This window comes from Zea mays, chromosome 2 (genome assembly GCF_902167145.1).
Source record: "Zea mays cultivar B73 chromosome 2, Zm-B73-REFERENCE-NAM-5.0, whole genome shotgun sequence".
Classification (NCBI taxonomy): Eukaryota; Viridiplantae; Streptophyta; class Magnoliopsida; order Poales; family Poaceae; genus Zea; species Zea mays.
Window position 1 is genome coordinate 148528618 of NC_050097.1, and position 72089 is coordinate 148600706.

The 72089-nt window shown below is 44.8% G+C and overlaps 3 protein-coding genes across 3 annotated transcripts; 1 reads left to right on the top strand and 2 right to left on the bottom strand.

Moving 5' to 3' along the window:
- Positions 1 to 18054: 18054 nt before the first annotated feature.
- LOC109944561 (uncharacterized) lies at positions 18055 to 19116 on the top strand. The gene has a single exon (XM_020549334.1). The coding sequence runs from the start codon at positions 18149 to 18151 to the stop codon at positions 18617 to 18619; it is 471 nt and encodes a 156-aa protein (XP_020404923.1). The 5' UTR covers positions 18055 to 18148; the 3' UTR covers positions 18620 to 19116.
- Positions 19117 to 21841: 2725 nt separating this feature from the next.
- LOC103647082 (uncharacterized) lies at positions 21842 to 23054 on the bottom strand. The gene is made up of 3 exons (XM_020549335.1): positions 22681 to 23054; positions 22473 to 22545; positions 21842 to 22395 (listed from the first exon to the last, which is right to left on the bottom strand). Exons 1-3 carry the CDS (start codon positions 22960 to 22962, stop codon positions 21842 to 21844), a joined length of 909 nt encoding a protein of 302 aa, XP_020404924.1. The 5' UTR covers positions 22963 to 23054.
- A 171-nt stretch (positions 23055 to 23225) lies between these two features.
- LOC103648973 (uncharacterized) lies at positions 23226 to 24842 on the bottom strand. The gene is made up of 3 exons (XM_035965359.1): positions 24738 to 24842; positions 24135 to 24653; positions 23226 to 24053 (listed from the first exon to the last, which is right to left on the bottom strand). The coding sequence occupies exons 2-3, from the start codon at positions 24645 to 24647 to the stop codon at positions 23373 to 23375; spliced, it is 1194 nt and encodes a 397-aa protein (XP_035821252.1). The 5' UTR covers positions 24648 to 24653; positions 24738 to 24842; the 3' UTR covers positions 23226 to 23372.
- Between the last annotated feature and the right edge of the window lie 47247 nt (positions 24843 to 72089).

Sequence of the window (72089 nt, forward strand, 5' to 3'; positions counted from 1 at the left end):
AACAACGGTTCCCCCAGACGTCTTCTCCCGAGACCTGCATCAACCCTCCGTCAAGACCAACGACACGCCCGAGCCCGTGAAGCCCTTGGCTCAGTCCGAGGCACCCTCGGCTCAGTCCGAGGCACCCTCGGCTTGGCCCGAGGCACCCTCGACTCGGCCCGAGGTACCCTCGGCCCCCGAGGGTGAGGCACTGCGCATCGAGGAGGAGCGGAGCGGGGTCACGCCTAATCGAAACTGGCAGACACCGTACCTGCAATATCTCCACCGAGGAGAGCTACCCCTTGACCGAGCCGAAGCTCGACGGTTGGCGCGGCGCGCCAAGTCGTTCGTCTTGCTGGGAGACGGGAAGGAGCTCTACCACCGCAGCTTCTCGGGCATCCTCCAGCGATGCATTTCCATCGCCGAAGGCCAGGAGCTCCTAAAAGAGATACACTCGGGGGTTTGCGGCCATCACGCAGCACCTCGAGCCCTTGTTGGAAACGCCTTCCGACAAGGTTTCTACTGGCCGACGGCGGTGGCCGACGCCACTAGAATTGTCCGCACCTGCGAAGGGTGTCAGTTCTACGCAAGGCAGACCCACCTACCCGCTCAGGCCCTGCAGACCATACCCATCACCTGGCCGTTTGCTGTGTGGGGTCTGGACCTAGTCAGCCCCTTGTAGAAGGCACCCGGGGGCTACACGCACCTATTGGTCGCCATCGACAAATTCTCCAAGTAGATCGAGGTCCGACCCCTAAACAGCATCAGGTCCGAACAGGTGGTGGCATTCTTCACCAACATCATCCATCGCTTTGGGGTCCCGAACTCCATCATCACCGACAACGGCACTCAGTTCACCGGCAGAAAGTTCCTGGACTTCTGCGAGGATCACCACATCCGGGTGGACTGGGCCGCCGTGGCTCACCCCATGATGAATGGGCAGGTAGAACGTGCCAACAACATGATTCTATAAGGACTCACGCCTCGGATCTACAACGACCTCAAGTTCGGCAAGCGATGGATGAAGGAACTCCCCTCGGTGGTCTAGAGTCTGAGGACAACGCCGAGCCGAGCCACGGGCTTCACACCGTTCTTTCTAGTCTATGGGGTCGAGGCCATCTTACCCACAGACTTAGAATACGGTTCCCCGAGGATGAGGGCCTACGCCGACCAAAGCAATCAAGCTAACCGAGAAGACTCACTGGACCAGCTGGAAGAGGCTCGGGACATGGCCTTACTACACTTGGCGCGGTACCAGCAGTCCCTGCGACGCTACCACGCCCGAGGGGTTCGGTCCCGAGACCTCCAGGTGGGCGACCTGGTGCTTCGGCTGCGACAAGACGCCCGAGGGCGGCACAAGCTCACGCCTCCCTGGGAAGGGTCGTTCATCATTGCCAAAGTTCTGAAGCCCGGGACGTACAAGCTGGCCAACAGTCAAGGCGAGGTCTACAGCAACGCTTGGAACATCCGACAGCTATGTCGCTTCTACCCTTAAGATGTTTTCAAGTTGTCCGTATACTTCATTCCCACGCAAAGTTTAGTCATCAAGGAAGGGTCAGCCTTGCCTCGGCAAAGCCCGACCCTCCCTCGGGGGCTAAAAGGGGGGAACCCCCTCTGCATCAAAATTTTCCTCGGAAAAAGATCTTTTCTGCCAGAATGTCTTTCGTGCTTTTCGACTATTTCGAAAGTGGATCCTGAAAATGATGGAGTACACGTAAGCAGCCAAGGCTGACCGAGCCGAGGGACTCCTACGCCTCCGGGATACGGATACCTCACTCATCACCTTCTGCGATAAGTAACTCACGCTCGGATAAGTGACTCCGCGGACCGAACAAGTCTTCACGCTCGAGAACATCTCTGCCGAAACGATTTTTCGAGCCTTCTCGACTGTGTCGGTGACAGAACCCTATGGACGAGTAAGAGCGCACGTAAGTGGCAAGGCCGACCGAGCCGAGGGACTCCTACGCCTCCGGGATACGGATACCTCACTCATCGCCTTCCGTGAAAAGTAACTCTCGCTTGGACAAACAATTCTGTTACCGACAAATAAGTCCAGATACTCGAAACAAGAGGAAAAGAAACACAGCTTTACAACACGACGATGGTGTGTTTGGGCCTCGGCGGCCGCAGAAAACATACACACACTACAAGATACCCCAATCCTGCAGGCTCGGACCTTGACAGTTAAAAGGAGCAGCAGCACCCTCGGCATCATCTACACCTTCGGTGGGGTCTGACCTAGCCTCAGACGGCGACGCGGTTGGAGGATCCCCACTCCGAAGGACGACATCAGCACCACGCCCGGGCCATCGCCGCCAGGGTCTTCTCCAGGAATCCGGCTCGAGCAGACGGCTCGACCGGCCACCCCGAGGCCTCAGCCAGCTGTCCCTCGAGGGCATCGGCCTAGCTTGTGGCCTCGGCAACTCAACTCCGGCGACGGTCCCGCTAGTGGACGACCCGGCCAGGCTCTAGCTGACCAAGTCTTCTTTTCGAGCCAACTCAGCCTCTGTCCGTGCTCACACCGCTACCTCCGGCTTTGGCTCATCGAAGAGCGGCCGAGGGTTTCCTTTAACTAAGCAAGAGAAGCCTCGGACAGCAAGGCCGACCGAGCCGAGGGACTCCTACGCCTCCGGGATACGAATACCTCACTCGTCACCTTTGCACGAGGCAACTCACGTTTGGTGAAGCGGTTCAGATAGCCGACAGGCGAGTCTTAGTGCTCGAAATGAGGAAAAAACACGGCTCCGCGCCAAAAATACATACATGTTCAGGCCCCGACAGCCACAATGAACAAGACACCGGCACTCAAGGTGCTATTACAAACGGAACTCCGATTCCGTCCCCGCAGGTACGAACAACCCCACACGATTGGGGGGCCTACGGAGCAACAGAAGGCCGACGGATGGCTCATCGTCGCTCGCTCCAGCAGCAGCGACGACGACGACTTCTGCTCCGGGGGGCCGAACAGCAGCAGCGATGACCTCAGGGCGGATGCTGCTGCCATAAGACCCTCGCTCATGCCCTCACTCGAGAGGCAAGGACGGGCAGAAGGCCGTAGAGTTGGAGGTCAGTCCGTGGGTGGCACCGGCTATCTCGTCGACGGAGAAACCTCTTCCGGCTGCCGTGGCGGAAGGCGGCGCCGGAAGCGGCTCTGAAGCCACTCGGGTCAGAGAGCCAGCGCCACGAACGGCGAACGCCCTTCCCCCCGATCACTGAGGGAAGGAGCGGGCCGCCGCCCGCGCAGGGATTGACCCCAACTCGGCGCACCCCCCTCCCCAGCACTGATGATGAACATCCTTGAAGCTGAGGGAGGGGCAGAGGCCGCAGCCTGGCTTGCTTCTCCCCACCCAGGGGCTGGTGGTCACCGTATTGGGTGACCACCGGCGAGGGGATGCAGTCGGGCTGCATGATGAAAATCCTTGAAGCCGAACGATGGCTGAAAGGTACCAACTTCCGTGAAGTTGCGTTCCTCCAACGACAAGGCGGAAGGATTGCGGGAGTTCCCCATCCGGGGGCTCGGAAGGTGGAAAGACGCGATGCATAAGGGGGCGCAAAGACATGGTCGCCTTTCAAGGGGATCACCCTCCTTTTAAAGGTGACTCTCCCCACTCGCGTCCTCAGCCATTGCGGGCCGAGCCTTCTCCAACACGCTCCAAGGTCCTCCTCCTACGGCACGGGGGCTGGGTCCCGCGCGTCATGCAAGCTGGCCCAGGGCAGAAGAAGCCAAACCGCCACGCGCGGTGCATGCAACTGCCCAGCGGTTAGAAGCATTCCTCCACTATCGCCCAGACCAGCGGGTGAAAGGGCGGACAGCCATGCAGGCGGCATGCAACCGCGCCAAGTAGGCGCACCCCTCTGACTTCCAACGCATCCAGCATGGAGGCCCAGGCCCACACGTCATGCAACCGGCGCGCCGGTTGCTACATGCGAGCAACTGCACCACCACTCGCGCCACTACCGCGCCTCCTCGACTGTGGAACTGGTACCGCGACTCAAGGCAACCCTGCGTATGACCCAACAGTGCCAGCCAGGCGCGACGGTCGATACGGCTAAAAATGGGCCGGCAGTAATGGCGGTGGCAGGCGGGCGGAAGCAGCGGTCACGTCGTCAGCCAAGCTTACGTCCCATCCAGGGACAGCAAGGGAACCCTCTCCCACGGCGTGAAGACGGCACGCCCGTGTTCCGTTCCTCGAACAGCTCGCCCACGCGCAACGGCCGCCCCGTGAACCACTCGTCCCGTCGCATTAACTCTGCAGCGGGACAAGCGGCATCTTTGGCAGGAGAAGCGGGCGACGCTTCGCCTTCGCCATAATGACCGCGTCAAAAAAGGTACGCCACGTCATTCAATTTCGTATCCTTTTCCTTTTCCTCTCTCTCTCTCTCTTACAACAGGGACCAGGAAAGGGGGATACCTCGAAAGGGATCCTTCTCCGCGAAGGAAACAGGCCCCGGGCCCCCCTACTAGTCAGAGGTTCGAAGGCCGGCCCCTCGGAAGGGTTCAACGGCCGCCTCAGAGCGCTTGGGCTCCGCGCCCACTACTGATCAGGGGTTCGTAGGCTGGCCCTCGAAGGGTTCACATCCTCCTCAGACACAGAGCGACGGATGACCCTGGGTACGTTCGATACATAACCAAGGCTCGTGCTACGCTCCCGAGGTACCCTAGGACATTTCCGAGACCAGCGGGAGCGATCTTGTAACGAAATCCCATCAGAGGGAGGCATCGAGCCCTCGGACCCCGTCAAAAGGGGACCGGGTCCGGCAGATCACCCGCAGGTACTTTTGGAGCGCGCCTCCGGGCCTCTAGCCGACCCTTAACAACTGGGGCACGGGCGTCCACTCGGATTACCCGACAGCAGCTCGCTGGAGACACCATGTTCGGCGCCCTCCAAGGGCAACATGGCGCTTCCCCCCTCCTCCTTGCGGAAAGGCGACGCAGGGGCGTATGTAAAAAAGTCGAGTCTATCCTTGACCGTCCTCTCGCCCTGTGTAGAGGCTCGGGGGCTGCTCTCGCAAACCCGGCTCCAGCCAAACCGTTGACAACGTCAACATACCAGCCCGAGAACTTGGGACCCGACCGTGCACCCGGGCTACGGCCAGCTCGCATGAGGGAATGTCCAGACCGGCCGAAACATTGCGAAATGCATTAAGACCTCGAAGGAGTCAAACCACTCCTCCGAGGCCTCGGGGACTACACCCGGCGGGTGCGCTCGCGCGCACCCACCGGAACAAGACGCAACCGAGAAAGGCTGGTCCCCTTGCAAAAAAGTGCGACAAAAGCCTCCAAGCGAGTATTAACACTCCCTTCGAAGCTCGGGGGCTACTGTCGGGGACCATAATTAGGGGTACCCTCAAGACTCCTAAATCTCAGCTGGTAACCCCCATCAGCACAAAGCTGCAAAGGCCTGATGGGTGCGATTAAGTCAAGGATCGGTCCATTCAAGGGACGCGATCACGCCTCGCCCGAGCCCAGCCTCGGGCAAGGGCAACCGACCCCGGAGGGTTTACGTCTCGCCCGAGGACCCCCTATGGCAACGGACACACCTTCGGCTCGCCCGAGGCCCAGTCTTCACCAAGAAGTAACCTTGGCCAAGTCGCCACGCCAACCGACCGAATAGCAGGGGCATTTAATGCAAAGGTGGCCTGACACCTTTATCCTGACGCACGCCCTCTAGTCGACAGAGCCGAAGTGACCGTTGTCACTTCGCCGCTCCACTGACAGGCCTGACAAGAGGACAGCGCCGCCTGCGCCGCTCCGACTGCCGTGCCACTCGACAGAGTGAGGCTGACAGCAGCCAAGCCCGGCCTCAGGCGCCATAGGAAACTCCGCTTCGCCCGACCCCAGGGCTCGGACTCGGGCTCAGCCCCGGAAGACGACGAACTCCGCTTCGCCCGACCCTAGGGCTCGGACTCGGGCTCAGCCCCGGAAGACGATGAACTCCGCTTCGCCCGACCCCAGGGCTCGGACTCGGGCTCAGCCCTGGAAGACGATGAACTCCGCATCGCCCGACCCCAGGGCTCGGACTCGGGCTCAGCCTCGGAAGACGACGAACTCCGCTTCGCCCGACCCCAGGGCTCGGACTCGAGCTCAGCCCCGGAAGACGACGAACTCCTCATCGCCCGACCCCAGGGCTCGGACTCGGGCTCAGCCCCGGAAGACGACGAACTCCGCTTCGCCCGACCCCAGGGCTCGGACTCGGGCTCAGCCCCGGAAGACGACGAACTCCGCTTCGCCCGACCCCAGGGCTCGGACTCGGGCTCAGCCCCGGAAGACAACGAACTCCGCATCGCCTGACCCCAGGGCTCGGACTCGGGCTCAGCCCAGGAAGACGACGAACTCCGCTTCGCCCGACCCTAGGGCTCGGACTCGAGCTCAGCCCCGGAAGACGACGAACTCCTCATCGCTCGACCCCAGGGCTCGGACTCGGGCTCAGCCCCGGAAGACGACGAACTCCGCTTCGCCCGACCCCAGGGCTCGGACTCGGGCTCAGCCCCGGAAGACGACGAACTACGCATCGCCCGACCCTAGGGCTCGGACTCGGGCTCAGCCCCGGAAGACGACGAACTCCGCTTCGCCCGACCCCAGGGCTCGGACTCAGCCCTGGCCTCAGCCGACGGTCTCCGCCTCGCCCGACTCAGGGGCTCGGACTCGACCTCGGCCTTGGAAGACAGACTCGACTTCGACCTTGGAGGAGCCTCCACCTCGCCCAACCTAGAGCTCGGACCGACCACGTCACAGGAGGCGCCATCATTACCCTACCCCAAGCTGACTCAGGCTACGGGGAACAAGACCGGCGTCCCATCTGGCTCGCTCCGCCAAACAAGTAATGATGGCGCCCCGCACGCTCTATGACGACGGCGGCTCTCAGCCCCCTTACGGAAGCAAGAAGACGTCAGCAAGGACTTGACAGCCCCGACAGATGTCCTTTCGCCAGGCTCCAGCGCTCCTCCGACGGCCACGACACCACACGAACCGGGTGCCAAAACCCCTCCGGCTGCCACGATGGCATGTACTTAGGGCACTAGCTCACCTCCGCTAGACACGTTATCACACTGCTACACCCCCATTGTACACCTGGATCCTTTCCTTACGCCTATAAAAGGAGGGTCCAGGGCCCTCTTACGAGGGTTGGCCGCATGGGGAAGGACGGGACGGCGCCCGCGCAGGGCCGCTCGCTCCCTCCCGCGTGGACGCTTGTAACCCCCTATTGCAAGCGCACCCGACCTGGGCGCGGGATAAACACGAAGGCCGCAGGATTTCACCTCTCACGCCTGTCTCCCTCCGGCTTCTTCCCCCCTTCGCGCTCCGTCTCGCGCCGACCCATCTGGGCTGGGGCACGCGGCGACAATTTACTCGTCGGTTCAGGGACTCCCCGGGTTCGAAACGCCGACAAATCTTTAGTTCCTAAACTAAACTTTGGTCCCTAGACTAAATGAACCAAATATTCCCTAAATAAGTAAATAGTATAGCTAAAGCCTTAATTTATTGTTATTTTAACCTCCATCTAATAATTCGTTTATTAACTAGATTACGACAACTAAAATGAGCTAAAACTTGGCAAACGACAACTTTATCCCTTATGGCCTTATCCTTTCAACGGCTCAATACATGGGCACTATGAGAAATTAATAGATTCAACCAACCTATTAGCTGGATGTTTCAAACAACTCCTAGCAAATAGTTAGCTAGTCCATTTCAGCTAACAATTTATTAGCTGGCTAACTACTAGCTCTAGTGGTTTCAAACAGTCCCTTAATCTAATAAGAGCAAGTATAATAAGGTGACATAGACGAGCGTCAAGAGGTGCCACATTATATTTGTGGTGGCATAAAAGAAAGAGAATAAAGAGATAAACAAAGTGGTCTGCTTACTAGTAGCTAGCTAAAAGTGGACTACGTACAGACTCCCAACATTTTGTTAGAGGAAGAGATAAACCAAATATTACATGTACAACTTGTATCATGAGAGAGTTATTATATGACTAGGCTTTTAGTTACTATATGTGATATAAAAATATTATAAAATTATAAAACCAACTATGAGCTATATTATTAACATTGCCCTAATGTTGTCTCCTTCTTAGCGGCCCCTCGTATTTACTACCGGGACACAGTATGCAGGCTCACTTAATACTAACGACCAAGATCGTGGTCCATTCACAAAAGGAATCGTGAATATTTCCATGGGCCATGGAATCTCTCGTCAGCACTTGGCCAAACCGACGAGAGTTAAATAACTTTCATCAACTCAAAATTAGCAGACTAGACGAGAATTAAGCCAAAACACATCGGTCAGGCTAGACGATGGGAGTTTATTAACTTTCGTAGGCTTGGCGCCATGCCGACAGAAGTTAAGTAACTCCCGTCAGTTCCTAGCACACCCCTCTCTCTCCTTCCTCAGGCCTCTCTCCCTCTCACCCACACACACCTCTCTCTAGCCCGTGGAAGAAACCGCCATATTTGTCACACCCAGGTTTCGGGGGCACCAAGACCCAGGTGCGAAATAATCAACATGTGTGCTAGGACCAAGTCTCACACATATGATGAATAGTGGTACAGAAACGAATGTCACATCTTTACTATATAATAGGAGTTCTGTGCAAAATAAATAAATAATTACATCATAAGAAGACAATGATCCAACAACCCAAAGTTGACTGGGAGACGATGACCTAGACCTCTCACGAACTCGTCACAACATCCTCAATGCGCCTCATCCTGTGGTACCTGTTCTTGACCTGTGGGGGTGTGAGACAACAAGAGTGAGCTCACATACGTTCATCGCTCAACAAGTTATGGGGAATAATATGCATGAACTCACCAAAGGTGGGAACTCATATGAAGTGTAAGGCTTACCAAAGAGGATGGTTAAAGCTGAGCATTGCTTTTAAAGTTGGTCAAAATTTTATTAGCAGTTACTAAATATAAGTGAATACCAAACCATATTAATAGTAAATAAAAAAAATAATAATCCCAATGCGATGCATATGACAATTTGAATTTAATTCCATAAGTTAATCATGTGAGTGTCTAAGCTGCTCATGACCGTGAGCACGACTAGTATACCAGTTTTACACTCTGCAGAGGTTGCACATCTTTACCCACAAGTCATGTTACCCATCTGCCAAGGGATCGCGACTTCCCATACACCTCTACCGAGGAGGCGAGGCAGGGTAACACTACGAGGCCTTTACAAAGTTCCACCAGCTTCAGAAAACCCGCAACAGTTTCTAGGAAGCTCCAATGCAGAGATCTCTCGCCTGAGCGCCATCACAGCAAAATCAACCCAAGGACATCCCTACACTGACCACTCCCCTACTGCCCTTGCCCCTTTCGGGTAAGGTAGTCCTCCACTAGCTTTCCTAATTAGTCAGCCAAGGGCGTCCCATACCACCCTTGTGGTAGCACTGTTTTCCCGGGTGGTTCTCCATGTTCCAATTAACATAATGATCTTATCATGAACAGTAAATAACAAACTGATAATAAAAGTATCATCATGAATAACATATATCTCCATAACCAAAACCACATAAAGCAATAGCAGGTACTACCCAAAAATTCAGTGGCAAACAATGTATAAAGAGAGTCAAAGAAGGGTAACCTATTGGGTCCCATCAAAATTAACCTATGCAGATCATTATGATTAATAAGAACATGATTGGGTAAAAAGAAGTGATCAAGGGCACAACTTGCCTCGGACTTGAGATTCTAGGTACCAACTTACTCTTCTAGTGACTCGTAACCTCGCTGCTAGTCGTAGAAAAACATGGTATATGCAAAATTAATATTACACCAAACATAATAACAAACTGCATAATAATAATCTACGCGTCGCTACGAGATCGTGGGTTCGAGAACCGCTAAAATTGGGGTTACAGTTGAAGAGGTATAGTTTATGGAGGACCCACGTGATTAAGTGATTAAAACTAGGTCTTGTTTTGATTTTATAAAAATAATCTAAAGAAATAATTAATTGAACTTTAAATTTATATATAACTTGACTAGAGATCATATTTTAACTAAATTATAATTATGGACATGTTAGCTTTGTTTAGAAGAGTTGATCTAGTAGACATAGGTTAAGTAAATATCTAACTGTAAAATTATGCGATATAGTGTAATTGATGATGTTACTACATAGTAAATATTCATATGAAGCTAACACGACTTGAATAGACCAAATCGGAATTAAAACGAAGAAGTTATTGATTTCCAAAGTTTTAAGTGTTGGATTAAAAAGAACTAAGTGCATAATTTTTTAATCCCAATTTCATAACAAAATAAAGTTACTGGATGATAAACAATATCAATATAGATCTAATGCAACTCGAACAGATCAAATCGGAGTTAAAACAATTAAGTTATGAATTATCTAAGTTTTGGAATTGCTTATATACCTAAAAATACATTTTCTGTATTTATCCTATTATTTCTGGGTACTATTGGTCGCTAGATATATTATCTGGAAAGCACAAGGTCTTTTTCATAAATGTGAGGACCTAACTGCTACGCTTTTTACACTTTAGTGGACGGCAGGTTGATTTAAAAGGAGTCCGAGGGCTCTTTTGCGAAACAGCCATGGCCGAAGGGGTATCAAGATTCTAGGGTCGTTGGATCACCAGCCGATGGCCTAGATTAGATTTTGCTTTATAAATAACTGGTACATCCAACCGTGGCCACCCGATTTCAATCAAATGACCAAGATCTGATGTCGCGAAGGGTGATTCTCTCATTTAATCGTAGCCGTCGATTAGCGCATCTACGGCGCAAGATGTCTACATCCTCCCTGATTTAATCCAGACTGCACCACAATGGTCTGACGGCCAGAGGGTCATCTTCCTCCCGACGAGTGCCATGGCCGTTGCCTAGGGGTCGTGGCGGCGACCGCCGAAGCTGCATTACACTGTGCCATGATGCCCCAAAATCCGATCCGAGAGGTGCTTTACAACGAGGGCACAAAGGAGAAACAAAGGGGAGGGGTCTCACCTAGCATGGGCAGTGCAGAGGGCTCCGCCCACGTCGCAGGGCGGTATTGCGGCGGCGGCTTGATCCCGGTGAGAGATTGGTAGCGCTCTGGTGGACTACATTGCCGAGGCCACAACCACATGTAGCATGCCACCGTGAACCTTCTTGAGTACTTTACTGGCAACAGTCTCGCACCCAGACAAGGAGCAGCCATGGCGGTAATCTCCTCCCCCACCCGACCTCACCAAACCCTGGGTTTGCCTCATTCTTGAAGACAACCTGGCGCCGATAGCCAAGGGATCTCGGTAGGGAGCATATATATACTAGGCACAAGCCTAGGGGTGCGGTGGTGGGGTAACGACCCATGCTGGATTTGAAAACGAGAACCCGAGCAGAACCCGGATAAAATCTCATCCGAGCATTGTTGGTTATGATACTCCGCGCTCGATTGAGGAACAGCTGGCGAGGGCCCCCATAAATCCACAACTGTTTCTGGGGAGAATCATGTGCAGAGGAAACCGGATAGCGATGCTCGAGTCCGACTGGAGGAGGAAGACGACGCAGCTCTGCCGGCCCCACATGCAGTGACACAGGAAAAAAAACAGGCGTGCTCTGTGTGAATGCCGGCTGACAGGGATTCGGCCCATGCGGCCGCAGGGGGGAGAAAATGAGTGGGCCACGAGCTGAGATTCGGCCTAGGTGAGTGCTGGTGTGCCTTTTATTTTTATTTTCTGATTTCTATTTTAAAACATAATCAAACTCAAGTTTGAATTCCAAACTTTTTACCTTTAGATGCATCAATAAAACACCAGCATGAATGCAAAACTATATATATATATTATATATATTTGTTTTATTTTAGTTCTTGTATACATGGTTCCAATCATGAAATAAGGAATAGTTCACATCCCATGAATTTTTAGGGAAATATAATTTATATTGTATATTATATATTAAGAAGTAGTTTTATCATAATTCTTATATAATTTCAATCTGAGGATAATTTAGTTTATCTAGGTATCTTTTTATTTTAGTTAAAAAATATATTAATTTTGGGAGTAGCAACTTCAAATTATGAACATTCTTAAGGAAAGGTGTTTTGATTTAAAATCTTTCGAGAAATTTTCCTTACTTTCACAAGATTGAACTTTAGGGTGTTACAAATTCTAGCCCCTTAAAAATAATCTCATCCTCGAGATTAGTAAGAAAGAGGTTGCAGAAAGTTCTATGTGTAGTTTTAGTTAATTTTTTTAATTTTTTTGTTCCATTAACAAAATGTTTTCCTTTCCAATAAATAGTAGGTTATTAGGAAACATAAGCATCTTTTATGTAAGGCCTCCTAGGAATAATGAGATGTGGTTAGAGCAAGGATAGTAAGAAAGATTAGAGCAAGGTAAGACTCCATCTTGAGTGTTGGTCCCCAACGCATCTAGAGATCTGGGTTGACTTCTATCCTTCGTTTGATGAGGAGGATCTCTTCCTTCTTGAGCTTGGGTGTCACCCACCGGGTTTGGGACAAGAGCCTAAGATACATCTGTAGGTAACAGATGGGTAGAGGGTTTAGTAGGTAGCTATATGCTAGATGGGATTAGTTATGTAACCTGCTTTTGTAGGTCAAGTTATTGGGTAGGGTCAGGTTGATCTAAGATCTCAAACTTGTTTATAGGAGCAGGGTCTAATGTATTTCCTCAACATTAGCTAATCATGTTTGAGTGACTCCCATTAGGTTTGAACATAATAGATTAGATAGGATTGGGTATGACTAGAATGGACTAGTTTAGGTTAGATAGATCTACTAGGGTAGAATAAATATTATTAGGGTATGTTATAATCTTTTGAGATAGTATGGATCATATGGTGTAGGTAGGTTAGAATCTCTGTTAGGTTAAAACAGAGGGGTTATGTAACTATCGGATGGTTAAGGTAGTTGCATATAGCCGAGTTGGTATGTCGTTCTTTAATTTAGTGCAGAGTGAACTAAGTTAAAACATGTGGATATGGTCTAATCTATTTCACAAGTATTAGCTTATCCATTAAGTAACTCACTTTAGATTGGATCATATTAGATTAGAGGGATCTAGATTAGATCGGTATAACCAGGTTAGACTAGGTAATATCTAATTACTTTGGATTAGATCATGGTTGTTACACTAGTGTGGGATAAATATGCTTATTAGGGCAAGATGAATCCATAAGGATAAGGTAGAATCTTTTGAGGTCAGTTAGATCTATTAGGATAAGATAAAATCTTTTCAAGATAAGATGATTCTATTAAGGTAAGAGAGTATCTTTTAAGATAAGATGGATCTACTAAGCTAAATATATTTTAGTGGGGGATAATCTAAGTTGTATAGTTACCTTATAGACATAATTATTATTATTATTTTGCCTATGTGTATATGCAGATGTAACTGCAGATATTACTCCACAACCCATCACACTCAATCAAAGATCCAAATCAGACAAGTATCATAAGAACAAACATTAAAGTACATAGATACTTATAGAATAATTTTGTTTTGGTTCCTAGGATTAGGTTTCCTATTCCTAAAGGTCACTTTAGGTACAGGATTTCAAAGTGTGAAATCCACTTTTGTCTTTAGAAAAGAAAAGCTAAGAATAATCAGAGTAAAGTGAAAATAGATGTGAAAAGATTAAGAAAAGTTTAGAAAGAATCAGAGTAGCAGAGGTAAGTAAGTAAGGGTTGTCCATTTCTATCTAGGTTTCATCCTACAGTCAACATTCCTCTGATACCACTACTGTCACACCCAAGTTTCGGGGGCACCAAGACCCGGGCACGAAATAATTACCAGGTGTACAGGGACCAAGTCTCACACATATGATGAATAGCGGTACAAAAACGAATGTCACATATTTAATATATAATAGGAGTTCTATACAAAATAAATAAATAATTACATCATAAGGAGACAACGATCCAGCAACCCAAAGTTGCCAGGAGACGACGGCCTAGACCTCTCACGAACTCATCACAGCATCCTCCATGCGCCTCATCCTGTGGTACCTGTTCTTGACCTGTGGGGGTGTGAGACAGCAATAGTGAGCTCACATATGTTCATCGCTCAACAAATTGTGGGGAATAATGTGCATGAACTCGCCAAAGATGGGAGCTCATGTGAAGTGTAAGGCTTACCAAAGAGGATGGTTAAAGCTGAGCATTGCTTTTAAAGTTGGTCAAAATTTTATTAGCAGTTACTAAATGTAAGTGAATACCAAACCATAGTAATAGTAAATAAAAATAATAATAATCCCAATGTGATGCATATGACAAATTGAATTTAATTCCATAAGTTAATCATGTGAGTGTCCGAGCTGCTCATGACCGTGAGCACGGCTAGTATACTAGTTTTACACTCTGCAGAGGTTGCACATCTTTACCCACAAGTCATGTTACCCATCTGCCAAGGGATCACGACTTCCCATACACCTCTACGAGGAGGCGAGGTAGGGTAACACTATGAGGCCTTTACAAAGTTCCACTAGCTTCAGAAAACCCGCTACAGTTTCTAGGAAGCTCTAATGCAGGGATCCCTCACCTGACCGCCATCGCAGCAAAATCAACCCAAGGACCTCCCTACACTGACCACTCCCCTACTACCCTTGCCTCTTTCGGGTAAGGTAGTCCTCCACTAGCTTTCCTAATTAGTCAGCCAAGGGCGTCCCATACCACCCTTGTGGTAGCACTGTTTTTCTCGGGTGGTTCTCCATATTCTAATTAACATAATGATCTTATCATGAATAGTAAATAACAAACTGATAGTAAAAGTATCATCATGAATAATGTATATCTCCATACCCAAAACCACATAAAGCAATAACAGGTACTACCCAAAAATTCAATGGTAAACAAGGTATAAAGATAGTCAAACTAGGGTAACCTATTGAGTCCCATCAAAATTAACCTATGCAGACCATTATAATTAATAAGAACATGATTGGGTAAAAAGAAGTGATCAAGGGCACAACTTGCCTGGGACTTGAGATTCCAGTTACCAACTTGCTCTTGCAGTGACTCGTAACCTCGCTGCTAGTCGTAGCAAAACATGGTATAGGAAAAATTAACATTACACCAAACATAATAACAAACTGCATAATAATAATCTACGCGTCGCTACGAGATCAAGGGTTCGAGAACCGCTAAAATCGGGGTTACTGTTGAAGAGGTATAGTTTATGAAAAACCCACGTGATTAAGTGATTAAAACTAGGTCTTGTTTTCATTTTTATAAAGATAATCTAAATAATTAATTAATTCAACTTTAATTTTAATTATAACTTGACTAAAGATAATATTTTAACTAAATTATAATTATGGACATGTTAGCTTTGATTAGAAGAGTTAATCTAGTAGACATAGGTTAAATAAATATCTAACTGTAAACTTATGCGATATGGTGTAATTGATGATGTTACTACATAGTAAATATTCATATGAAGCTAACGCGACTTGAACATACCAAATCGGAATTAAAACGAAGAAGTTATTGATTTCCGAAGTTTTAAGTGTTGGATTAAAAAGAACTAAGTGCATAATTTTTTATCCCAATTTCATAACAAAATAAAGTTACTGGATGATAAACAATATTAATATGGATCTAATGCAACTGGAACAGATCAAATCAAAGTTAAAACAATTAAGTTATGAATTATCTAAGTTTTGGAATTGTTTATATACCTAAAAATACATTTTATGTATTTATTCTATTATTTCTGGGTACTATTGGTCGCCAGATATATTATCTGAAAGCACAAGATCTTTTTCATAAATGTGAGAACATAACTGCTACGCCTTTTACACTTCAGTGGATGACGGGTTGATTTAAAAGGAGTCCGAGGGCACTTTTGCGAAACGGTCGTGGCCGAAGGGGTATCAAGATTCCAGGGCCGTTGGATCACCAGCCGATGCCCTAGATTAGATTCTGCTTTATAAATAACCGGTATATCCAACCGTGGCCACCCGATTTCAATCAAACGGCCAAGATATGATGTCGTGAAGGGTGATTCTCTCATTTAATCGCAGCCGTCGATTAGGGCATCAACGACGCAAGATGTCTACATCCTCCCTGATTTAATCCAGACCGCACCACAATGATCTGACGACCAGAGGGTCATCTTCCTCCCAACGACTGCCATGGCCGTCGCCTATGGGTCGCGGCGGTGACCGCCGGAGCTGCATTACACTGTGCCATGATGACCCAAAATCCGATCCGAGAGGTGCTTTACAACGAGGGCATGAAGGAGAAACGAAGGGGAGGGGTCTCACCTAGCTTGGGCGGTGCAGGGGGCTCCGCCCATGTCGCAGGGCGGTATTGCGGCGGTGGCTTGATCCCGGTGAGCAATTGGTAGCGCTCTGGTGGACTACATCACCGAGAAGGCCACAACCACGTGTAGCGTGCCACCGTGAACCTTCTTGAGTACTTTACCGGCATCAGTCTCACACCCAGACAAGGAGCAGCCATGGCAGCGATCTCCCCCACTCGACCTCACCAAACCCTGGGTTTGCCTTGTTCTTGAAGACATCCTGACGCCGATAGCCAAGGTATCTCGGTAGGGAGCATATATATACTGCGCACAAGCCTAGGGCACGGAGGTGGGCTAACGACCCATGCTAGATTTGAAAACGAACACCCGAGCAGAACCCAGACAAATCTCATCCGAGCATTGTCGATTATGATACTCCGCGCTTGCTACGTGTTCGGTTGAGGAACAGCTAGCGAGGGGCCCCATAAATCTGCAACTGCTGATGGGGAGAATCACGAGCATAGGAAACCGGATAGCGATGCTCGAGTCCGACTGGAGGAGGAAGACGATGCAGCTCTCCCGGCCCCACATGCAGTGACACAGAAAAAACAGGCGCGTTGTGTGTGAATGCCGACTGAGGGCTTGTTCGGTTCTACCGCAATCCATATGAATTGAGGGGGATTGAGGGGGTTTCAATCCCTAGCAAGTCAAAATCCCCTCCAATCCATATGGATTGAAAATAACCGAACAAGCCCTGACTGGGATTTGACCCATGCGGCCGCAGGGGGGAGAAAATGAGTGGGCCGCGGGTTGAGATTCGGCCCAGGTGACTGCTGGCGTGGCTTTTTTTCTGATTTCTATTTTAAAACCAAATCAAACTCAAGTTTGAATTCCAAACTTTTTACCTTTAGATGCACCAATAAAACACCATCATGAATGCAAAACTATATATATATATTATATATATTTGTTTTATTTTAGTTCTTTTATACATGGTTCCAATCATGAAATAGAGAATAGTTCACATCTCATGAATTTTTAGGGAAATATAATTTATATTGTAGATTATATATTAAGAAGTAGTTTAATCATAATTCTTATATAATTTCAATCCAAGGATAATTTAGTTTAACTAGGTATCTTTTTATTTTAGTTAAAAAATATATTAATTTTGGGAGTAGCAACTTCGAATTATGAACATTCTCAAGAAAATGTGTTTTGATTTAAAATCTTTGGAGAAATTTTGCTTACTTTTGTAATACCCCAGGTGTTACTGTACGTAAACCGCGAATATAGACTTCAGCACGGGATGCCAATGAGAATAGTAATATCAATATCGTGATCATTTTCGCCTACCGCGATTTTAATATTGCATTTGTCTCCGTCTATCTACACTATTCCTAAAGTTTTCATGAAGTTGAGAGCGTATTTGTCTCGTAAATTATCAAGTCTTGTGCTTATTCACAGTTAATCGACAAAGTGAATAAAAATCTGGAAGGCTCAACTCAGTCTTGTGATTTTTGTCCCGGGCAAATTAATTTGAACTCGACGACAAAAGTTTTAATGCAAAATCAAATCGAACTACACTCGGAATCAAGAAAAAAAATCAAGCGTAGGATTGTTAATTAAATTGTTCTCTAATCGAATATTTGGATAGCAGACGAAATTCGTCTGATTTCAATTAAATCTAACACAGATTAAAATATTACAACCAAAATCATTTTAATGTGGTCATCTTATACCTTTCCAAATTCTAGCCTCGATCTTTGGCTGATATTAACGTTTGTATTTAAATTTTCGAGTAAAAAAAGAAAAATATCCCAGCCCATCCCTATCCTCACGCCGCTCTCTCTCTCCCTCTGATTTTTCTCGCCGCTCACCTGCCACCGTTATCTCCTGGCTGCCGCGCCCTGCTTCTCTCACGGCACTCCCTCCTGTCCTCTCCCATGGCGCCCAGCCGAGCCCCTCCACGCGCCCTCCCTGCTTCTCTCTCCCTCATCTCCCTCCTATGCAGGCGCTCGTCCTCGGTTCCAGGGAGCTCGCGCCCAGTCCCTGTCCATCGGCGGTGGCTCCGGATGTGCATGGCCCGGACGGAGTCCACCGGCGTCACTATCGGTTTCCACGGGCCGGATTTCATGCTCCCTGGTCCCTGCTCCAGTTCGGCTCCTCACCGGTGGACCCCCTGGTGCCGCGAGCTCGCCGGTCATCCCTGCCGTAGCTCGCTCACGACGCCCGTCGTCCTGCCTGCTCGAGTTCGCCTTCAGTTCCTGGCCATGGAGTCCGCCCTAGCCTCTGTCTTCCACTCTGTTGCTCCTCGGCTGGCCGCGCCCTCCCTGGTACCGAGCTCCCTCGGCGTCTCGTCCATGGTCCTCCTCCGCTCGCCCTGGCCTCCATCTGAGCTCACCCAGGTCGGATGAGGATCCCCTGCGAGCTCCCCTCGACAACCGCCGCGCCATCACCTAGCGCGCGACGCTCATTTCTGTCTAGCAAAGCTGTGCCTCCTCTGGTGTTTGACGCCCAGCTTCCTCCCCGTTAGTCGGCGGTCACGCCCAGGTTGCGTTCTCTCCGTCATGCACTGTGTCGGCATGCTGGCCTGACGCTGTCGTCCTCTGCGTGGCCATGGACATCGGCGCCCCTCCTGCCCAGCCTCGCCTCGGCCTCGATCTAGCGCGCCCCTGCTCCCTCCTTGTATCTAATATCGTTGGGTTTCATCGACGCGTCGACACTCGACAGTCGAGCAGCTCATCCATGCCGTCAACTCTGGAGTTCTGCAGCCCCTCCTTCGACCTTGCTCCTCATTAGGCCATGTTCGGTAGGCATGGATTCAATTCTCTATGTGGAATTATTCCAGACGTGGATTGAATGGATCCCCTACTTGTCACTCTTTCCAGACGTGGTTTAATTCCCTATTTATTGATTCCCTGCCTCTTATTTCTTGTTCGGTTAGCACTACTTGGACTGAAGATCGTGCCTGCTCGTGTCATTGTCAGTGGTCCAAAGAGCCTGACGAAATTACTCATATTTTAGGCAACATTTTTAACTTCATAAAAAAAATCCTGAATAAATCGATAGTTTCCCTAAAAAATAAATACTTTACATACATCTCTAGTTTTCTTTGAAAATAGCAGCTGATAAAGCAGGGCCTATGCAGTAGGCTTAACCTAAAGCAAAAAAATCCTCGTCAAAACAGTATACATTGCTTGACGACAAAATTAAAGCAGGGCTAACTGATAAAGAAATCTGGTTGCAGTTTAACGAGCATGGCCAACTGACGGGAAAACAGTATAAAGAACCACTAGACTTGACCTATGCTGGCGATAAGATAAGTTGGATCACGAAAACATAAGCAACAGTACCAAAGCAAGGAGATCTGGTTACAGTTTAACAAGCAGTATATTCGTAGGTTCTAACATTTCATCATCTATAGATCAACACTGTTGTCCAACTGGTCTAGACATTCTCAGCTCTCTAGCAACTATGGCCACATCTAGCCATCATCTTACCATCTAATCTGTATGTGAGAAACAAATAATTAGCCTCTACATCCCAAATCATAAACAAGGAATTTATAATGAATTGAAGGTCCAACACTTATAACATATGGTCCCAAACAGAAACTTGAAAGCAAATGTTTGGAGTGCAGAAATTTGAGACAAAATCAGAAACTTGAAAGCAAATAGAGCCTAAATGATGCTCTCCAAAATCAGACCTACCTGTAACTTTTCATCATCAAGTTCAATCTTTACTTAACATTAGGTCTGATGTAAATTGGGTAAGACTGAAGTTTTGGTTCATCATCAAGTTCAGTCCTAGCTGATTTTTCATAGCGAATCAGACCTAGCTGTAATTTTTCATCATCAAGTGCAGTCTTTACTTAACCAAAGTGAGACACAAAGATATTTTATATATTATGATCCTTCCCTATATTTATTCAAAAGAGTATATTAGCATTATATTTCTGCAATTAACAATGTAGTGAGATGTCCCAAAGGAGAAGAATTGTGTCTTTCTTTAGTTTATTGCAGCTTACTGAAATTTTGGTTTTACAAATGCTTGATGCTTCAACAACTATCTAGCTTGAACAACCTTTGTCATCCCATATGTTGTTGCCGAAGCAAGTCTCCAACAATAACAGTTTGGACAACACTGGTGAACAGTCGGTTCCTGGCTGATTGTTCAGTTTGGATTTTTGGAATGTGTAATATATCTTATTTGGCAGAATAAGAAAGGTAAATAAAGATTAAGCAATAAGAAAGGTAAATAAAGATTAAGCAGATAATAGATCATCTTATTTGGCAGTTAGCAAAATAAAGATTAAGCAGATAACAAACCAAAAACCATGTTTGGCAGTTGCACATCTTATTCCTCAGTTGTTTCAAACTGAACATAAGCGATTGATAGTATTACAGGAAGTTATGTAAGAGTCTATACATTGCAGGTTAAAGCGAATGATAGTAAATCAAATGCAAGAATCATATGTAAGAGTCTATACATTGCAGGTTAAAGGGAAAAAACTGTCAGCAGCATAGTCTGCAATCATTAGTTAATGTAGCTGAAAAAACTGTCAAATATCCAACATCAAATATCCCTTAGATTCTTAGGATTACTACTGTACTGATCCTAAGAATCTAAGACGTTGATAATAGCATACATGGCCTCTTAATAATGAAAGGTATGCAAAACCAAGTTAAAATATGTACACTAGTAGAAAAAGGCTTAAAGCCTGCGGGGACGATATATTTTTACAGACGGATTCGGTTATCCACCGACTGTGTTATTTCTACTGGCGGTTCCTTAAGAAAACCGCCACTAGAAATCGTATTTCTACTGGCGGTTCCTTAAGAAAACCGAACCGCCAGTAGAAATACGATTTCTAGTGGCGGTTTTCTTAAGGAACCGCCAGTAGAAATACGATTTCTAGTGGCGGTTTTCTTAAGGAACCGCCACTAGAAGTCATTTTTATCCTTAATTTTTCGAGTTTTTCAAACGGCCTCGTATGACAAAACCACCAAAATAAAAGTTGTAGATCTCTAAAAGTTATGAAACTTTGTAGTTGACAACTTTTTTATTTGAACTCATTTCGGTTCTCAAAAATTGAATCTAAGTATGTCAAATTTAAAATTCAAATTTTGCAAACTACCTCGGATGAAAAAAGTGTCAAAATAAAAGTTGTAGAACTTCAAAAGTTATTTATCTTTGTAGTTGACAACTTTTTTATTTGAATTCGTTTCGGGTCTCAAATAAGCAATTTACACTCAAATGGTTGTAATATGTGAAGAAAACAACTACAAATTAGACACAAGACATGTCATAGACGGAGTGGTAGGGGAGGGTACGCGCGAGGGTGAGGTCGACGGTTCGAATACTAACAACCGCGTAGCGCGTGAATTTTGCGCGAAAAATGTATTTTTAACATATGTTTTATGTTTCCTAGAAACGATTTGCACTGGCGGTTTTATTACGTCGACCGCCAGTGAAAATCGATTTTCACTGGCGGTCTTCAGTTACCCGCCTGTAAAAATGATGATTTCTACTGGCCTCTAGCACTGGCGGTTACGAAAAACGCCACTATAAATAGGTTTACAACCGCCACTATAGAACTTCTCTGTACTAGTGGTAGTTAACCTTAGGTATACCTGCTAAGCCATCTCATCCCTCAACCACATCAATGCAGCCTCTCTATCATCATTGCATGCACTCAAGAATATTTGTCGATTGTCAGGGTCCTTGAACACCTTATATGCTTTGACCTTCTCCTCTTTTGTGACTTCCAATGTATTTAGAACTGCTATGCAATTCTTAATTGAGAAATCATCACCTCCTCTTGCCTCCCTTTCTCTTGCCAATTGTGTCGCTTCATCTTCAGCTTGTTTGCTTCTAATGTCTAGGTACCTCTCCATCAATACTTCTATGTTGGAACTCTTCTTTGGCCTCTTTGGTCCTTTTTCTTCTTCGTTCCTTGAAACAGCAGAAGTCCTTTTTGACCTTTCATCATGCCTATCAGCATTTACATCAACTCCTTCAACTTCATACACTCTGTCTTCTACTTCATTTTGTCTGTGATCTGCTAAAGGGTCTCCCACATCTTCACGGTCTTCTACATTGATAGGAACATCTCCAGACCCAATTTGTGTGAGATCTGGACCATTTGGTTGAGTAGAAGTGAAGTTGTAGGTCCCTTCAGCAGTATTACCTATACAATGAAGTTTTAGTGCAAGAAATAGTACAACATAGTGAATAAACTTAGTTACTGGTAAAATGAAAACTAACCATCATGTAGCTCTCCCAAAGCTTCAAACAGAGGAAAAGATTTGTTGCGGAATTTTTTAGCCCTTGGAAATGACTGCACAATAAAGTAAGAAACTAAATGTAAGATGAATAAAACAAACAACACTTAAATATTCATGTAAATGCCAAGCTAAGAACTGAGAACACACAAAAAGATCTCAAGTTTATAGAAACATGGTAATAAACTTACTTTGATTATGTTGTCCCATATCGGTGGATCAGCTTGAATCATACACCTTTTCTCATCCCAAGAAACTCCGCTCTGTTTCCTCGCATCTTTCAACATCCTGTAATCTCTCTTTAACTCCTTTTCCTTTTCTTGGATTTGAACTTTTGAGAAACCTGCATATCTTTCCCTCTCTTGAAATTCCTTGGCAATCTTGTTCCATGCATCAGGTGTCCAACCATTGTTACCCTTATATTCAGGTGTATTGTGTTCATGTAACAAGTCAACAAGGGTCTTCTCTAACATAGAATTCCAATTTGCTCTTGTTTTCCCTGCAAATCAACACATAAGCAACATAAGAAAGAACCAAAACTAATCAGAAAGAACCAACATGTATACCTTTTCGAGAGCCTCCATGTGTCTTTGAAGCAGTAGCTACAGGAGATTTTTTCTTTTGTGCACCTTTAGATAAGAGCATGTTAAATCTAGGAGACCCCCTTGCAAGCATGTTTAATCTTGGAGACCCCCTTCCAAGCATGGCAACTTATAACATGAGCATAATTAGAACATGAAAGCATAATTGTGAACAACAATAATTTTTAAAGCATAACTGAAAGCATATTCGAATAACATTAAAGCATCATAACTAGTACAAACTACATTTCCTAAGAACTTATTGCAATCTCAATAACAATAAAACATATTCTAATGCATCACTAATTGCTTCTATGTTGTTGATAATCGATCCACATTTGTTGTGCAATTGTGTCTCTGAGATTGTTGCCTTGTTCACTGCCTTGATCATTGCTTTGATCTCCATCTGGAATATCAACAACATTGCCTTGAACATTTTCTGCCTGATCTTCTAACCATTGTTCATCTCCTTTGAGAGATCGAATAATGTTGTGCAACACGGCAGCTGCTACCGATATCTTCACTTGGTTTTCTATTTTGTGAAACGTGGCAACCTTAAGGATGGGGAAACGTTTCTTTATAACTCCCAAGGCCCTTTCAATATGATTCCTCAACACTGCATGGCGATGATTAAAGATCTCCTTGTAGTTTTGTGGTCTTCGGCGACCTTCCCCATATTCCTTCAAATGATACCTAACTCCGCGATATGGGGCAAGGAAAGATGGTGTGTTGGCATAACCGCCATCTACTAAATAAAATTTCCCCAGAGGTACTTGAAAGCCATTGTTCATTGCAGCCCTAAGAACTCTAGCATCCGTTGCAGACCCCTCCCACCCAGTGGATATGAAAGTTAAATTGAGATCAAAATCACACGCTACCATTACATTTTGAGTAAGAGTGCCCTTCCTATTCCTAAATGGAGCAGCTTTGTCAGGTGATATCGATATAGGCACATGAGTGCCATCGATTGCACCAATGCAATTCTGCATAGAAAAAACTAGGTCAAAGAAAAAAACTAGGTCAAAGAAATGATTGACATATGATAGGATAATTCATGTGATCACCTTGAAGTAGGGATAAAACCTAGGATTCCTTTCGATTTTTTGATGGACATGATTAGGATTTGGTGGCTTCAGGAATTGCTTGGAGAGTGTAGGAACAACTAGGTCAAAGAAATGCTTGATGTGACGATGATATGTATCACCACTATGCCCAAATTCTTCTATTAGGTCTTCAAATGAGGCATTATGGCTGAGCATGTATAAGAAGAATGCTAACTTTTCCTCGACCTTAATCCTTGTATCACGGACCAACCCCTCCCTTCTAAGATAACTTGCCAAGGATTTGAAAATTTCAGGCTCCATCCTGAACGCTACCCGACAGTTCTTCAAATGACCTTGAAGCAACTTTTGAACATGTTCTTCGCCACTTAACTTTGATGTATGTCTTCGCTTCTTTTCCCTTACTATGTTTGAACTAGAACCCAATATATGTAGCATAGGGAGAAAAAACAACATCATGTCATCATCATCATCATCTCTCCTCTGTCTAAGGTGATCTCTTAGTGCCACATCCATTGCTAACTAAAACGAAATTCATGACAGAAAATAAACACCAACAAAAATAGAACATGGTGTAATAAAGAACATTTAGAATATAACAAGTACCTAAAGGAGAGGATATAGGGTCCCAAGACGGTGGAAGTTCGTCTTCTCCAACTCGAACTGGTGCAGGGATAATCTAGAAATATAATAGGTTTTTGTTAGAAATACATATAGACAAGTACAAGTAAATATATGTACTCTAAACTGAAACATTGCGGGGTTATTAAGGTATTCTCATGCGTTAGTTATATATATGACTGTCTAGGTCTCAGTACTTATTTACATACTAGTGTACACAGTCAGGACTCATGAAATAGCTTGAGATGGAAGGGCCAAAGAAGACAAGAAAACCAGGGAAAATATAATCCTAAGTAAACTAGTGTCTAAAAGAGAAAATCATTTCAGATACAATGATTTCCACTACTAAATAACCCGAAACTTCTGCTTTTAGGAAAAGTAACAACATTCATTCCAGAGACAAATGGAACAGCCACAACCTCCTTATCGACAGAAGAAATATAAATCATAGATAGAAGTAATATATCTAAAAAACATTCATTGGCACTACTGATTAAACGTGATGCTTCTTAAATACAACTAATGGTCTAATGAAACTACATATCATAAACAAATGGTCTACTGTAAGCAGAAGTTAGGAACTGAAACTACACGTCATGATTTATTGAGTAAAGATGAAAGCAATCAATTGAACTAATCGATTCTTAGGGCACAAATTTAATTGTCAGCACAAAGTAATTGAAGGTTGAGATAAACAACCACTAGCGTTCACGTGTTGCCAGCTCTAGATACATAATCCTAGCTAGGCAGCTGTTGCCTTCACCTGCTGTCGCGCGCTGCTCGATCGACTGCACATCTTCACAGTTCACACCACAGAGTAGAGTGGAGAGAGAAAGCCAAGAAGCCGGCAGGGGAGAGTAGGGAGAGAGAGAGAGGGGAGGAGTCGTGTGATAGAAAGAATCTGGAATTGCTTAGAAACAATCTGGATCTTGAGATCTGGTAGCGCTAGGGGATGGAGGCCAGCGCCGGGCTGGTCGCTGGCTCACACAACCGGAACGAGCTAATCTTCGGGCTGGTCGCTGGTCGCGGGGCTGGTTCTCCTCCTCACCTAGCTACTACTAGCTACTATGTTCCACCAGCAGTAGGAGCTATTGCAGGCAGAAGTTGCAGCGGTGAAAAGCAGATCCACTCTCTATCGACATGTGAGGAGTCAGAGGAGGAGGACGTGAGTACCGGTGAAAAGCTGATGTTCTCCACGCTGATCTTCGTGTCGTAGCCAGGTAGCCGCCGCCTCACGCTGGTTCGTGGTTTGTTTCCACGACGGGAGGACGAGGGCTGCTTCCCGGCCGGGTTGAGATGAGAATAGCCGGGGTGGGCCGGTGTTGAGGCCCGGGCGGGGTGAAACGAATGCTGTTTTGTCGTGGGCCGGGATTTTTTCCAGACCGGGCTGATCCACGGGGAATTGGGCCTAACCCCGGCCGGGATTTACTTAAACGAACATGGACTTAGTGGTTAGTGATGTCTGAGGGAATGAAGAAATTAAATGATTAAGAAGGTCCCTGTCCAACGCTCCTCATGTGTTCGATGGAAAGCTCGAGCTAGGATTTGTGTCGAACTCGCGGATTCGAGTCAAGCTAATTATGGTGCTCGTCGTTGATTCATCGGTATTGTCTTGATCATCGCGTGAGCTCTCTGGCTGCGGGTTATTCCTTCACGTCGGACTCAGCCTTGCCTTGCTGCCTCACGTCATCGTCTCCGGCTCTTTTGCTAATATGTGCCATCAACCGTCGTCGTTCTTGTGATTTCAGATAGATCTGATCTCGGTAAGTTGAATTATTATCCCTATTAGTTGGACTAATTAGTTGGACTAATGAACATAGTGAGTAGATATCGTAATTGTCAGTATCGATATGGTCGCAAACACGATTGGCAAATCAACATTAATTATTTGATGTATATGTTAGGTTGAGGTTGTCAATTATGCGGAGAGGGCATGGTTATGTGTAGATGTCAAGTGTGGTTGTATTGATAGACATATATGAGATGTTTAGGCGAGCTGATGACATAAAAGATAGGTTTAGTATTTCTATCGGCTAGTTGACAGATTTTCTAGTGTTATTATGTCGATTTTGTTTAATTGATGTAGTCGATGCCCTGCTTAATTAGTTAGTTTATTCTAGGTTTGGTGTTTAGTTCAATGTCATAAGGGTGTGCAAATTACCTCGAGTAATTAACAGTGAATGGCATCGACATATTCATTTAGGATAAAATTTGAGAATTTCATGATGAAAGGGTATACATCAATATCTTAAATCTTTAGTTGACAAAAAATGCTCTCACATGATTATATATTGTTTGATAATGTTCAACCTGCTAGATCGAGTGGTGTGATGTCCTATTTAATTAAGTGTGGAATTCAAGATAATTGAGAAATGCGATTTAAAAGGGTAATTAGATTGTTCATATGCTTATTTTAAGACTTCGACTTTCAATAATGGTGAGTCTAATTTTATTAGACTTCCGATGATATATTGTAACTAAGGATGATAGTGTGTGTTTATAATTTATTCTTGCTTGATAATAAAATTAGATCTGATTAAACAGGAGAAACGCGAGTGCGGTAGTTAGTGTGTATAGTTTACTATTTCGTGATTATTGTGCTTGGTCGTATGTCGGTAACCAGTGTTCTCTTATGAGTGTTGTACTGTGCCTCACCGTTAAGTGTTTAATTCTCTAACATGTAGCATTGTTTATTATCATTCTAGTCCTTATGTTCATACATGTGCATTGTGTTTTTCATTAGGTGCGCTAGTTGATCACGTGAGGCGAAGGACGAGCCAAGTCGACCCCCAGATGATGTAACGGGTGGGCTACTCCACAAGATAATGCTGGTGGATCAACCTGAAGATGGATAGACTGAGCAAGTATCAGAACAAAAGCTGATCGCCAAGTGGTCGTCGTCTAACCAACACTAACCTAGTGTTATTCGAGGCAAGCCCCGGTGCATTTACCCCTTTCCTTGTTATTTTAAACTCTTTATCACTTGAGATGATGCATTAGGTATTAGGAGTTGAGTGCTAAACAATTGCTGCATTTCCTTCCTTAGAACTGTTTACCATTCCTTGATACCTATTTTATTTAAAAGTTTTCTAATGCTTAGTCTTGCCTTAGAAAACAAAATGTTTTGTTTTAAACAAAGATGATGCTTCATATGGGATGTGAAGTTTTCAAAGAAAAGACTTGATGGTGAATCCATCATGGCCGTGATGGGTTCAACATCGGCAAAGATGTACCTCTGTCAGGTACCAAACTTTGGGTTGTAAATGATAAAGACGAGATCGTGCGGGTGACTTGCACGAGAAGGAAGCCTCAGTGTAGTGTCTCCGTCTGAGTCGATTAAGGACCGTGTCGATGTAGGCTTGATGATTGAGAACCTTTTAACTGGCCATATGCCTCATCATTGGTAAGCTTTGCCTCGGTCGGGCCAATACTAGAAAGGCCACCACGCAATGGGAGTGGAGAGATGGCGAGAGTAGCATGTACCCTCTATGGCAAGAGGCTGGACGGTGGTGTATCTATGCTCTCGGTTGGCGTGAACCCATTCTGGTCTTGAGAAACCCGGTGGCGAGTTGACATATGCAAGGGTTAAGTGCTACATATGTCGTGTGGTTGGAGATCCCCAGCTGGGTATTAATCGATTCAGATCGTTGTTACTTCTCGGACATGAAGACTTGGTCACTGCCCTACACGTAGCAATCTAGTGAACTGAAGGGATGATAAAAGATGGCTAGTATAGCCCAAGTGCTTGATCTAGGATAGAAAGAACTCTAGATTAAGGTAACTTTACTTCATCTGACAAGTAAAATGAACTCTTAAGGATCCACTCATAGTTAGCTTTTCTGCAAAAGAGTCCTTGAATCTTGTTAAACTTCACCTTGATTCCTAAAAGCCAGCATATCCTTGAGAGTCTTTTTCCTTAGACGGGTAAGACTTGTAAAAGTACACTTCGTACGTAGGGTTTTTGAACCCATGTTGTTGCAGGTACTAGATTTGTGCTGTTGTGGATGGTGTTAAGCGTCGGTGGGCACGTCCTTCTTATAGGTTAAAGTAGCTCTTCTATACTTCTTATTGAGGATGGTCATTGAGCTAGCATATATTTCAAACTTATAAATAATTTATAACATTTCAAAGTATATTTCTTTGAATCACCTTTGTAATCACTCCGATAAATATAATGTAAATTTGTTGTAACTTGTAACTGTTTGTAATAAAGAAATTCCGCTACAAATGTTCGTGTGTGATTTGTGTTTACTTAATCTTGCGATCCTGGTTGTAAGTGGTTTATCTGGGGTCCTTGGGACACTCGGACGGATCCTGTTAATTTATCTGGTGCACATGCATAGCCGTCTGAGGTCTTTGAGACAAGGGCAGGTGCATGTGGGCCCAATAACTTGGGAGGTTCTGCCACAGCTAGTATCGGAGCAGGATTAAGTATAATACAGTCACATACGTATTTTCAAAACAAAGTGTTTGTTTTGGGAAAACCTATTTTCAACTAAACACATTGTTTGGCTTTGAAAAACAACTTTGAAAAACTACAATGCTAGCGACATCCTCTGTTAAGCCCTAAAACTAAGGACTATTAGGTGGCTGATATTAAAACACTAACCCACAACCTAGGGGATATTGCATACATGTGTATTGTTATTTTTGAGGCCATTCAATTGTGAATGGATCGACGCTCAAGATAAGGTGAGATGTGAGGGCATGACCGAACAACCGTCGGTCTAGGGGAGTGCTTAATTGTGGCGCTTGACTATATACATCTTCTATATATGTATATACAAAAGCTGCGATGTGGAGTAATCACTTTTCCGGGAATTCAGTACCCCATGGATGTGTACGGGTATACAGACATGGGAATACTGAGAAGTGTAATGTACTTGAAACGACGCACCTACGCTCAAGTAAGAAGGTGAGTTACCATAATGAGCTGCCCTATGGTTAAAGTGTGGTAGCGACGCCTATGCGTGGCTCAACTCTTAATGATGAGCTGGCCTCCATATAAAAATATATGGAGTATAAACTATGATAAACTATCATGTGTGGATCTTGCATCATGGGAATTGGGCTGTGATGGAATTTTTTGCAGGTACACTAACCTCAAAAACGTATGTGTAGCTGATGACTAGCAAAATATCGAGAGAGTCGTAAATATGCCACCGATATAGAACACTATTGCCACATTATGTTGGCAAAATTTGTGAGGACGCATAGGACGAGCATGCATCTTTATTGTTGCATCGTGTTTGTTACCTATACACCAAAAATGCTTCTCTCACCTTTATTCCAATACTTGGTGATTGTAAATAATGTGGTGTCTTAGAGATACATGTTTAGATGGCTTCTAGCTTTTCATAATTTGACCATTAGTGCGAATTGTGTTTGCTCTTGTGCTTGATGTGCCGATGGAATGTTGGTGACTTGTTTGCCTAAACCCAAAGCTAGGCCATGTTCTCGTTTAGTGAACCATAACCCAAATCTTTATCAGTCCTTCGAAATCCTTCCAAGTTTCCAAACATGGATGAGTTCGAGTTTCTCGTTACTACTCCATGACTGCTTAAACAAGCTTTTTGTTGGACGTAAAATGCACGCAGACTAAAAACAATGATCTCGAATATGTGTCCTCGTCGTTTAATACGTGACTCTTCAGTGGTCATGATTTCTTCCTAAGCTTCACCTTGTTTGGTTGGTGCAAGCTGCTATTCCTATCCCATTTTGCCTCTCATTGAGGATCACATTGTTGCTTTCTTAATCCAACACGGGAAAGCCATGTCCAACCATTTTCTTGAACTGGATGTCTTTGGTTTCTCCATATCTCTTGAAATCCTACCAATTTAACCTTATGATCATTTTCCCTTCATATCCAATTGGACGTTACTCATTGAACTTGTAATCTCTGTGATGGGCATAGAAATATGCTTGGGGCTAAATTACCAGTCTCCCATCATACTCCCTTCACCAACCAATTTAGGTTTTGACCATGTCTTGTCCGTTTCATCAGGCCATGATCTATTTGGCTCTCTACTTGTAACCATTCTTACAGGTGAAGTCTCTTTTGTATATTGTCATCTTTGCCCAGTCTATTTGCGTTGCGTGAGATTTCTTATTGGTTACATCTAGTAATGGTGTTATGACTAAAATCGATGGTGCCGCGACAAAACCGAGGGCCTCCTGTGGGTATACACACAAGGTTGTGCTGCTCGACACGCGCTGGTATCACAGTTAGTAGTCATAATCCATTATGAGATTATATCGATATGTTATCTCTACACAAATTATTCTTACCCCGTGAGATTCATTATTAGTGCTAGTTCGGAAATGGTGTCATGGTTAATGACTTATGGTGCCGCAACAAAACTGAGAGCCCCTTGTGAATGTACACGCAAGGTTATGCTGCTTGGCGCATGCTGGTATCGAGGTCTCTAGTCACGATCCATTATGGAATTACACTGATGTGTTATCCCCGCAGATCTTTCCCTTGAAACAATTTCTATGTTGTTTGACAAAATTGATCAAGCCACATATGCCATCACTGTTGGATCAACAGAGTGTACTACCTTGATGTGTTCTTTAATGATTTCACTACCAATTTAGAAGTCTCTAAAAAAATCAAAACCTATATCTATCTAATCATGTGAGAAAAAACCTATCTTCTCATGTGTGGTCTCTTTTCCTTGACTTTGGTGGTGACTTTACACATACAAGTTCCCTTTCTATCCTTTGTTGTAAAGGTGAAGCCTTGAAGCTTTTTAGTGTTGGAAGACAACTGATTGGTTCTCAAAATGGAGATTGATTTCCCCTACTGCTGAAATGCAGGAGTTTGTTCATTCACTCTCTTATTTAATCCATGTATTCCCTAACCAAGTCAGTTCATCTCGCATGAAGAAATGGATGAACAACCTAACCAAATGGATTTCTACCCAAATACATGATCTCTTGTAACAAATATGAACTCTCAACCCTGGTTTGCTGATGAGTAATAAGAGAAATTACTCAATGTCAAAGGTAGTTCAACAAGTTGGTTTTACTAACTTGCAACTGCATTGTGATCAAAGGTTGAGTTTAGAGATCGTTTTGTCGAGTTGTCAAAACTCACTTTGGTTCAACCCATCCTAAGAAAGTACTTACAAAAATCAAGTTAAGGCGACTGATAACCACCTAATCATCACTCTAGTCATGCCTCGATTGCCTCATGTGTGCTTTTCCAGCATGAGTGATCAGGTCGAGTCATGCTTAGTGCTCGATAAAGTGGATTGATTGTGAAGTCAACATTTGTTGATCGTCTTCACTAATGCATTCCTCGAATTTTATCATCTTCCTGGAACTTGAATTCCTCAAATGACCACTTGTTGGTAAACCTCTTTCTGTGTACCTTACCCAAGAGGTTGTATGCAACTTATTTTGGATAATTACTATCTACTTGACCACTACTCGCCCAACAGACTCAAGTTGTCTGAGAAAGAAAACTAGACACATGGAACCTTATGTGTTCTTCTGTCGGATATCATCTCTGTTGATCTCTAGTTGGTTTAAGGCGATACATGTTATGTCCACTAGAGAAACAACATCTGAGATCTTTGATCCCGTCTAAAATGGTCTTGTGCTATTGCTGATATGGACAGGAGTTACATGCTTCTCTACCCTTAAAAGTCTTTCGCTCCGAATCTCGGGACGAGATTCTTTTATGGGGGGAGGGATGTAACACCCCATGTGTTACTGTACGTAAATCACGAATATGGACTTCAGCACGGGATGCCAATGAGAATAGTAATCTCAATATCGTGATCATTTTTGCCTACCGTGATTTTAATATTGCATTTGTCTCCGTCTATCTAGACTCTTCCTAAAGTTTTCACGAAGTTCAGAGCGTATTTGTCTCGTAAATTATCAAGTCTTGTGCTTATTCACAGTTAATCGACGAAGTGAATACGAATCTAGAAGGCTCAACTCAGTCTTGTGATTTTTGTCCTGGGCAAATTAATTTGAACTCGACGACAAAAGTTTTAATGCAAAATCAAATCAGACTACACTCAGAATCCAAGAAAAAACCAGGCGTAGGATTGTTAATTGAATTGTTCTCTAATCGAATATTCGGATAGCAGATGAAGTTCGTCTGATTTCAATTAAATCTAACACTGATTAAAATATTGCAACCAAAATCATTTTAATTTGGTCCTCTTACACCATTCCAAATTCTAGCCTCGATCTCCGGCTGATATTTACGTTTGTATTTAAATTTTCGAGTAAAAAAAGGAAAATATCTCAACCCATCCCGATCCTCACGCCACACTCTCTCTCCCTCTGATGGTTCACCTTACATCCCACAGTATGTCCAGCCCTAGTCACAGGAGCCAAGGCTAAGTTTGCATTCGACCTCAAATGCCTCAACTAACCCAGCAATGAGTGTGTGGTCATCATCTGCTTTCTTCGTCCTAGGACCACTTCCTTATGACCAAGTGCCTGTTGGTCAACCCATGTTCCCAAGGAAAGACTTGCAGCAAAGGGACTGAAGGGAGGGATCTGAAACCCATACTATCAAAAGTATGGTCCCAGAGACAAGGAACATATCTTAAAGATCCTAAGGGGTTGGGTAAGTAAGCCCAAAGTTATCAAGAAGTCATTATTGTCTATCTACATTTACTTTCACAGACTTTTCCTATATTGTGCAAATTAATATAATATTGATCTGGCACCTTCGAGTGCAATGACGAAAATGTTGTAATTGAATCTTTGGCTAAGTAATGGTGAAAAAACTCTGAAGTCGTTCCTAAGGAAATGCAGTGCTATGTTTCATTTCACCTAAGTAATGGTGAAAAAAGCTCCAAAGTCGTTCCTAAGTGAATGCAGAGCTATGTTTCATTTCACCTAAGTAATGGTGAAAAAAGCTCCAAAGTCGTTCCTAAGGGAATGCAGAGCTACGTTTCATTTCACCTAAGTAATGGTAAAAAAGCTCTGAATTCGTTTCTATGGGAATGCAGAGCTGCATTTCATTTCACCTATGTAATGGTGAAAAATGCTCCGAAGTCATTTCTAAGGGAATGCAGAGCTACGTTTCGTTTCACCCAAGTAACGGTGAAAAGCTTTGAAGTCGTTCCTTCGGGAACGTAGAGCTATGATTTATTTCACCTAGGTGATACCATAAAAACTCCAAAGACATTCCTAAGGGAATGCAGAGCTATGATTTCCTTTGAAATGTGTGAAAAGAAGGGAAGGTGTTTTTTGCCTTCGGCTAAAAAACGCATGTTGAATAAAATTTCACACATCACAAAAGAAAGCAAAGAAGCAAAAATAGAAGAAATACGAATATATTACAGATCATCTGAAAAAATCTCGAAAGTGTTTAGACACTTCGCACCATCAAAAATATTACAACAAATAATCATTGTTTTTCACATTATCTAATCAATTCCTTGTGTTGCTTTACAATACTTCGTCATAAATTTGCTCGCAAATCTTGTAAACAACATCATCTGTGGCTTATTTTGTAGCTCTGGCTGAGATTGCTTCGGCTTCGACAACATCATCTTTTGCTTCGGCTTTAGTATGTTTCACTTCAATTATTACCTGTGAAGTGGAGACTTTTCAACAAGTGTTAGTAAAGCAATTGCTAAAACATGAGTACACTAAATTTAATAGAAGCGAAAAGTCAAATACCTTCAGCTTTTTTGCTTTGAAGCTTCTTCCTAATATCTACAGTTATTTTAGCTGCCTGTCGTGCCTGTAGACATTTTGGAAAGTTAGTATGTACATATCCCACGAAGGTAAAGACGAAGGTAACAAAGTACAAACCTTCTCCCTATTTTTTATTGATTCTTTGATGCTTATTTCTTTTCTGCCCCTCTTTCATATTTCATATAAGATTTTTTTAGACCACTCTGAAGCTTTGACTGTCAATCTTCGGACGTGGTTCGCAAAAACTCTGAAATTAGGGTCTGTGCAAACCTTCACATGATTGCACCCGACTTTAAGCAAAACCAAAGCAGTGCTTCAGGCGCCTATCCAAGCACAATAGTCCTCTTGTGCTGAGAGAACACTTTTAAAAGCACGGGTCTCACTAAGCACCCACCTCGTTAGGCCCTCCAAGTCACCATCCAAGAAATTATTTTCTTTAGACAGAGCTCCGGCGGAGGAGAAGGTCTTCAACAACTCATTATGGTATCTGTTATCGAGGGTGTGGCACTTGGATAATAGGATTCTGTAGTTTTCATTGAGTCCTCGCACATAATTCACTTCATCTTTCATGTCATCAATTTTCACCTGGTCATTAATTTTCACCTAAGCACTGTTACGGTTAACAGATACTTCGGTAGATGCTTGCATCAGCTTCATTGTTTCAGCTTCATGTTCTTCTTTTGCTCGCTTCAGCTCAGCCTCAAACGACACAATTTGGTTGTCCTTTTATTCATTAGAACCTTAGAGCTATAATATTTTCCCCATTGTTTCTTAGAGCTTACTTTTCTCTTCACGCATAGCCTGGACTTCGGTTCGACATTCAATAAAATTCTTTTCCGGAATCTTGAAAGCTTTTTCTTTCTCATCGCAATCAAACCAAAGCCCGAACACTTCTGATCTGAGCCTTGTTATCTCTTTTTGGGCAGCTTTGCCCTCAATATTTTTCTTGTTTCTCAGGGCCTTGCTCAAGACCAAACCCTGTAAGACATGAGAAAAGAAAGATAAGTAAATTATTCCATCAAGTCAACTCGAAGCTAAAAAGTAAAAATCAACGAAAATTACTTTAAGATGCGTCTAAGCCAAGCAATCAGAAAAGTCCTCTGAGGACATGGTTGAGAGCATGGCCTCCAGCTTCAGGAAACCAATATTATCCGCCATGTAGCGGCACACTTCAGTTTCCATATTGTCTAGGTAGCAATATAAGTAATCATTTGGCCCGCCCCCAAAGATAGTAGACCAAAAGGGTATCCAAGTTTTTCAGCAAAATCGATAGTTTCCAACAGCTGCTTTGCACCCATGACTTTCCATACAGCAAGATGAACCCTATACCCTCGACCACCCAAGTCTTGGTCAAAAGGTCCTTCGCTAAGCAGTGTATTATCTTCAATTGCCTGCTTGGCCTCTTTGATCTTAGTAGGCCCCTTACCCATGTTCTCCGCTAGAGCAGGCTTGGAGGAACCCTTCTCTTCGATTACCATAATCGTTGAAGGTGTCACCGCTGTCGCTATCTGTTCAAACCCCAGACTACTTGGACCAGTCTCATCTGCAGAAGGCAGTGCAGTACCCTTCGGCGCTAGTATTTTGTCGGTAGTATCTTTTTCCAAAATTTCATCTTCGTCAACATCGAAGAATGAGCTCATCACCGGAGCTATTTGCTCCTCCTTTTCCTCGAGATTGCGATCAACATGAAGGAGACCGTCAACAACAATGAGCCCAAGGGAGTAAAGCCCATTGACTTAGGCTCAAACAACAAGAAAAAGGATGGGAAGAAGAAGAGGCGTATCAAGAAGATAGTCTACTATGATAGCGACACCTCTTCATCTCCACCAAAGGAGGACGACAATGACTTTTCTTCCAAGAAAAAAGATGGTTAAACAAAACTACTATTTTGATTATTCCCGCATCCCGTACAATGCCTCTTCATCCTAGCATTTGGGAAGTAGTAGAAAATGGAATGCATTTTGATAGTAGTAATAATGCTATTTTTATTCATGAGCAAATTCATAAAAATGCCTAGGCTACTACTGTGCTTTTAGCATCTCTATGCAGGGATGAATAGAACATAGTCAATGGCTTGGACATTGCCAAGGAGAAATGGGACACCCTCAAAATTGCTCATGATGGAAACAATGCCACAATGATCGCCAATATAGAGTTGGTGGAAGGCGAGCTAGGGAGGTTCGTGTCACACCCAGTTTTGGAAGGTAAACCAAATATGAACCATGTATGTGCCAGGATCAGAAACTCACATATACAGTGATTACATAGTTGGACATCATCACACATTGCTCAAAATAAATAGTGGAAAAGATACTTTATTACATCAAGATGTCCAAGACATCCACAGACTCATTAACTTAACATAGTCATAAACGTAATCAAAGTGCCGAATACGAAACATAGAGATAAGGCCTTCATAGGCCGGGGTTTGCCACTAACATAACTAGAACTCATCGTAGTCCTGAAACTCTTCGAAGTCCTCCATGTTGCCTGCATCTCCTGCTGAGCACTGATTGCAATGGGGACAACCTGGGGTGGGGTGGTTTTTAAAGCAAGGGTGAGTACACATCAACGTACTCAACAAATGTCTCGTTTGGCTAAAGTGGACTAGCTGTATGTGGAGTTTAAGGTTAGAGCAGTTGCTTTTAGTTGGTCACGTATTTATTACTAGTAGTAAGCCAAGTTTTAGTAATAAACCCAGTTATTACCCAAAAGTACTCCCTCAAAGAGGAAATACCAGAGATCATAGTTATAAACATCACCATTAATCATCATCATAAAGTATCCAAAGTTCTTCTAATCAAAGAGGACCCCAAGGCTGCTCTTAACCGTGAGCACAATTGATATACCAATTTCTAACGCTCTACAGAGGTTGCACACTTTACACATGAGTCGTGATTCCCTTTCCAGCCTGGGTTGTCCAGACCCAATCTTCACTACCGAGGTGAATGGCCAGGGATTCACTATGTAGCCTTTACAAAGACTCCCCTGGTGCATAGCTGCTCGTTAGGTTTTGCTAGTCATACAAACACAGTACTCCTCCCTAAGGTGGGTGACTAACAAAACCAAATCAAATGAACCTCGGCACCTACCTTAGCAGAGCGAGCACTATGCCCTGGCCTCCACTGATGGCCCTCCGACAAAGCCAACTACACCCCTAGGTTCATCTAATTAATCGGCTAAGGGTGTCCCATTCCACCCTCATGGTTATACTGTTATCCCGGGTGGTCAATCAACGATCAGGTCCTTGCGGAGAGGTACTCAGGAAAACAACCTGAGTCCCCCTAAAGTGCCATAAGAACATCATCATAATAACAACATCGTATCATAAATATTCGCATCATGTTCGTTGATTAAAGTGGAGCAATAGCATGAAGCTAACCATAATAACCCAAAAGGTAATCAAGGACAAGATAAATACAGACTAGTGAACCCTTAGGCTCCAATTATGTAATGCGGGATAGTGAATTATAAAGTAAGTAGGACATAATGGGTCATATGACACTTGCCTTCACCAGGTTGCTGCTCAGGAAGGTCTTCAGCAACACACTCAGGAACCACGGGCTGCTCATTGTCTACGCAAAGCGATCATGCATTCAACACATTTGGATAATGACAAAGAAACAATACACCAAACATGTACAATCAAGTGAATACAAGCTCGACAGAACAGTAAAAACACAAGAGGGGAAATCTAGGTTCTAGGGTAGGCAAGTACACCTAGAGGTTTGTGGTTCTCTAAGTACTTCTTATCTCAATAGATTACATAACTTAACTTGATTTATCTTAATGAGACACAAAAATTATACCTGGGATAGGTTAATACTTTACATGTTACTTTCACATGGTTGATTATCTAATTACCATTAGGGTTTTCTTTTAATAAATAAACCATCACTTACACTAACCTATAGTCTAGGCATAAAATTAACACATGCAAACAGTAAGAGATTATAAATTAAACAGTTATAGAATAATCTTATGAACATTTTGCAATTTGAATCACTCAATTTGGAGTTCATATGCAAAAGATATGAAATAAACAAGTTTTGGAATTCAAAATACAAAACTAGGTCCAATTCTGCGATAAAAAGGGTAGGTGCTTTTCTGCAAATACTCACGTGCCTGCACGCGAAAACTAGGGACAACGGGTTGATATCCAGAAAGCAAGGGTTTTTTTAACAATTTTTCCTTGCAAACGGGTATCGGCTAATCTCGACCGTGCGATCGCGAATCAACGACCAGGATTAGATCTGAGCACGAGCACACGCGGGGCGTGCGGGCGAGCACTAACAAGCAGGCGAGGGGTGTCAGCGACTGGGGAGGGGGAATGGGCTGACCAGTTGGGCCCAGCGCCAGGAGGTGCAAGCCTTGGTAGGTGAGGCCCAAGGGTAGAGCGCACAGACACAACCGATATTCGTAGATCCGAAACATTGGATCGGGGACTGATGATTGCAAGGGGTGCATGGTGTTTATACAACTCGGTGACCAGTATTGCTCCCTCCGTGGTGGCAAAGTCGCCCCGAGACGGGGCAGACACGGTCGCTGGGAGTCTAGGGTCGTCGGTGAGGGCTGGAACAGGTGAAGAAGGTCCAGCGAACTCACTATCAGGGCTCCGACCCAAGAACAGGACCGGAGACAGGAGAATGGTGAAGGGGAGGTGCTCCGGGCGGGTCGAGCAACTCTGGTGAGGAATCCCGGTCGCGAGGAGGGGGTTTCATGCACGCTAAGGCTTGGACTAGTTTCGACAGGGTAAGGGAAACACTACCGACCAACGCAGGGGCACAAAGCGAGGCTAAATCGACCAGTCACCGTGCAGGCATGGCGAACCGGTGCACCCGAACTCTAGCGAGGCCAAATTGGCTTAGATAAAGCGGAATTGAGGGAAACTAAGCATGGGAGCGAGTTCCTCACCTCGGGACAGAACTCGGAACGGCTTGGCACGACTTCTGGTGGCCTGGACGGCGAGAAGCATGGCCACGGATCTCCGGCAAGCACGGGCAGCGACGATAGCGCGCGAGAGAGGGCGAGAGTGCGAAATTAGGCATGGGAGAGAGATCGGGTGCGAGCGGGGCTCAAAAAGAGCTGTGGCGCGTGGGTGAGCGTCGTGGGCGGTCTCCACGGCGAGTGCGAGGACATGGGTAAGCGGCGGTTGCGGGGAAGATGGAGATGACAGGGCTGGCCCACCACGCTGCGAGAGAGAGCGAGCGCACGGGCGAATGATCCACAGCGCTGACGAAGCGGGCCCGCAGCGCAGAGAGAGAGTGGGTGTGCGTTCGAGGGAAGCGGCGCCGACAGATCGTCCCCACTGGATAGAGGGAGAGGGGGAGGGAGAGTGCGCGGATGTGGGCCGTCGCTGACAGGTGGGGCCCACCTATCAGGCGAAGCGGGCGTGTGCTCGCGTGGCCTGGCTGGGTTGGGCTGGGCTTAACGGGATGAATTCGCTTTTCCTTTTTTTGGGATTTTCCAAATTCTTTTCTTTTTATTTTCTTTATGGATTTCGAATCAAATTCAAACCCAATTCAAATTCAAACCAATTAAAACATGTGCATCAACCAAAAGAATAATTTAGGCTCAACATGATGCAACATTTCATGACTCACATAGGTTTTGCTATATTAAATAAATAGTTAATCCCCTACAAACTAGGCATTGTTATAATAAAAAAGAGAGAAGAAATCTAGAGAGAGAGAAACAAGAGGTAACACCTGAATTTGGTAGGCATTAGAGAAGAAATTTTATAACCCCAAAGTCAGGGTGTTACAAACCTACCCCCGTTAAAAAGAATCTCGCCCTCGAGATTGAGGGTTGGCTAGCAAAGAGTTCGGGATATTTGGCTTTTCGATCATCATCTCTTTCCCATGTTGCTTCTTCCTCTGAATGATAGCCCCACTTGACTTTGCACATCGCGATGGTGCTTCTTCGAGTGACTCGGTCTTCTGTCTCCAGAATTTGGGTTGGCTTCTTGATATAAGTTAAGTCTTCTTGAACTTTGAGATCCTTGGTTGGCAATGGCTCTTTTGGCTCTCGCAAGCACTTCTTTAGCTGACACACATGGAACACATCATGCATGGCTGACAAACTTTCTGGTAAGCTGAGTTGATATGCCACTTCTTCACATCTTGCCTGAATCTGGAACGGTCCGATGTATCGAGGTGCTAGCTTGCCCTTGACTCCAAACCTTTTGATTCCTTTGATCGGTGACACCTTCAGATAAACATAATCTCCCACTTCGAAGCTCAGATCTCTTCTTCGGGTGTCAGCATAGCTTCGTTGTCTTCAGATTCTCTCGAACAATTCTGATATTCTTTTCGGCTTCAAGCAAAATATCTAGACCGAACACCTTCCTTTCACCGAGTTGGTCCCAATGCAACAGAGTTCGACAGTTCCTCCCATAAAGTGCTTGGAACGGTGACATCTTCAAACTGGCCTGATAGCTGCTGTTGTAGGAGAATTCTGCATAAGGTAGCTGTTGGGGGCCTTCGGCTTTCGAAGGTCCTCAAAAACATGATTTGACAATGTTTTCCAAGTGAAATATGTGAACAGGTATCTTCGGAATCGGTTCATGAGCATACAAGAGCATGGTCAGGATGAAGCCTGAGCGAGACGAAAGGTGATTATGACGAAGGACAAGGTGATCACGAAGCTGTGCGCAGAAAAGCTTCGGCATGACAGCAGAAAAGGGGAACCGACTTAAAGATGAAAAGGCAAATTAGACCTCGAAGAATTACTATAGAGTTATTAGCAAATGTAAAGGGCATGAATGTAATTCTACATGGGCTGCGTCCCTTGCCTATAAATAGATGAACAGTACTCCCGTACTGTTCACGCTGACTGGGCATTCGCTTTTTGCATCACGCTTGTACCCTTGCTTTCCTTCAAACCAAAGGTACATCTATAATTTGTAATTGTGGATATGGTAATGCAAATAAAAATAAGTTGATGATGATGTTTATATTATTTTTCGTATTTTTTATATGTATTCTTCCTCATTATTTATTGTGTTTACGAAGGTTTTTCCTTCATAACCTTCGTCCGGAATTCATTATATCCGAAGGGAAATAATGTCTCGAAGGACGAAGGACTTTAACATTTAACACTTTTCATGTTGCCTTGTTCTTAACTCTTAGCATTTGAGAACAAGTCCCCAACATTGGCGCCCACCTCCGGTGAACTCACTTCCACTTTTTGAGTTTCGAACACCTTCGGCAAGCATAGACCTTCGTCATGCCGCCAAAGAAAGCTTCAGCAACAGGGACTGCAGCTCTGCAACCACTGGACCCCAACCAGGAGACCCTCTCTCTTCGGGAGGCCCGAAGCCAGAAGAGGAAGGCCACCAGTCCAACACCTCAGGAGGACGAATTAGATCAAGAGATCAGAGATATGGAGATGCTTCATAAACAGGTGCAAAGGAAGAAGGAAAAGATGGCTAGGCTAGCTGACCTGCAAAGGCAGATAGACGAAGCCTCTGAAGAAGTTCACCATCTTACTCAAGATGAGTAGAACCGAAGGCCCCAGCACAGAGAGCTTCATCAGGAGGGCTTCTTCAACGAAGATGACTGGTATGAGAATTTCCATCATGGAAATTTTGCTTTTGATGATGCTTCTCCTCTGTCAGCAGAACTGCAGGCTACACCTTGGCCTCCGTCTTACAAGCCACCTCAACTACCCATGTACGACGACCACTCAGATCCGAAGCAGTTTCTAATGAGTTACGAAGCAACAATATCTTCCTATGGTGGCAATACTGCAGTCATGGCGAAATCTTTCGTCATGGCTGTCAAGAATGTTGCACAAATCTGGTACTCCTCTCTTCGGCCAGGAACAATCACATCATGGCAGAAGCTGAAGGATATGCTGATCACCAGTTTTCAAGGGTTTCAAACGAAGCCGGTCACTGCTCAAGCCTTATTCCAGTGCACCCAAGATCACGAAGAATATCTTCAGGCGTATGTCCGAAGATTCTTACGCCTGAGGGCACAAGCACCAACAGTGCCCAATGAAATTGTCATTGAGGCCATGATTAAGGGGCTTCGGCCGGGACCTTCAGCCCAATACTTTGCTAGGAAACCCCCTCAGACTCTGAAGAAATTGCTTCAGAAGATGGATAAATACATCCACGCTGACAATAACTTTCGACAGAGAAGGGAGGAAGCTTACAGATTCTCCGAAATAGCCAGGGGCTTCGGAGGGAGGTTTCATCCTAGACATGTCAGATCGATTCATTCCACCCAGAATGATGACAGGGGAAGCCAGCAGCAGAGGCCGCAATATTCCTCCCAGGCTTCCCAGGCTTCGGGGCAGCAGCAGAGTTATCCTCGGCCTCCAGCTCCAAGGGGCAGAGGTGCCAGGGGCTTCGGAGGAAGATTTGGGGATCAGCCAAGGAAAATTTATTGCTTATTCTGTGGTGAGGACAAGGGCCACACCACCAGGATGTGCCATGTCACCATCCAGAAACAAAAAGAAATAGCAGAAGCTGCAGCCCAACAGACCCAGCCGAAGCAGGTCATGCATACTGCTTCGTACCACTCGCCTTATATCCCAGAGTATGTGGGTAATCACACTGCAACTTATGTTGCTTCGGCAAGTCAATCTCAGGCATCTTGGCAACAGCTTCCACCTCCACCACCAATGCAACGAGGCCAGCAGCCATAAGGGAGTCAGCATATTCAACACCAACGAGACTTCAGAGAAGAGTCCGAAGCTCGCACAATCAATAGTACTGTGCCAGAATCGAAGCACATTTATTGACGAATATCCTACCTCGGCAGCAGTTTTTGCATTCAGTATCATTTTCTTTTTAATAAGGAACAATTATTGAAAGTCTAAGTGTTTTTTGTCGTTTTCAATTTCTTGTAATAGCTTCAACTTTGCTATAGTACAAGTATACCTTCTCCACAGAATAACGGAGTCCAAAAAGTTGCCGAAGCATAAGAACTTATGGTTACGGGGTGAATCTTCGAAATAACAAAAAGTCGTTCCTAAGGGAGCGCAGCGTAAGTTTTCTGCTCAAAAGTCGTTCCGAAGGAAATGCAGAGCTTACAGCGAAAAATAAACGCTGATTCCGCTGAAAGTAAAAGGCGAAGAAGCTCCTAAGGGAGGCTTACAGCGAAAAATAAACGCTGATTCCACTAAAGTAAAAGGCGAAGAAGCTCCTAAGGGAGGCTTGCAGTGAAAAAACGTCGATCTTCGGCAAATATCATTTTGCATAACATCACATCATCACATCATTTGCATAGCATAACATCATACATCATATTGCATCAACGACGCAAGAAGGGGGTCTCAGTATTGATATTCGAAGATTGTTTCGAAGAAATAGTGCCAGGGCACAAAAATAGTTATTGAAGAACTATACCTTCGTCAAACTCTGAAATGAAAAGATCTATTGGTTATTGATTTTACGAGGATTGGTTACTGATTTTATGAGAACCTAGATATTATTACGAAGCATGAAAAGAAGGGAAGGTGTTTTTTCGCCGAAGGCTCAAAAACGATATGTATGTGAAGTTTCATGCATCGTAAAGAATAGAACCATAAATAGCTTATATATTACATTCAAAGTTACAAAATATTACACATGTTCCTCAACAAACATTACATTCTAAATGTTTTTGCAATAACATCTAATCTTCCCTTAGAACTACTTCTGCAGCTTCGTTTAGTAGCTGATCAACCACTTTATCCATGATGGCTTCGGCCATTTTTCTAATTTCGTCGTCCCCCTTCACGTGGGGGTCCGCCGATGGCTCGGTAGGCTCTGAGGGAGGAGAAAGTGCGGCTGTGTTACAAAGCGTAAACAAGTTCGAAATCAAAAAATTACAACAAAAAGCCAAAAACCACTAGTCAATACCTATTTGCCCTTCGAGATCCGCACTTTTCTCAGCGGCCTCTGCTACTTTTCTAGCGTCATGAATACCTTTCTCGCTTTTTCATATAATTTCTTGGGCCATCTCCCGGCCACCATTGTCCCAGATGTCGGTGAAAAATTTTCCACCGACCAGGCTCGCTTCGGCCGAGGGGTCTTTTATATCTTCAGAGGATAAGGCGGCTTTGGATTGTGCCAAGAATTTCACATGGTCACAGCCTTTCCTCTCCAAAATAGTGGCAATCCCCCTGGCACCCGAAAAGGCACATATGTCTCCACGACTATTCAAAATTTCTTCAAAAGCTTCAGCTTCGTGGCTGATCCATCCAATTGGGCCTTCGGGGTCACCCCTTATGAAGTTCTCCTCACTTGAGAATGCGCCAACGCTGGCGAAGCTGGTTCTTATTTTCTTAACACATTCTATAGATTTTTCATAACACTTTTTCTTGGATGCCCGAAGCTCTTCAATGTTTTTTTCTAAGTGATTGGCCCATTGTTCACTAATTTCTCGTTTTGTTTCTTCAAGTGTGCACTCTTCTTTAGCTCTGACTAGCTGTTTCCGAAGATCCTCGATTTCGCGCTTCTGAGCCTCAGCTTGAGCTTTGAAAGCAGCTTCGTCTTCTTTTATTTTATTCACTAACGAGTGCAACATTTTATCTTTTTCGAGACCTTCGTTCCTTAGTTCAATTACTTCGGAACGAAGGTTGCTCAAGGCTATGATACACCCTTCGTCTTCAGCATCTTTTTGTGCCTTGAGGGCATTGCTAAGTATAAGGCCCTGGAAAAAATATGTGTTAATAAGTTTAAGCAAATAAAAAAAATTTGGTTTCAAGAAAAAATACAAAGATCTCGTTTTTTCACCTTTAAACTATTGTATGCTAAGCTGTCGGCCAGCTCGTTCTTTGACAACACTGAGAGCCCGTCTTCTAGTGTTGGGAATCCGAAGCTTTTGCTCATCTCCCGACAGACAGAGATCTCCTTGCTGTCAGGGAGAGAATACAAGAAGTCTTCTTCTCCGCTGCCGTTGAATATTAACGCCCCTTTGGATATTTCAGTTTCTGGGCATAGAACTGAGCCTCTTGCTTTTCTTTTTCAGTCATCTCTTTCCCCGAAGCATGTCGTAAAATATAATTGAAAGCTTTGGAAAATGCTTCGGGGGCGACAGTGTCAGTTTCTTCAGCTGAAATTTGTTCTGCTGCTTTTGTTTCTTTGGTTTCCAAGGATTTCACCTTAGCGGGCTCTGAAGGCTCAGCTTCAGTCTCAGCTTGGTGCTTTAAAGCTTCGGCACCAAAGGCTTCAATTTGCACTTCGGGAGTTTCAACAATTTTCTTCGGAGTAGTGCTTGAAGACTTTATTGTCTCCAAAACATCCAGTACATTAATCATCCTTTTTCTTTTGGGGGTCATTGCTGGACCCTTTTGGCTTTTTGGTGCTTTAACTTTTGCTGAAGGACTTAAAATTTCATATGTCCTTGTTTCTGAAGCCTTCGATTCTTCTATTTTCTCCATCTCCGGCATTATGACTGGCTCTTCAACATTCGGTAGGGAAGTCGGCTCCTTGGCTTCGGTGGCCGAAGAGGTTTCACCGACAAATTCAGGCACTGTGGCCGGTTCAATATAGCGTGGCCGGTGCGTAAGAACCTTTATCTTTTTCCTCTCCGGCGCTGGCTCACTGGGAGCGGCTGAAGCAACTTCCTTCGCTGAAGCAGTATTTTTCCTTTTCTGACCCCGTGTTGGGTAACGGTAGTCAGGGTACACGAACCCAATGGCATAAAATACTCGGTTGAGTCTTTTCTTCTTCCGGCCTCCGAAGGCTGCGGACAATGCAGTATCTTCTGCCTTCGAGTATGGCCCAAGCAGCTCATCGCTTATGGCCTCAATACTTTTCAGCCAGTCATCATCTGGCTCGACGAATTTATCTCCATATTTGAAGGTGAATTTTAACCTAACTAGTCCACCTTCGTTAGGTTTGCTGACGGTTTCCTTCGGCATTTCCCACTTTTCTGCAAGTGGCCATACTCTGAAGGCAATGTGTTCTTGGATCAAATCCCTTGTCCCGATGAAAGAATAAACCACGCCGAAGGCCCTCTGGCATTCTTCGGCTGCTTCGTCAATTTCCACCTTCGGCTTCCGAAGGCCGAAGCGCTGCCAGATAGGACGCATAATGATATCTTTAATATCTTCTCGCGTCTTCAAGTCGTCCTTCACATAGAACCATTCCTTCATCCAGTCCCCAGGCCATCTCTTCCGAAAAGTTGGCACGGGACAGCTCGACCCAGAGCGGGCGCCGAAGCTGTAGCAGCCAAAATTGTTATGGTATTGCTCTTTACCCCAAGGTTTTGTCTCATATAATAACTCATGCATGCTACAGAAACTTTTGGCATTTGGCTCCAAACCTTGACTCTTCACAGCCCATACGAAGATGCCCATCCTTATGATTGCTTCAGGAGTAATTTGATGGAGGCAGATTTCAAATATCTTCAAAACTTCCATGACAAAACTGCTCAAGGGAAACCGAAGTCCAGCCTTAAAGAAGCTTCGGAATATCACGACTTCATTCTCCTCGGGAGTCGGACAAGTTTTCTCTCCTTCGTCAGCCCTCACAATAGACAAGTCCCGAAAATATCTACCCCTCATATTGACAAGATGGCTTTGTTTAATGCTTGATTTCCCAAAAACTGCATGGCTTGGTCGCCAAGGTCGATCTTCGGAATCTTCACCACCACTTTCCACATCATAGCTGTCACTATCACCACTGTCTTCAGAGAGGCCATCTAAAATCTCCTTAGTAATCTTCTCTATGTTTTTCTTTGCTATTGATTCAAGGAAGACGAGATTCATCTCTTCGGAAAGGCTTAGCTTCGACTCAGTGACAGCTTTCTTGTCTTCAGAAATCTTCGAAAATGCCAAGAAAGTGCTCTCAAAGACGAAGCTTAAAAATTTAAAAAAGCCAGGCAAGCGTTGGTGTGCAAAGAGCTAAAAATTAGGAAGGCAAGAGCAGACGGCAAGAAAGCATGCTAAATGTGCTCGCGGTGCGTTCTTATTTATACGCCCAATGCGTTGCAAGTGGCAAGGCCCCCACTTGTCATTGACTATTGCTATTCTAGCAAAGGAAAGGTGTTTTTTCGGACCTTCGGCTTAAGGCCTTCGTCCATATCGCAATCTGAATTTATTATTCTAGCAAATTAATATTGCGAGGGGCTACTGTTGGGGGCCTTCGTCTTCCGAAGGTCCTCAAAAACATGATTTGACAATGTTTTCCAAGTGAAATATGTGAACAGGTATCTTCGGAATCGGTTCATGAGCATACAAGAGCATGGTCAGGACGAAGCCTGAGCGAGACGAAAGGTGATTATGACGAATGACAAGGTGATCACGAAGCTGTGCGCAGAAAAGCTTCGGCATGACAGAAGAAAAGGGGAACCGACTTAAAGATGAAAAGGCAAATTAGACCTCGAAGAATTACTATAGAGTTATTAGCAAATGTAAAGGGCATGAATGTAATTCTACATGGGCTGCGTCCCTTGCCTATAAATAGATGAACAGTACTCCCGTACTGTTCACGCTGATTGGACATTCGCTTTTTGCATCACGCTTGTACCCTTGCTTTCCTTCAAACCAAAGGTACATCTATAATTTGTAATTGTGGATATGGTAATGCAAATAAAAATAAGTTGATGATGATGTTTATATTATTTTTCGTATTTCGTATATGAATTCTTCCTCATTATTTATTGTGTTTACGAAGGTTTTTCCTTCATAACCTTCGTCCGGAATTCATTATATCCGAAGGGAAATAATGTCTCGAAGGACGAAGGACTTTAACATTTAACACTTTTCATGTTGCCTTGTTCTTAACTCTTAGCATTTGAGAACAAGTCCCCAACAGTAGCCTTTTTCCCAACCTAACTTGACTTGCAAAGCACAAGCTCTCAACATATCTTCAAGGATCTGGTTGGTTCTCTCAGTCTGTCCATCTGTCTGTGGGTGATAAGCTGAACTGAACTTCAAATGTGTGCCCAAAGCTTCATGCAATTGCTGCCAAAAGTGAGAAGTGAATTAGGTTCCCCAATCTGATACTATCTTCTTTGGAACACCATGTAGGCATACAATCCGGGACATGTATAGCTCTGCCAACACTGCACTATTATAGGTGGTCTTGACTGGTATGAGATGAGCCGCCTTTCTTAAGCGGTCCACTACTACCCAGATGGAATCATAACTGGCTCGAGTGCGAGGCAAACATACTATAAAGTTCATCCCAATCTCATCCCATTTCCACTGAGGAATTTGAAACAGCTACAACAAATCTGCGGGCCTCTCATGATCTGCCTTGATTCTCTGACAACTGTCACATATGGCAACATACTCTGCGATCTCCCTTTTCATACCGTACCACCATAATCTTTTCTTCAGGTTTTGGTACATCTTCTCACTACCAGGGTGTATGGAATAAGTTGTCTCATGAGCTTCCTTGAGAATCAGCTCCCAAATCGATTTGATGTCAGGAACACACATCCTATCTTTAAACCATACTATGCCTTCCACATCTTCTAGGAAGTCCTTGCCTTTCCCATCTAAGATCAGCTGCCAAATTTCATTGATCTTCTCATCATCCTTCTGGCCCTTCTTGATATCTTGTTCTATAGTGGGTTCCATTTCAACTGTCACTCCTTGAGTGTTGTTCAGAAATCCGAGACTCAGCCTGTCGAATTCCTTCGCTAGCTCATACGACATCGGATGAGCGACCATCATGTTGACTTGACTTTTTCTACTTAAAGCATGTGCAACTACATTAGCTTTGCCTGGGTGATAATGTATCTCCAGCTCATAGTCTTTGATCAACTCTAGCCATCTTCGCTGCCTCATGTTTAACTCTAACTGGGTGAAGATATACTTGAGACTCTTGTGGTCTGTGTAAACATCACACTTCTGCCTATATAGGTAATGCCTCCAGGTCTTCAGTGCATGAACCACTGCTGCTAACTCAAAGTCATGAGTGGGGTAATTCCTCTCATGAATCTTCAAATGTCGGGACGAGCACGCCACTACTCTCCCTTCTTGCATTAGCACGCATCCCAGACCAGTGTACGAAGCATTAGAATACACTGAGAATAGTTTATGAACATCTGGCAGAATCAATACCGGTGCTGTATTCAACTTCTTCTTCAATGTTTCAAAGGACTCTTGGCACTCTGGGGTCCACTTGAATTCAACTTTCTTCGCTAGCAAGGCTGTCACTGGCCTAGCAATCTTGGAGAAACCTTCAATGAAACGTCGATAATATCTAGCCATTCCAATGAAACTCTTGATTCCCCGGACATCTCTTGGTGCGTTCTAGTCCAGAATAGCTGCTACCTTCTTCGGGTCCATAGCCATTCCATCTCGATTTATGATATGACCCAAGAACAAGACTTCATTGATCCAGAACTCACATTTACTAAGCTTGACATACAACTGACAATCCGGTAGCCTCTTCAATACTTTCCTCAAATGCTCTTCATGCTCTTGCTCATGGGATTATATGAGGATATCATTGATAAACACCACTACAAACTTGTCGAGATAGTCCATGAACACACTATTCATCAAGTACATGAAGAAAGCTGGCACATTTGTCAGACCGAATGACATGACGGTGAACTCATAAAGCCCATACTTGGTGATAAATGCGGTCTTGGGTATATCCGAAGGTCGAATCCAGAGTTGATGGTAACCTGACCTCAGATCTATCTTTGAGAACACACTGGCTCCTCTCAACTGATCGAACAAATCTTCAATTCTGGGTAGGGGTACTTGTTTTGATAGTTACTTCATTTAGAGCTCGGTAATCTATACACATCCTCTTCGTACTATCTTTCTTCTCCACAAATAACACTAGGGCGGCCCAAGGCGAGGTGTTGGGTCTGATGTAACCCTTCTCCAACAACTCTTCTATCTACATCTTGAGTTCCACCAACTCTGGTCCAGACACTCTATAAGCTCTCTTAGAAATGGGGGCGGTGCCAGGGATAAGCTTTATGGCAAATTCAACCTTTCTCTCAGGTGGCATGTCTGGTAAATCCTCAGGAAACACATCCAAGAATTTTGATACTACTTTCATAGCTTTTGGTGGATTGACTTCCTCAATATGGGCAGTGATCTGGTGACAGCTTCATTTCCTTGGTCCGAACAAGATCAACTCAATCGACACTTCTTCTCCTGCCAAGGACACTAATCTCACAGTCCTCTTGTCACAGCTAAGGCTTGCTTGATATTTGGTCAGCCAATTCATTCCTAGGATGACATCTATGGTGGCATCCTAGGTACCCATTACTATAAGATCAGCAGGGAACTCTATCCCCCTTATTTGAACTCTTGAACTAGGGAAAAATCTATCTATTTGGGTCCTCCCACCAATTGAACTAACCCTCATAGGTGGATACATGGGTGCTACTGGTATGTTGTGTGTTTCTACCCATGATGCAGTCACAAAAGAATGCGTTGCTCCACTATCAAATACCACATTTGCAGAATGAGATTCGACTGAGAACGTACCTAGTGCCACTCCTGGGTCTCCTGGACTGTGTTGGCCTCTAGGTGGTTCACCTTTCCGTACTAGGCACGAGGTTGTCCATGGTTGTTTGCTCCTTGCTGAGGTGCATTATGTCTTGCAGGGGCATTAGGAGTTGAGCTGCTTTCTTTGGGCAATGAGTCGCCCAGTGACCTTGTTCTCCATAGTGGAAACATCCACGACCTCCTCCTTGCGCTGGAGCTGCTTGGTTGCCCTAATTGGTTGCTAGGACAGGAAGGCGAGGTGCCTAGTTCTTCTGTCGCTGGTACTGGTTTCCTCTAAAAGGGAAATGGCCTCAACCATTTCCTATAATCAATTTTGGTGTTTGACGACCATCACAAAACTTATGGACTAACTAGTTTGCCTAGTTGATCTTTTCTCAGGTGCATAAAGTTCATATACATCAATAAGGAAAATAGACCATTGGGCCACTTCTCTAAATATGGGGCAAGTCAGACTTGCACCAGCCTGCGGCGCACCAAACTGTCTGGTGTGCACCAGATAGTGTCTGGTGCCTAGGCTGGCGTGCCCGACGAACTGGCTACTCTCAGGAAAACACAGCGCCCCTCGGCTAAAAATCACCAGACTATCCGGTGAGCCTAGGGCCAACGGTCATCTGTGCCAACGGTTGACTGCCACACGACTGCACCGCGTCAGAAATAGTCAGAAGTTCAGAAGCAGTCAACGACGTCAGATCGCACCGGACTGTCCGTTGTGCCACCGGACTGTCCGGTGCACCACAAGGGCAAGCGAATCCAATGGTCGAATCCAATGGACGACTAACATGGCAGGCACCGGACACTGAACAGTGCCATGTCTGGTGCGCACCGGACTGTCCGGTGCGCCCGTAGACAGAAAGCCCAGCCAACGGCTAGAATAGTGGTTGGGGCTATAAATACCCCCAACCACCACCATTCAATGAATCCAAGATTTCCACTCTCCACACTTAATACAAGAGCAAATAATACTGCTGGGACGAAGGCAAACACATCCCCCTCTCGCTCGAGCTACCCACACTAGCGTATTCAAGACCGAAGGCCCCAAAGGTCGAACCGCACAAGCGAAGTGCCCAAGACGACGCTCGCGCAAAGACTCCGGCACTATCTTCGCGTCGGCCAACTGAGGCGAAGACCATTGAGGACGTCGGAGATCGGGCAATCAAGACCACGAATGCCGTACGTTGCAGTCCTCCATATTGTAAAAGGGGGCCCGTGTATAGTTTGGCCCATATGCAGGGTCCCGCCCGGGCTAATAGAGGGTTGGCACATGTCTGTAATTGATTACGCTGTAATGACCCGCGATAACCCCTCGAGGGGGGATATTTCGGGCATAAACTAGGTAACTAAGGGTCTAATTATCTTTAGCAAGGTAGGGCAGACCCTCGATTACCTATAAATACCCCCGTACTATGCCATTGGCGGGGATGGAGGAAAACATTATTGCCCTAATATACTGCGTCCACTTGCATCAAAACATTTTCACCATCCCACCGTTTGAGCTTGCTTGACTGAGTTTGCAAGAAGAACTCTCTTCCACACTCCATATTCATTATTATTTGTTTCTAATCCTAACCCCGGGTAAAGTACGTGTTCAAAGTTTATAATTTATAGGTTTTGCCTATTCACCCCCCTCTAGGCAACTTGCAATTGGTATCAAAGCTTGGTACTTCATTAGAGTCTAACAACTCGAAGTGATGTCAGGAGAACACACCAAAAGGGACATGATCACTGGGGAAAAGCTTGGATCTTCGGGAAAGAAGAATGAAGAAACGACTCCATCAAAGGAGGCCGACCACAAGCACAAGGAGGAAAAAGATGAATCCACCGGCTCCATCAAGTCACACAAGAAGGGCGACAAGAAAAAGAACATGAAGAAGGTGGTCTACTACGAGACCGATTCTTCCTTGCAGTCACACCCAGTTTTGGAAGGCAAACCGAATGCGAACCATGTACGTGCCAAGATCAGAAACTCACTTACACAGCGATTACATAATTGGACATCATCACACAATGCTCAAAGTAAATAGCGGAAAGGTACTTTATTTACATCAAGATGTCCAAGACATCCACAGAGTCTAATACATAGTCATAGTCTTTACATTCATATCAAAGTGTGGAAATATGTAACGTAGTAGATAAGGCCTACGCAGGCAGCTGACTGAAGGTTTGCCACTAAGAAAAACTAGAACTCGTTGTAATCTTGGAACTCTTCGAAGTCTTCCATGTTGCCAGCATCTCTTCCTGAGCACTGAGTACAGTGGGGACAACCTGAGGTGGGGTGGTTTGTAAAGCAAGGGTGAGTACACATCAACGTACTCAGCAAATGTCCCATGTAGCTAAAGTGGACTAGCTGTATGTGGAGTTAAGGTTAAGCAGTTGCTTTTAGTTGGTCAGGTATTTATGACTATTAGTAGAGCCAAGTTTTAGTAATAACCTAGTTATTACCCAGAAGGACGCCCTCCAAGAGGAAATACCAGAGATCAAAATTATAGCCATCATCATTAACCATCATCACAAAAGTAACCAAAGTTCTTATAATCAAAGAGGATCCCAAGGCCGCTCTTAACCGTGAGCACAGCTGATATACCAGTTTCTAACACTCTGCAGAGGTCGCACACTTTACCCACAAGTCATGATTCCCATTCCGCCCAGGGTTCTAACCTCCCCATTGATCACTACCAAGGTGACCTAGCAGGGTCTCACTACGTAGCCTTTACAAAGATTCCCCAGAGGTCATAGCCGCCCGTTAGGTTTCTCTAGTTTGATAAACATAGTACATCTCCCCAAAGGAAGGGTGACTAACAAAACCAAATCGAGAACCTCTGCAACCAACCTCGGTAGAGCAAGAATTGTGCCTGGACCCCATTGACGGCCCTACGGCGAAGCCAATTACTCATCTGGTTCCTCTAATTAATCAGCTAAGGGTGTCCCATTCCACCCTCATGGTTGCACTATTATCCCGAGTTGTCACTCCCCAAACAGGTCCTTACGGAGAGGTACTCAGGAAATAGCCTGAGTCCCCTAAAGTATCATAAGAACATCATCGGGATAACATCATCGTATCATAATATTCACATCATGTTCATTGATTAAAGTAAAGCAATAGCATAAAGCTAACTATGATAACCCAAAAAGGTAAACAATGATAAGGTAAATAGAAAGCTAGTCAATCCTTAGGTTTCAATTATTTAATGCGGGACAATGAATTATATGTATATAGGACATAATGGGTCAGAGGACACTTGCCTTCACTAGGTTGTTGCTCAGGGAGATCTTCGGCAACACACTCAGAAACCACGGGCTACTCGTTGTCTAAATAAAGTGATCCTGCATTCAATACATTTGGTAAATGACAAACGAATAGCACATCAATCATGTACAAACATTGGAACACATCTCAAAAGGTAAAGCATTAATTAAATAAAAGATCAAATTATAAGATGAACTAATCTCATTTAGGAGTTGATTATTCTTTAAGTGTTGTCCATGATTACATAATCTAATTCTATTTGTTTTATTGAGACCTAAAAGTTAAACCAGGGATAAATTCATATAATACATATTATTAATCTCACAAGATTAAATATCCATTAACCACTAGGGTTTCTTTTTATTTATTTTATTAAGTGAATAATTCAACACATACACTAACCTATAGTCTAGGTCTAATTTTAAAGTGCACATACTGTGAATGAACATAATTTATTTGAACAGAGAATATTCTTATGAAAATTTTGCAATTTGAACCACTCAATATGAAAAAGATATGAAATAAACAAGTTTTGAAGTTTAAAATATGAAATTAAGCCTAATTATGTGATTATTTAAAAGGTCAGGGGTCTGTTTAAAAGAAACCAGGGGTCTGTGCGCTAAAATTCAGGACGACGGGTTGATTCTCGAAAACCTGATGGTCTCTTACGCAAAACTGCCACGCGAAGGTGTATCAGGTACTCTGGATCGCACGATTCGGAGCACACGGTCAAGATTCGATCTCACGGTCGAGCACGCGGGCTTGGGCGCGCGACGAGCATGGAAAGGTGGGTTCGGGGTGTCAGCGACCTAGGGCAGGGCTGACAGGCCGGGACCAGCAGCAGGGGCGCGAGTGAGGGGAGCGGGGCTGAGCAGTTGGATCTGCATCGTGCGGTCGAGATTAGATGTGGCCTAATTAAATCCAGACCGCCAGATCTCGGACGGACGCCCGAGATCCAACGGCCGACAACCGGTCATGGGTGCGGTGGCGTCGTTCGTGTGGCAGAACCGCCCGAATTATTCCAACCTTAGAGGCTAGACCACACTTAAATGAGAATAACACGTCAGTCCCTCGGATCTAGTCCGATGAGGCCACTAACAGGATCAAGTACCACGTACTCACTCGATGGTGAGGCACAGAGCAAATACAATAAAGCATAAAACCATACATTAAGGAGTATTAAATTTATTACATCATCATCGGAGTTTTAGCAAAAGTAGTCATCATTGTTCGGAATGCAGTGGAATAAAACTAACGATAAATAAACAGAGAGATGGGGAAGCCTATCCCATCACTCCTCATGCTCCTCCTCTGCCGAGGTAGGGTCCCACTCGACTGTCCAACCCGGTGGCAAGATGGACGGCCAAGTCACTCCAGCAACCATGTTCTCCAGAGAACCTGTAAAATTATGCCACAAGCAAGGCTGAGTATACTAATACTCAGCTAGACTTACCCGGTGTGAGGAGTCTACTCCTCTACCTCTAGACATGCAGCTGTTTGGCTGAGGGGTTTGGTTGCCAAAAGCGCTAGCTGAGTCTATAAATCAAGTTTTAGCTTTTTCAAGTTTTAGTGTGACTCTCTTAAGACTAAATGTATACCTATCTAACCATACATGGTATCAAACATTTAGCAATCAACAACTTTTGCCAAGTCATCACATTTCCACTTGTTACTCAATGTAGCAGCATGGATCAAGCAGTCTCATTAGATGCGAGAAGCAGACGATTCGAATCGAGTTTTTAAACCTTGCAAGGTAAACCTAAACACACGACGCGGCGAGGCACTCCGTCCCCACACACATCAACCGTCCCCATCGATTCCCTGGCAACAGAAAGGGGCTCACCGCCTTGGCGTACAATGCCTCACTGACCCCGACTGCCGTCGTGCAGTGACCGTACTTGTACCCACCATAACCGGAATGGGAGACCACGTCTCAGGTCGCGTGAGGAGGGCAATCTGCGGGCAGGTTCACTCAGGTACTAGGCTTACCGATTTACCATATTTCTCGGCATGTGCTTAGTACGTTCAAACGCTTGACACACGGTACCACACCTTAATCCTTATTTCAATTTCTGTCCCGTAGACAACGCATCCCCATGGATTGTTGTCCACAGACCATCATCATTACGATATAAAAATGGATACAACCAATTCCTGACCTCGCGCGAGTGCTAGAAAAATCACTCGACTTCTATCGAGATCCCTAATTAGTAAAGCAGCTACTCGACCTAGCATACTAGTATCCATCTCAAAAGGAATCATGAGTTCATGCAACTAAGGTTTCAAACAACTCCTACACGTAAGTGCACATTCAATCCTACAATCATTAAGTGTAGTAAAATAGCATAATAAATAGGTTATGCATAAAACCGGGGCTTGCCTTTCAAAGCTGGGGCAGGCAGATCCTTTGGGAGCAGGCTGTGGTGCTGGATCCGGGGCTACCTGCTGAGCAACTCCTTGCTCCGGCACGAGGATGTATTCTCCGTCCGCGAGGTTGCAATCTATCGAATGCAATGAATAAGATATATGTATGCCATGATATGTAGAATTTTAGTAACAATTATGCCTAGTGAAGAAAAACTAAATTAGTTAATAACTTAGGGTTCCCTTGTTATAAGAGGCTCTTAGTGGTTTATGCTTATCAATTTAGGTTTGAGGTTTTGCCTAGAGATAAGCATAATGGATTAAGACTTGGATTGCCCCTGAAATGTTTTAGTAGGCAATCAAGGGGTTTTGCTGGTTTAGTTAGGGTAACATTAGTCTCCACTATTAATTCCCCTTTTCATTTTCTATTTATGATTTTAGGGTGGGTTTGAACTACAATAGTGATTTAAATTCTTCCAAAAATTTTGTAAAAATTACAGTGGCTTACTATTGGTCACTGTAGTCTGTCCTATAAATTTGAGGTCCAGAATAATTAGAATATGCCCTGGACAAAAATAACAATAGGAGGGGCAAAGGGGTCACTTTGCACTACAACTCTTATCTAGTGTGGGTTCTGTACTAAGAGTCATTTTTGCTGGTATCTTAGGTAATAACATGCTTCTGTGCAAAAAATAACAGAGGGCTACTTAGTGGTTATTTAGTTATGATTTTCTAAAGTTTAATGCTAAAAAGACACTTACAACTAACTTGTTATTTGAAAAATGTCAAACAACAAAACTCATAATTTTTTCTATGTTTATAATAATAAAACATTAGTTATCCCAAGGTTTGGGGTGTTTTCTCCTCAGGGTTATTTTTCTAGGGTTTTTCTAAGTTTTCCTTATTTTCCTAAAATAAAAGGTATCTCATTTCTTTTGTACTAAACAAAGGTCTAACAAAATTTTCTAGTGAACTATACTGAGTAAGGGAGCTAACAAAAATGTGGGTGCTCCCTGGTTTTTAATCTAAACTACCTATTATATTTTCTTTAACTTTAAGCTGAAAATAGTTTAAATGGCAAACTCTACCTTAATTTGGTGTACAGAGGGGTTTATTATTTTTAAACAGGTTAGGAAGTGACTAAGTACTTCTCTGAATTTTCTTAATCCCAGTCTAATAGTGTAGCTATTTTTCCCTATTTCTTTTAGGTTTTGACCAGTTAATCATTTAAATCAAAACTTTGAAGTTTTCTGCAACACTTAGGGGTTTTATATTTTTCCTAAGTAGTTTACATTATTTAGGATCTGGCAAAATTGGTTTGACTCGATTTGGGTGAACAAAACTGAAGTTATGAATTTTCAAGTTCTGTTTGTATTTAAATCAGAAATATTTAAAAGGTTTTCTGGAAAACCCATTTGCATCGAAGACCCTGGGTTCTTTCTAAAATGATCCCTTCAGTTATACCCCTGCGCTACTATTTATTTGAGTCACTGACACTGCAAAAATCCCCCTGGCCTTTCCCTCTTCTCCCCCGAGGTCCCTCCCCTCTTTTAAATAGTACCCGCGGGAGTAAACAGGGCGGCGCGGCTTATTGGCGGCGAGGGAGGTCCGGTGAAGGGCGGGGTTGGCTCCGGGAGGTTCTTGTGGTCACACCGAGGTACGGCTCGACGGCGGTGGTGGCCGGAATTGGCTGGTCCACATGCGCAGGCGGGTGAACTCGTCGGCGGCGAGTGCTCCGGCCTATCCACGGTGATACCGGTCAATCCAAGGGCACGGGGAGCTTCACGGGATGTCAAGAAATCGACTCGTGCAAGGAATCGGAGACTGACTTACCGTGGTGCTCGGTCTACGCTTGCCGGCGGTCGGGCGAAGTCCGGCGACCGTGAACTGACTTCTCCGGTGAGGCAAAGTTCGATTCCTCGCTCGGGGAGCTTCACCGAGGCACGCAGGGTCTACTCCGTGGGTCGGACGGGGTTGGGAGAGGCTCTGCTGGCCGGTCTACGGTGGCGGGGGATCGGGTGGCCGCGGGCATGCCGTGCGCGGGGCAACGCCGGTGATCTAGTGCTCCGGTGAGGTCGAGCGCGTGTGGGGGAGTACGGTTGAAGTCTCTGGTGGCTTTATAGGCGCGGGCGCGGGCAACGGTGCCGGCTTAGCTTGGCGCGAGCCTAGGGTGCGTCGAACACGTGGCTCTTTGTTTCTGCTCTTCTTCTATCCCTTGTTGAGCAGCCAAACGTGCGAATCTTGCCCTAAGACCTTTGAGAGATCTCTTCCCTGCACCTAGGGCTACCTAGTTCATGTGAGTTCCAAGGGGAGATGTGGTCAGGTTAGAGAGATATGGGGGTGGGAAGTTGGCTCTGTCAGAGCTGTCCACACCAAGACAAAACTTGTGCCAAGTCATGTCAAACGACTTAGGGTTGGGTTCAAATTTTTCCAGGGTGTTCTAGAGATCTTTAGGCGCCACTTTGTCAATTGGGTCAAATGGTTTTGAAGTTTGAAAAAGGGTGAACATGCTTGATCTTTGGAAGAGGGTTGGTTTTGGACTTAGGAAAATTCTGATTTTCCTTTTATGCTCAACTCTTTGGTGAACCTTTTGGGGTTTTTCTGAAACCTTTTTGGGGTCACTTTCTTACTATTTTTTGTAGGGTATTAAGTGTACTACAACTTTTATAATTGGCCCAAGTCATGATCATGTGGTTTTCATAGCCTTTTGGGTCATGCTCACTTCTAGGGCTCCAATTGTCCAAAAAGGGGTTTGAGTTAGGGTTTGGGCATTTCCTCACCATATGTGCATGATAAAGCCAAGGCATGACTTCTAAGATGGGTTGCACTTACTTAGGATATTGATTCCCAAGTCTGGTGTATTTTGCTCAAATTAAACCACATGTGATGATGGGTTTATTAGTGTAGTCTTGAGTGAAAACCCTAAGTAACACTTGGGGTGTTACAGCCCTCCCCCCTTAAAGGAATCTCGTCTTGAGATTTTAGGTAGAGTTCTTTGGAGGGGTGCCATGAAGGTGTGCTAGTGTGTTGCTCCTTCCTTTATCCAAGTTTCTCTAGTTAACTGCTCTTCGAATGTCATTCTCTTTGCAACTTCAGAAGGAATTCCTTTTAGAGTCATTTTCAAAGCTTACAATACCTTTAACATCTAAGTTTTTCTTATATTTATATTCAAAGGGCAGGTGGGGGTGGGGTTTTGGATTACGTACCGACTCCTTTAGACAGAAAGTCGAGGAAGCGAGAACGTAGAAAATCCTCCGTTTCCCATGTAGCCTCTTCTACTGAATGGTGACTCCACTAAACCTTATACATTCTGATCGATCTTGCCCGCGTTGCTCTCTCCTTTTTATCCAATACCTTGATGGGGTGCTCCTGATAGGACAAATCCGGCTCTATCTCCAATTCTGGTTTAGGTAGCACTTCCGTGGGTAAGCGGACGCACTTCCGTAGCTGAGATACGTGAAACACATCATGAACTACTGACATGTGGGGTGGCAACTTCAATTGATAAGCTACAGGCCCACAAGTTTCCTTGATCTCATAGGGTCCCATGTAGCGAGGAGCCAACTTGCCCTTGATTCCAAATCTCTTAACACCTTTGGTGGGTGACACCTTAAGATAGACATGATCTCCCACTTCAAACTGTAGAGGCTTTCTCCTCTTGTCATGATAACTCTTCTGCCGGGCTTGAGCAGCTTCTAGGTTCTTCTTAATGACTCTGACCTTCTCCTCTACTTCAAGTACCAAGTCTGGTCCAAATATTTCCCTCTCTCCTGCTTGAGACCAATTTAGCGGTGTCCTACACCTTCTCCCATACAAGGCCTCAAAAGGTGCCATCTGCAGACTGGACTGGTAGCTGTCATTATAAGAAAATTCTGCCAAGGAAAGGCACTTGTCCCAATCCTTCCCATAGTGTAGCACACATGCCCTCAACATGTCTTCCAGAATCTGATTTACCCTTTCTGTCTGACCATCTGTTTGAGGATGGTATGCTGAGCTTCTTATTACATGGGTCCCAAGTGATTCCTGTAATTGCTCCCAAAATCGTGCCACGAATGGTGCTCCTCTGTCAGATACTATAGTCCTTGGTATTCCATGCAAGCGAACTATCTGGTCAATGTAGATTTCTGCATACTTCTCCGTCCTGTGGGTGGTATATACTGGCAAGAAATGAGCTGTCTTGGTCAACCGATCCACAATGACCCAGATAGAATCATGGTGTCGGGAGGTATTGGGCAATCCCACGATAAAATCCATGCAAATATCCTCCCATTTCCAAGATGGTATGGGAAGGGGCTGTAAAGTGCCTGCTACCTTCAAATGACTGGCCTTGACTCTCTGGCAGGTGTCGCATTCAGATATATACTTAGCAATTTCCCTCTTCATTCTGGTCCACCAATACAAGGATCTGAGATCATGATACATCTTGTTACTGCCGGGGTGCATGGAGAATTTGGAAAGGTGAGCTTCATCCAATATCTTCTTTCTGAGCTCAGGGTTCTTGGGAACAACCAATCGGTCTCCAAACCATAGGATCTGTCACACCCGGTTTTAGAAGGCAAACCGAATGCGAACCATGTACGTGCCAGGATCAGTTATTCATGTACACAGCAGTTACATAACATGGACATCATCACACGGTGCTCAAAATAGTGTTAAAAGGGAAATAATAGTCGATTACATCATACGTCTGAGACGTCCATATAGTTCTTACAATAAATCAAAGTGCGGAAAAGAAACGTAGATAAACGCGGCCTTCACAGGCAGCCGACTGGGGGTTGCCGCTAACCCACGCCTAGAACTCGTCGTAGTCTTGGAACTCCTGGAAGTCTCCTTCCACAACTTCGTCTTCGCCTGAGCAGTGGTTGCAATGCTGACAACCTGGGGATGGGGGGGGGGTTTGGTGTGTAGAGCAAGGGTGAGTACACATCAACATACTCAGCAAGTATCCTGTTTGGCTGTAGTGGACTAGCTTTATGTGGGGGGGGTGAGTCAAGCAGTTGCTTTTAGTTGGTCAGATTATTATTTACTAATAGAAAGCCAAGTTTTAGCATTAACCCGAGTTATTAGCCCGATGTACCCTTTCCAAACGGAAAGAATACCACTTACCAGTACCATAGTCATAACTAAAACCATCGATCTCATAGCCACCTGTAGACCAAAATGTCTCTGATCAAGTACCACTAATCATTGGAGCTCCCTTGGCCGCTCATGACCGCGAGCACGGCTGATATATCAGTTTTCAAACACTCTGCAGAGGTTGTGCACTTTACCCACAAGCCGTGATTCCCTCTTGCCTCGGGCCGATCAAACCCTTAAACACTACCAAGGTGAATAGGCAGGGTTTCACTACGTAGCCTTTACAAAGATTCCCCGGGGCTGTAGCCACCCGTTAGGTTTCCTAAATGTACCGCACTCCTCCCCAAGGGACAAATCAACCTTGGCAGAGCGAGCCGCATACACCGAGCCCCATTGACGGCACGACGACGAAGCGAACTACACCCCGGATCCTCTAATTATTCAGCTAAGGGCACCCCATTCCACCCTCATGGTTGCACTGTTTTCCCGGGCGGTCATCCAAAGAACAGGTCCTTACGGAGAGGCACTCGAGAAACCGCTCGAGCCCCCTTAAAGGCCACAAGTATAACATCATAATAAGAAGAGGGAAAACAGCGTATCATAGATAATCTCATCATGTTCATTGATTATAGTTGAGCAATAGCATAAAGCTAAACAATAATAATCCAACCCAAATAGGTAAACAAGGACATGGATAACAAAAGCTAGTCAATCCTTAAGTATAAATGTGTAATGAGGGGGGTGAATTAAAGAATGAATAGGACAGAGATAGGTCAAAGGACACTTGCCTCCACCAACCGACTGCTGCTCAGGGGCTTCTCCTGCGAATTCTTCGGGTTCTCCGACCGGATCGTTCTCTATGCGGGCGCAAACACACATACATCCACACATTTAATACAAAAGAATAGTACACCACACAATAGAATGCAGTAAGTAAACAGACATTTCACGCGGGCTCGCAGTTACACCTAAGAGAGAAAGAGAACAAGACAGTCGAGGAACGGTCACGTTACATGATTATAAATTAACCACTCGCTTAATGGAAGGAAATTTAATGTAGACACTATGTTTAGCGTAAAGTAAAGTCATGTTTCATGTCTAATCATTATAAGCAGGTGAAGATAAATGAAAAAGGATTGTCGCGCGGCGAGACGCGCGACATAGCACTCTAAAACGAATTAAGAAGTTAACGACTCGTCGCGCGACCGAGCACGCAACGAGACACTTCGCATTAGCTATAAGGAGACGTTAAGCGTTGCGCGACGAAACGCACGACGGCATACGTCGACTAAACTGAGTCCAAAGTGGAACGTCGCGTGAATACGCGCGCGGCGTTACACCTTAAACAACCTGAAATTAGACAAATCCGTCGCGCGGCGAAGCGCGCGACGCAGCACGCTAACTAACGGAGTTTGACATTAACTACCAACCAAAAATAATCACCGCGAGCGCGGGTTGCGCACGCGGGAACGCGCTAGCGGCAAACGGTAAGCGCGATGCCACGCCGAGGGCCAGGACGACGCGCGCAGGGGGTCGAGGCCGCGCCGGGGCCGAACCGGGCGAGCAGGGGGCGGGGGCCGCACCGGGGCCGAGCCGCCGGGGGCCGCGCCGGGGGCCGCGCGCCGGCGAGCAGGGGCGGGCGGGATCGCCGCCGCGGGCCGGGGAGGGGCGGGAGGCGGGGTCGCCGGTCGGGGGAGGACGGGCAGGGGGCGGGCGCGCCGCCGCGCAGGCCGGGCAGGGGCGGGGGAAACGCCGCCGCGGGGCCGAGCAGGGGCGGGGGGCGCCGCCGCGCGCGGGGGGGGGGGGGGGGGGACGGGGGAGCACCGCCGACGGCGGCGGGGGCGGGGTCGCCGCCGCGGCAGGGGGCGGGCGGGGCCGGCCGCGCCGCCGACGAGCGGGGAAGGGCAGGGGCGCGCGCGAGCAGGGAAAAAGGGGGGCGCGTGGGGGAGGAAGAAGAGGAGGGAGAGGGAGAGAGAGAGGAGAAGGGGAGGGGAGCTCACCTCGGGGTCCAAAATCCGATGATCGCCGTCTCCAAATCCTAGGGCACCACGGGGAGAGAGAGGTGGAAGAGGGAGAGGGGAGGTTGTTGCGCGGGAGATCCAAATGAGGGAGAGAGAGAGAGGAGGGGGCGCATGGGGGGGTGTGGGCGCCAGGGGCGCGCAGGGCCAGGCCGGACCGGGCCGGGCTGGGCTGGGCTGGGCCACTTCGCGGATTGAAAACCCACGACGTGCACGACCACTAAACGGAATTAAATCGAGAATCGAAATCCGGAACGGAACGAGACGAACACTCAACATCAGACAAAGAAATGTGCCTCGGCATGATGCAACACCCATGATACTTAGGTTTTGGTTTATACATGACACGGACGCCTGTCGCTATACTGGTTTGAAATTGGGTAGAAGGAGCAAAACGGGGAAAGAGAAAAGAGAGTAACGCCCGAATTTGGTGAGAGAAAAGAAGAAAAAAATTCTACCCCCAAATTCAGGGCGTTACAAACTTATCCCCCTTAAAAGAATCTCGCCCTCGAGATTCAGGGTTGGCTAGCAAAGAGCTCAGGGTATTTAGCCATCAGATCATCTTCACGCTCCCAGGTTGCTTCTTCCTCTGAATGGTGATTCCATCTAACTTTGCACATTCTGATGGTCTTCCTTCGGGTGACTCGGTCTGCAACCTCAAGGATTTGCACTGGCTTCTCAACGTAGGTCAAGTCCTCCTGGACTTCAAGACCTTTCACTGGCAACTGCTCTTCTGGCACACGCAAGCACTTCTTCAACTGAGACACATGAAAGACATCATGCACAACAGACAAATTCTCTGGCAAACTGAGCTGATAGGCCACTTCTCCACGCCTTGAGAGAATTTGGTACGGACCAATGTAGTGGGGTGCTAGCTTGCCTTTGACTCCGAACCTCTTGACTCCTCTGATGGGTGACACTTTCAGATAGACAAAGTCTCCGACTTCGAAACTCAGCTCTCTTCTTCTCGTGTCTGCATAGCTTCGCTGCCTCGATTGCGCTATCTTTAGATTCTCTCGAACCATCTTGATGTTCTCTTCGGCTTCAAGCAAAATGTCTGGCCCGAACACTTGCTTTTCCCCAGGCTGATCCCATTGCAACGGAGTTCTACAACTCCTCCCATAGAGCGCTTGAAATGGTGACATCTTCAAACTGGCCTGGTAACTGTTGTTATAGGAAAACTCTGCATAAGGCAATCGCTTGTCCCATCCGGACTGATCTTGCAACGCACAGGATCTCAACATGTCTTCAAGAATTTGGTTGGTCCTTTCAGTCTGGCCATCTGTCTGCGGATGATAAGCTGAACTGAAATTCAGATGTGTGCCCAAGGCTTCATGCAACTGCTGCCAGAAATGAGAGGTGAACTGCGTTCCTCTGTCTGACACTATCTTCTTTGGCACACCATGAAGACAAACGATCCGAGACATATACAATTCTACCAATACTGCACTGCTGTAGTTGGTCTTGACAGGTATGAAGTGGGCTGACTTGGTCAGGCGGTCCACTACTACCCAGATGGAATCGTAGCCGGCTCGAGTGCGAGGCAATCCGACTATGAAATCCATACCAATTTCATCCCATTTCCACTGAGGAATTTGCAACGGTTGCAACAATCCAGCGGGTCTCTGGTGCTCCGCCTTGATCTGTCGACAACTATCACACATAGCCACATGCTCTGCGATTTCCCTCTTCATTCCGTACCACCAGAATTTCTTCTTCAGATCCTGATACATCTTCTCACTGCCAGGGTGAATCGAATAGGCTGTCTCATGAGCTTCCTTGAGGATCAACTCCCGAATAGACTGGACATTGGGAACACACAAGCGGTCTTTGAACCATATCAAGCCTTCTGCATCTTTACGGAAATCTTTGCCTCTGCCATCTAGAATTAGTCGCCGAATCTCACTGATCTTCTCATCATTCTTCTGCGCTTCTTTGATTCCGCGCTCTAAAGTAGGTTCCAACTCAACTGTGACTCCTCGCGAATTGTTCAGAAATCCGAGACTCAACGTGTCGAACTCCTTGGCCAACTCATAAGGCATCGGACGAGCGACCATCAGATTGACTTGACTCTTTCTGCTCAAAGCATCTGCCACTACGTTTGCTTTGCCTGGATGGTAATGGATCTCCAACTCATAGTCTTTGATCAGCTCTAACCATCTTCGTTGCCTCATGTTCAACTCTGACTGAGTGAATATGTACTTCAGACTCTTGTGGTCTGTGTAAACATCGCATTTCTGTCCATACAGGTAGTGCCTCCATGTCTTCAGTGCGTGAACCACTGCTGCCAACTCTAAATCATGGATTGGGTAGTTCTTCTCATGAACCTTCAACTGTCGGGACGAGTAGGCCACAACTCTTCCCTCTTGCATCAACACACATCCCAAACCTGTGTAACAAGCATCACAATACACCGAGAAGGGCTTGTGCACATCAGGCAAGACTAGGACAGGCGCTGTAGTCAACTTCTCTTTCAGCGCTTCAAAGGCCTCTTGACATTTCTGGGTCCACTTGAACTCAACCTTGTTGCCTAGCAATGCTGTCATTGGTTTCACAATCTTCGAAAACCCTTCAATGAATCGCCGATAATATCCGGCCATTCCAATGAAGCTCTTGATTCCTCGAGCATCTGTTGGCGCTTTCCAGTTCAGAATGTCTGCCACTTTCTTCGGATCCACAACCAATCCTTCTCTGTTGATTATGTGACCCAAGAACAGGACTTCATTGATCCAGAACTCACATTTGCTCAACTTTGCGTACAACTGGTGCTCTCGCAATCTCTGCAATACCATCCTCAAATGACCTGCATGCTCCCCTTCGCTTTGAGAATAAACCAGAATGTGATCAATGAATACCACCACAAACTTATCAAGGTAATCCATGAATACGCTGTTCATCAGATTCATGAAAAAGGCTGGCGCATTGGTCAAACCAAAAGACATCACTGTGAACTCATACAAACCATACTTGGTAATGAATGCTGTCTTCGGAATATCTGAAGGTCGGATCCTGAGCTGATGATAACCTGACCTCAGATCAATCTTGGAGAACACACTGGCTCCTCTCAACTGGTCGAACAGATCTTCTATTCTGGGCAAGGGATACTTGTTCTTGATCGTGACTTCATTCAGAGCTCGATAATCGATACACATTCTCTTGGTGCCATCTTTCTTCTCCACAAACAAGACAGGAGCGGCCCAAGGCGAGGTGCTTGGCCGAATGTAACCTTTCTCTGACAGCTCATCAATTTGCTTCTTAAGCTCAACCAACTCTGGTCCAGATATTCTATAAGCTCTCTTGAAGATAGGGGCGGTTCCAGGAAGAAGCTCTATGGCAAACTCAACTTTCCGCTCTAGTGGCATATCCAGTAAGTCCTTTGGAAACACATCTGGGAACTCAGACACAACCTTGATCCTCTCAATTGGGTGTGCTTCACTGCTATCGACAGCCATCTGATAACAACTTCCTTTCTTTGGCTCAGGCGGGACTAACTCGGTCACTACTTCCTCTCCTAGTGGAGACACCAACTTGATTGTCCTCTTATCACAACTGATAACTGCCTGATACTTATCTAGCCAATTCATCCCTAGGATGACATCTTGTGATACCCCAATTTTCGGAAAAGAAGTTAAATTTCCATTTCTCTTTTCTTTCATGTTCTGTGGCATTGGGGTTTGGAGTTTCAGGAGGCATTCCTCAGGGAAACAGTAGATCTTTTGGCATTTTTTTCCGCTGGGGTCGGGAGCTCAAATGGGAGAGCGAGTTCGGGCCATTGATCTCGATCCGATGGATGAGAGCCCCCCCTCCTCCCCAACCCTAACCGACCCCCTCTCCCTCTCCCCAATTGTTGCAGCCGCCCTCTACCCTCTCCGCCACTTCCTTCCCCCCTCTAGATCTCCCCCACGCTGCAAGGATCGAGAAGAGGAGGAGCACGTTGAATTGAAGAGGAAGAGAGGATCAAGGAGATGTTCTACCCCATCTCTTCTTGCAGTTTTTCTTGGGGAATCCCTAGGTGGCTACACTCCAGATCATGTCTAGTACATTTCTTCTTCTTCGATGAAGGCAAGTGAATGTAGCGGTGGTTGCTTCCGTTCTGACCTATTATTTCTATTGCCTACACTCTAATATTTAGAAGTATTGGATTCTTTCATAATTGGACTCTATGGTGATGCTTTACCTGCTTGCATTATACTGATGCTCAATCATATATTGATGATGATTATGATTCGAGTATGATTTATGAGATTAATTCACACCCCTGAAGGTAAATGAAGTATTATTTGAGGTTGGTATTATATCTGAAGGTAAATAAAGTATTATTTGAGGTTTGTATTGTATCTGAAGGAAGTGAAGTTTATTGATAAATGTAACATTCCATATACATTGCATGACTCATTTGCATCTGAAGTTTTGTCGTGACCTATGGTCCGACCGTACCGGTACAATTTAGCATCGTACGTTGCCCGAGGAGGGGTACGATGCGGCTTCATACCCTTAGAGGTATGAAGGCAAAGGACATATGCATTGCATTCATATGAATTCATTGAAGTGATATTTGCAGATGATGTGGTTTTATACCCTCAGAGGTATGAAGATAGAGTACCTACACATTGCATTCCTATGCATACATTGAAGTGATATTTGCAGGTATTGTTGACGCAGGGAAGTGTTATAGAACCTATTGTGGTTGTTCGAGGTAATGAGATGGTATTGGTTATAGTGAGACTACTGAGTTCTATATCTACAAGTATTTCTGATTTTAATTGTGACTCCTTTAAAATGTTGATGAATTCAATTTGTGGTTTAAATATCTCGTCAAAATAATTCGCTTGCTGAGATGTTTCATCTCACTCTTGCATTACTCAATGCAGGTGCTTGTTGCTTATCAAGGAAAGTAGGAAGTAGCAGCACATCCACCTTCACTCTTATAATAACGCTGCTTAGGCGCAGTCATGATTTAATTAGAAGCTTCTTGTCAAAGGATGTTTGTTTCTAACTAGTTGTGCGCACTGGTTAATTTAGCTCATGCTGTTATGGTTGTCTTCCCATTGCTAGCAGACTATTAATGTCTATTATGTTTTCTTATCATGATATCTATTTATACTTTGTTGCTTCCCCGTTTATGCAATTTTCAAAGGAGATGCTGTCAAAATTTTATATACGAATGTTAGATGTGTAGTTTAGTAGCATTCTGGGGTGTTTGTGGATCCCGGGGTGTTACAGTTGGTATCAAAGCTTAGGCTTTAGATTCTTGGCAATTTGAAGATAAATTTGACACACTTGCATATATAGGAAGGGTATGGGTTCAAGTATCTTTGATATATATTAGTGTCTTTGAAGTGCAGATGACAATAACCTCACCCCTCCCTATTCCTTTACGGTGATGTGGTAAGTTGTTTATGGCTTAATACTTGATATAATTTATTTCTGAAATTTCGATATTGTTTTATTAATGCGGTAGATATCGCTGGTCATTTGTGAGAATGAAGTTGTTGTTATGCTTGTGATATACAAGTATGCCTATGTTGTTTTCACCATGTTTTTCATGGTTGAGTTTTATTACAATAATATTGTTATATATGCTTGATTGAGGGCGTTTCTAATAGGAGTGTGAATTGCATGTTTTGGGGTACAAGGTGATCATCAATTTGAATTTAAGTTGTTGAGCGGTTGGTGGATAGCTCCAACTATCTTTGCAAAGAATGATTGTTTATGTTGAGAAACCAGTTCTGAAAGAAATGAATATTGGTACTTTTATATGGACTTTTGGGGGAAGTCTTTACATAGCCAGAATGGCTTACATGTGTCTCTTCTATCGTGTGTTTTAGTAGCCACAAAGCCTAGATGTGGTTTAAAGTGGTTGTATGTTAGTCATGCTAATTGTAGAACAAATCTTTGATTTTTCTTGATCCATTGATTATGTATTAATACGTTGAGGATTTGATGGTTCTCTTCCCGATGCATGTTTGTGGTGCCATTGTTGGACCACTTATCTATTGGTTTGAATGAAGTCATTGCCTAGCCTAGAGTTGGTTGTGTGTGGTTAGTCACCTATTCCTAAATGATGTGGTTTTTACATCAGCTTGAGATGTTTGTCAAATTTGTGAAGGATTACGGGTTATTATTGACCCTGTATGTCTTGTACTTTGAGTGCATCGTATGATAGAATGAAATGTAAGTTTCTGAACTACAGTAGATGAAGATATATATTATGTGTAGGTTAACCTTACTAGTTTGGATATTTTTCTTAGTTGAGTTATTGGATGAAGTATAGTGACATTGGTTAAGCAAGTATTGTGTTGTTGTTGTGCTGTCAGTGCTCTTTGTGTAGTTTTTGGCATTTTTTCGATGAACTATGCTGCGCAGAATGTTATTGGCTTCTTGTCGGCTTTATTGCTCCATTAGTTCTGTAGACTTTCTCCCTTTTGTGGGGTGCAAAGAATGTGAGATTACATTATTATCTTTTCATGATGGCAAGAACAAGGTTTAGGAAGATTAGGTGTTTTGTTTTAATAGAACTACTTGTTTTGGTGGTGCTTTGAGGTGAGGTGTTTGATCTTCTTATACATTCATCTAGTGTGGATGTTGCACTATTGAATTAAAATGAATTGTTGAAGCTGGTAAGGGTTGTGCTTAGTGCATATTACCCCTTCATAAAAGAGTGTTGTTTTAAGACATTGATGTTGATGTATAGCTGCATCCAAATTCGATGGTGTGAAATCGTAGTGTTGATTGCATCTATGACTTGCTTTGAGCTTCATTGCATGTTGTTTCATGCTTGATATCAGGTTGTGTAGTTTCCTTAGACAATTAGTCCGAGGTAGAGGTTCTTGTGTTAATTAAGACCAATAATGGACCCATGTTTTGAATGGTGGTGCTATATGAGGTACCTTGGATGCTTTGCTTGGAAGTGGTCGAATTCGAGGACGAATTCTTTTTAAGGGGGGGTAGAGTGTGATACCCCAATTTTCGGAAAAGAAGTTAAATTTCCATTTCTCTTTTCTTTCATGTTCTGTGGCATTGGGGTTTGGAGTTTCAGGAGGCATTCCTCAGGGAAACAGTAGATCTTTTGGCATTTTTTTCCGCTGGGGTCGGGAGCTCAAATGGGAGAGCGAGTTCGGGCCATTGATCTCGATCCGATGGATGAGAGCCCCCCCTCTCCTCCCCAACCCTAGCCGGCCCCCTCTCCCTCTCCCCAATTGTTGCAGCCGCCCTCTACCCTCTCCGCCACTTCCTTCCCCCTCTAGATCTCCCCCACGCTGCAAGGATCGAGAAGAGGAGGAGCATGTTGAATTGAAGAGGAAGAGAGGATCAAGGAGATGTTCTACCCCATCTCTTCTTGCAGTTTTTCTTGGGGAATCCCTAGGTGGCTACACTCCAGATCATGTCTAGTACATTTCTTCTTCTTTGATGAAGGCAAGTGAATGTAGCGGTGGTTGCTTCCGTTCTGACCTATTATTTCTATTGCCTACACTCTAATATTTAGAAGTATTGGATTCTTTCATAATTGGACTCTATGGTGATGCTTTACCTGCTTGCATTATACTGATGCTCAATCATATATTGATGATGATTATGATTCGAGTATGATTTATGAGATTAATTCACACCCCTGAAGGTAAATGAAGTATTATTTGAGGTTGGTATTATATCTGAAGGTAAATAAAGTATTATTTGAGGTTTGTATTGTATCTGAAGGAAGTGAAGTTTATTGATAAATGTAACATTCCATATACATTGCATGACTCATTTGCATCTGAAGTTTTGTCGTGACCTATGGTCCGACCGTACCGGTACAATTTAGCATCGTACGTTGCCCGAGGAGGGGTACGATGCGGCTTCATACCCTTAGAGGTATGAAGGCAAAGGACATATGCATTGCATTCATATGAATTCATTGAAGTGATATTTGCAGATGATGTGGTTTTATACCCTCAGAGGTATGAAGATAGAGTACCTACACATTGCATTCCTATGCATACATTGAAGTGATATTTGCAGGTATTGTTGACGCAGGGAAGTGTTATAGAACCTATTGTGGTTGTTCGAGGTAATGAGATGGTATTGGTTATAGTGAGACTACTGAGTTCTATATCTACAAGTATTTCTGATTTTAATTGTGACTCCTTTAAAATGTTGATGAATTCAATTTGTGGTTTAAATATCTCGTCAAAATAATTCGCTTGCTGAGATGTTTCATCTCACTCTTGCATTACTCAATGCAGGTGCTTGTTGCTTATCAAGGAAAGTAGGAAGTAGCAGCACATCCACCTTCACTCTTATAATAACGCTGCTTAGGCGCAGTCATGATTTAATTAGAAGCTTCTTGTCAAAGGATGTTTGTTTCTAACTAGTTGTGCGCACTGGTTAATTTAGCTCATGCTGTTATGGTTGTCTTCCCATTGCTAGCAGACTATTAATGTCTATTATTGTCGGCGTTTCGAGACAGGGGGGTCCCTAAGCCGACGAGTGAGCGTGCTGCGTGCCCCAGCCCAGATGGGTCGAGCGCGTGAGCGAGCGCGAAGGGGGGAGAGG

Bases quoted from the DNA above. Each gene is read 5' to 3' on its own strand.
- LOC109944561 (XM_020549334.1), top strand. From the start codon at position 18,149: ATGGCGCCCAGCCGAGCCCCTCCACGCGCCCTCCCTGCTTCTCTCTCC.
- LOC103647082 (XM_020549335.1), bottom strand. From the start codon at position 22,962: ATGTTAGAGAAGACCCTTGTTGACTTGTTACATGAACACAATACACCT. The intron at 22,546-22,680 runs GTAAGTTTATTA...TTTATTGTGCAG, and splicing joins TATGGGACAACATAATCAAA to TCATTTCCAAGGGCTAAAAA. The intron at 22,396-22,472 runs GTTAGTTTTCAT...TTCATTGTATAG, and splicing joins TTTGGGAGAGCTACATGATG to GTAATACTGCTGAAGGGACC.
- LOC103648973 (XM_035965359.1), bottom strand. From the start codon at position 24,647: ATGGATGTGGCACTAAGAGATCACCTTAGACAGAGGAGAGATGATGAT. The intron at 24,054-24,134 runs GTGATCACATGA...TTTTCTATGCAG, and splicing joins GGTTTTATCCCTACTTCAAG to AATTGCATTGGTGCAATCGA.